Source organism: Microcebus murinus, chromosome 5 (genome assembly GCF_040939455.1).
Source record: "Microcebus murinus isolate Inina chromosome 5, M.murinus_Inina_mat1.0, whole genome shotgun sequence".
Taxonomy (NCBI): Eukaryota; Metazoa; Chordata; class Mammalia; order Primates; family Cheirogaleidae; genus Microcebus; species Microcebus murinus.
The window spans coordinates 54,311,819-54,383,907 of record NC_134108.1 but is presented as its reverse complement, the minus strand read 5'-3'; positions in this window follow the sequence as shown (position 1 = coordinate 54,383,907).

Sequence of the window (72,089 nt, the reverse complement as noted above, 5' to 3'; positions counted from 1 at the left end):
GAGATGACCATATAGCCTTTGCTTTTGCTTCTATGTATGTGGTAAATCATATTTATTGATTTACATATACCCAATTATCCTTGCATCCTTAGATGAAGCCCATTTGGTCACAGTGGGTTATTTTTTCATGTGCTGTTGAATTCAATTTGCTAGTATTGTATTAAATATATTTGCATCTATGTCCATAAGGGATATTGGTCTGTAGTTTTCTCTTTGTGTCATGTCCTTTTCCTGGTGTTGGTATCAAGTTGATAATGGCTTCACAGAGTGTTTTGGAAATGATCCCCTCTTTCTTGATGTTATTAAATAATTTCTGTGGTATGGTACCAGCTCTTCTTTTTTGGGCTTGTGAAGGTAATAAGGCTCTTTAGCAGCAAGGGAGCCTTCTGAATGCCAGAGATGTGAGGGAGGGAGGAGGAAAAAGGGAGAGAGGGAGAAACCATCCCACCTATACTTTTTGTTGCACTCCAAACCTCTCAGTGATTGATCTGTACCAATATCTTGCTCCTTCTTCTTCTGCTCTGCAACTTCTTCCCATGGAATCCTGGTAGGATCCAGCACTTTCTCCTTGAAATTATACCTGATTTATGTTTGTTTGTTGCTTGTTTTTCTTTTTCATCTAAAACTTTTCCTTCTTTCTGAGATGATCTGTCAGCTGATGTCTCTGGTCAGCCTTCTTGTCTCCCTCTACCCCAATTTTTTTTTTCTATATCCTTCTTTCATCTTAGATCTCAACCAGTACTCATACTCTAAAAATTTTCCCAAATAAAAATCATTTACTTTTCTGTAGTCTTTTAAAGTGTAATAAATTTTTTAAAATGAAAACAGAAAAAATAGTAAGTAGAAAATGAAACTATATTGGTGAACGAGATAAAATGAATATGAAATAATACATTGGGTAAACCAAGTGCTAAATAGATAATTATTAGAAATAAATAAATAAATTTGCTTTGTGTCACATGATTGAGTCAGATGATAGTGAGAAACAGTGAATAACCAGGTGATTAAAAGAGTAGATGAAACAAAAAAAAGGAATGATAATTGAGATCTATTTATCCATAATTTTAATAACATTATTAGATGAAAGAATATGACCTAAAATTATATTTTGCCATGAAAAAATAAGCACTTAAGTACTAAGTGTATTTTTCTATATTATACTATTAATCTTAGTGTTAATTTCAACATTTAAAAATACATTATGTATTTAAAAAAGTAAATGAGCTATCATGCAGAATGGACTTAATTTATTCATTTGTTCTATTGCTCAATGCCATTCTGAAACATTTTTAATTAAGACCACGAAATGACTCATTAACATTCAACTCTAAAAATAAGTGACTAATTACAGTATGTTGACAAAGCAAGTTACTTCAGGCATTGCAAGCAAATATCTTCAAAAAATGCAAAAAATGGACTCAAGGAATTTTGTTCAAAAAACTTGGGAAAGTAAAAGCTTCACATTAAATAAAGTGAACTCAATGTAGTGCCATTGATAAAGAACAAATATATATATATATATATATATATATATACACACACATGACTTAAAATTATACATTTTAACTCTTTTTAACTCTCAAATTATACATTTTAACTCTTTAACATGTATGTGTATATATATATATATATACACACACACACAAGAGTTAAAATTATACATTTCTCTCAAAACATTTGGTTAATGGTTATAAAGATCCTACTTTCAGCCTTGGGGATATGAAAAAAAACTCTAGATTTTATAGACTCAATATGTACAAAGTATCCAATCACTTGTATTTATTCATATGATAAATTATGAGTCAAGCTATTAATTCAATTTTCACTTTGCAACTAAAGCAATTGATACAGAGGGAGGATTGGCTATCTCAGAATTACACAGAAAGTTAATAGTAGTTTCAGAAAGGCAACTGAAAATGCTATGTACCCATTCATGGCTTAGCAGTATGAAAAAAATAAATGAAATGTATTACTCTTAAAAAATACAGACTCTAGTCTGTATGTGTGGTACAATATGACCATTCTCATATTCTTCTGGTGTGAATATTAATTGTTATAGGATTTTCAAAAATAAATTAAGCAAATTATATGAAGATGGTTATGCAAAATGACAATATCCCTTATAGAAAACGACTCTAAATATGAAGCAGCCTTAGCAGGCCTTCTAGAGTAGCAGAGTGAGGGCTTCCAAAAATCTACTCCCCCAAAATAACAAAAAACCCTGGCAAAATTTATTAAAATCAGTCTTTTCAGGACTCTGGAAATAATTAAAGACTGTATAATCTGAGGAGTGCTTACTGTGGAAAAATGACTAAACTTGGAAGAATATGGGTTGTGTCAATTAAACTTGGTCTATCCCCATCCCAATCTCTACATCTGTGTGATAGCCTTTAAATTCACTAGTCCTCCATGCTCTGGAGGAGATAGACTGATTTTAATTCACTCTGAAAATTTCTGTCTATAATTGGTGTATTTATACCATTCCCATTTAAAGTGATTACTGATATGGCTGGTCGAAAATCTACTGTTTGCAAGGTTCCATTCATTGCACATATACTTTGTTTCTTTGTGTTTCTTTCTTATTCCTCCCTGTTTCATTTTAATTGAACATTTTATTAATACGTTATTCCATTTTATCTCCTGCCTTAGCATATCATTTATACTTCTTACAAGAACATTTTAATAGTTGCCCTAGTGTTAGAAAGATGCATTTATAATATCTACATTCAATATCGCTATACCACTTCAAGGGTGGTATACTTTAGAGTGTCTTCAATTCTTTCCCCATATCTTTATAAAAGTCTTTTCATTCATTTTATTTATCCATGTGCCATAATGATATAATGCATTGTTTCTATTATTACATTGAATACATATTTATATATTAGATCAAATTAGTTGAGAAAAATAAAAAGTTTATTATACTTCATTTATTTATCTTGGCACCTTTATTTCTTCTTCCTTCTCCATTCTTCCTCCTTCCCCTTCTTACTTTGAGTGAGTTTCTGAACTTCACCTTGAAGAATTTATTTTTAAAATATCTTGCAAGGCAGGAATGCCAGTGATAAATTGTCTATGCTTTTATTTTTCTGAGAAAGTTTTAATTTCTCTATGACTTTTGAGGGATAATTTCACCATACATAGAATTACAGGTTCAAAGTTTTCTTTTCTTTAAGCAGTTAAAATATTTTACTCCATTCTTCTTGTTTGTATAATTTCTGATAATAAATTGGTTCTAATTCTTATCCTTTTTCTTCTGTAGTTAAGATGTATTCTGCCTTGGATGCCTGTTTCTTTCAAGAATTTTCTTTGTTTTTGGTTCTCAACAGTTTAAACACAATACATTCATATAGAGATTTCTTTTGCCTATTGCATTTCTATTTGGAAGGTTTTCATTGACATCCCTTAAGGCTCAGTGATTCTTTTTTTGAAATATGTCTAGTCTATTGATGTGCCCTCGATGGCATTGTGTATATCTGTTATAGTGTTTTGTCTTCTAGTATTTCCTTTTGATTCCTTCTTACAGTTTTCATCTACTTATTTACTCATATTTTCTTGATTTTTCCATCATTTTCTATTAAAGCCTTTAACATGTTAATCATATTTATTTAAATTTAAGTTACCTGTCTGATAACTCCAAAATCTGTCATATCCGAATCTTGTTTTGATGCATACTTTTTTACACTGTTTTTTCTTGCATTTTCATATGCTTTGTAACTTTTTGTTGAAATCCAGTATGATCTGTATAATAGAATCTGAAATAGAACTGTAGTGTATAGTTTTATATTAACCTGCCTAGGAATTGGCTGTGTTTAATGTTTTCTGTAACCATAGCTACCAGGGACTTTAATTTCCTCTAGGTCCTTGTTTTTGTCTCCCCTGTTGTCTTTGGATATTCTTAAACAGTGTCTGAGCCTTGCAGCTTTTTTTTTTCCTGTAATCTACTGTAATTAAACTGGATTTTGTGAATGTGGTAGTAGAAGTGAGGAAATAAAAACTTTCTATAGTCTTCTGATAAGGCCACAGTCTCTTAGTGGATCTGAGAACTTTGGCTTTGATCCTTACAGTATTTCTAAGATTTTTCTAACCCTATCCCATAGTTGAGACAGAAAGGATAGAGGGGGTTACAGATGGATAATTGCCCTTCTGCCTATTTAAGATAAGACTCTAGTAAAGTCTTCCTGACTAGAGAGTCTGTCTTTGTTACAGGAAATGCATTCATTATATTTCAAAATGATTTCTTTTCCCCTCCCATGCCAAACACACAAAAGTATAATTTTCTTGGCTTTTCACATTGGAACCTGATGCTGTTCCTGGAGGTAAAAAACAAAAATGTTGTGTCCCTCCCCTTAAGACTATCACCCCAGTAGCTTCTCACTTTCAACCTAGTCCATAATTAACTTTTATCAACACATTAAAAATACTCTTTAAGTTTTTCTACCTACTTATGGTTCCAGTGGCTTCTGCTCTATTCCAAAGATTTTTTGAGTGTGAATACGGTTTTATATCATCACCTTGTTTTGGGGTGATGGGAAATTACTTCTGGTTCTAACACCTCAATGGCTTTTTTTGTTTTAAAGGGACCTCGGAGGGGAAGTACATAACTCTAACCCTTCTTAGGGAGAGCCAAAGATATACAATGTAACCAAAATGTCAAAAAAAAAACCAAAAAACTTTTTATAGGGTGGTGGGCAGGTGGGAGGGGGGAGGAGGAAAGGGGTGTATGCTTTCATAACATGTGTGGTGCACACCACTGGGGGATTGGACACATCGGGGGGAGGGTAGGGGGACGGGGCAATATTTGTAACCCTAACAATATTTGTACCTCCATAATATGATGAAATAAAGGAAAAATAAATAAAAAAAAATAAAGTAATCTTGGTTGTTTTTCTCTATATTTGCCTGCTTCTCTACATTTCAGGATGCTGTTTTGCCCTGTAACCTCAGTTTTTTTAATAGCTCTCCAAAAGTTGTTGATATTTAATTTGTTTACCTTTTATTTTTCTTGTTATAAGAATGGGAATGATTACTTTCAAGATCTGTAGATGTTGGAACTTAATGCAAAAGTTAAGAGTAGGCATTTTTAATCTGATGAACTCTAATTTGTAAATGTTTCTCTTTTATTGATAATGCTTATAATATTATTTTAATATACATTTGACTAAACCAAGGTCACAGAGGTATTCTATGTTTTTTTTAATAACCTTTCTAATTTTATGTTTAACATTTAGGTCTATGTTTCTTTTTTATCTAATTCTTACACAATCACTAAGCTTCCTTAAGGTTTGAATACAGAAATTGCACATGTTATTCCACTGCATTATTATATTGGTTAAAATAAGTCACAAGCCCTGTCCATGTTTAAGGGGAAAGTGCCATACATGTGCTTGACCATACGAGGTTATGGTTCATCAGGGACAACTAATATAACAAATAACCATAGTCTGCCCTCTTGCTTTAAATGATTTATATCCTTCACATATGCAAAATATGTTCATCTTTCATGATTCCCCAAAGTCTCATCCCATAATTTATGGCATTACACTGGGACTTGAGATGCAAGATATCATTATCTAAGGCAATTCCAGGAATGGCTACAGCTCCACAGGTGCAGCTCTTCTCAATCTTAAGAACTGTGGGGGGAAAAAGACAATCTGTGCTCAACACAGCCAATGTATGAGGGGAAATGAGGATAGGTAACTTCAAAAGACACTGCAATCACAAAAATAAATAAATTGAAGCCACATATTCATCAAAGTCCACAGGCATTCAAAATCCAGCCAGTCACGGGTTCTTGATTAATTCACAATTCTATTCCTTGGGAGTGGTTCTTCCTGGTTTTTGGTTAGATCCTTTTAGTTCTTAGCTCCTTTCTCTTAAGTCATTCTTCATTTGCCATAAAAATTATTTTTATTTGCAAATGAGAAGTGTTTTATACCTTTGTATAGAGTTTTCAGGTTCAAATGGTTTCTTTTAATTTTGGAATGTATACATATTTTTTAGTTCAGGTGGTGCAAACACTTTTAAAATTTGGTGGCATTTCTATGTATTTGAATATAAGTAAATCCATTAGGGTTAAAGAAAATATAGTCACAGGTTTCCATTAGATAGGCTAATTCAGTCTGTCAATCAAAGTACCAGGAACCAAAAGTCTTATGTGACCTTGACCATTGGCAATGCTCTGAGTTTGAGGCTATTTTTTATTTGAGAATCTGGGAGACACAGTGGATGAGAAACAGTTTTATTTTCCAAAAGATCAAGTCCTGGTTATTTTATATTTCTTCTCTACTCTATTTCAAAGCAACATTTACTTGTTTAGCTCATTGCTTTCCTTTCATACTTAATCAGAGACAGCTAAAGAAACTGGCATTTTCATAGTCTGCCTGGAAATTTGATAAGCCGGGTCTGCCAAGTTTATTAAATACGCTATTTCTCATGTTAGGAAAGAGGATAATATCACAAATTTTATGCCAGTATATAACTTGCATCGTCTTTTCTCCAGCCTCTCAGAGCAATCTCTTCACTGTCTTCCAGTGAACTGATATCCTTCCAGTGATTTTCAGCTTTCCCTAACAGTCTCCTCTTAAAATTTTGCTAACTGCCGGATCTCAAAGTTAAGACTGTATGTTTGTTGTAGCATCACTCCATTTTTGGTAACAATTTCTAATTCAGTTAACATTTGTTCTGGGAAAAACACTTAAAAATTTATTAGCTTAAGAAAACAATGATCTTATTTTTCAGGACCTTTAGAACTGTACTGGACTCAGCTAGTAGTTCTTTCTCATGTCTTGCTGGTTATTCTGAGCAGTTGCATTTAGCTGGTAAGTTGTCTGCAATCTTAGTTCAACTAGGACACTATGGTAGCCGCATTATTTTCTTCTTTTGAGTAGTTTTTAGGCATCTCAGCCTTAATATGGACTTTGCAAAAACAAATTACTACAGCATTCAAAGATAGTAAAATGTTGTCTGCATTGTTTTTCATTATGATAGGATTTGGGAGACAAGTAGCAACAAAAATAGAATAAAAAATTATCTGCTATATATTATTTACCCATTGAAATGGTATCGCTTTATAACAAAAAATCTTTGCTAACACATTTAAAACAATAGCAATTTCTAAATTGTCCCAAATAGATCACATTTAGAGCTGACAGTTACTTCTACAACACAACTACTTTTGATTAATCAATAATAATTTCAATGTTCATTTTATTGTTGTGTTACCAGTCTAATGTGAACAGTTGTTAGCTAAAATAAATAGAAGAAAATAAATTAAATTTTTACTTGGTAAGTAGAAATGAGGCATTTACAGTATAGGTCTACAATGAAATAATCAAGTCATGTGTTTGACCTCTAAAATGTCAGTTGAAACAAATGAAATCAAAACAAACTGTGAATCCTATGAATAAACATATTTATTGCTTGCCTCAGAGTCAACAGGAACATTAAAGATGAATGACAACACCTGATTATGCATTTCTAAAATAGAAAGAGCCTTCTCAAGTCCTGTAGGGTAAAACAGTGCATTACTCCAATTTTCACAAATATTTTCTTTAAAGGAGTCATACTGTGCTTACAATTATTTCATAATTTTCCAGCTCAATTGCATGCTGTGACTTAAATGTAAATGTGGGATAATGGAAAAAAAAACAAGAGGGGGGGAAGTCTCAGCACGTTATAACTAAAACCCAGAAATATACACAAATAAAATTCTTCATATTTTCAGTTATCACTTTTTCTTTTACTTTTATGTAATGTTTATTCTGGGGCTAAATAGATTGTCAAAATTACATAGATTGAAGACACATTACTTAATCCTGTTTTAGACAATGACAATTAGAGTGTTTAAATAAATTGACTACAAGAACATGAAAATATTTTTAAAAAGCCATTTTAGCATGGATCTGTGGTATATGTCCTGGAATATATTTCATTAAAGTGAATAATATGCAAAGCAATTAATTCATATCATTTGCAATATAATAGATGCTTTTATCTAAAAAAAAAAACAAAATAATTAATATTAAATTCTAAATGTTTTGTAAGGGGAAGAAAAGGAAGATATTTTATGTATTTATTTATTTTTAGGGTAGAAATAAGAATTTTTGTATTTATGTTATTTTATTATTCTTCATTTTAAAATATTAAGGATGTACAAATGTTTTCATTACATGAATAACTTTTATAATGCTTAAGTCAGGTTATCAGTGTGCCCATCACTCAAATAGTGTTCACTGTACATGTTAGATAGGTTTTTATGCTGCTCTTCTCCTCCTCCCCGTCCCAATTTTCAATGATTTAACTAATGGGCAGAGAGAGAAGTAAAAATTATATTTTTTACTTGTTCTACTCACCTCTCATTTTTAAGAGAGAGTACCACTAAGTAATAAAATATACATGTCATTTTTATGGGGAATCAGGAAGTTCCAATTGATTACATAACAGGGTTCTTTCAGAATTTCTGCATGCAATGATGAATTTTAATAACATCTACAGATAGCAAAGATTAAAGTGAAAAAGAAAACAAGGGAACAATGGTTTAAAGACAACCAGTATTGATGACTGCTTGCTTAGGTATCTTATTTCTTTTCTGAATAAAAGTAGATATACTTCACCCAATAAAATTCATGAACTTTATCATAAAATAAATAGATTCTGACTTAATCATCTTTAATCTTTTTTTATGGCTGATACCACAAACCCAATATGCTTCTTATTGCTCTGGCTTGATAAACATATCTGCTTATATCTATGACACCACACCCACACCACAGTGCTAATAATTGGAAGGACGTAGTGTTTAAGATTCCTGGATAAACTATATTCTATTATAGTTTACTGTCTACTTTTCTAATTAGTTCTGAGAATGAATGGACCCCATCTAGACTCCACTAGTAGTCAATTCCAGCTCTGGACAAATCAGTCCTCTGAGGTGTCTCTGAAAACTAAATGTTCAGAATATAAAGTGATGTAGATGTTCACATAGTTTAGGGTGATTTTGACCCTAAGATTTTATATATTCAACTGGGATAAACTAAGACAATAATATTTTCCATGCTACATTCAAGATGACAATCAAGCTAGAGAGAGAGTGTCATCTATCTGTGACTTAAATTTGTGTTAACCCAAACTTTGACTCTATGTCTTTATAGAGGGTATTCAGGATTGGAGGAGTTCTGAAGATTGAAGTAAATATATAAAAAGAGAGAAAAATACAGACAAGTTGAGCAAACCCTGACTAGGTAACAGTCATAGCCCAGTCCCACTCAATGACTCAAGTAGTCAAACTCATCCAGAGATGATGTTTGGGAAATATATAGCCTTCAGCATAGGGTCATATGCAAACTCCTAAAAGGGACAATTTAATTTTATGGTATACTTAGGGAACTTGTCATCCTATCTCATACAAAGGTCCTTGTATAAAATAATTTATTAGATACATCTTCTGAGTGCTAAACAAATAGCTAAACAAAAAGATTTTATTATTTTTAAAAATATTTATTAGTATTCTTATGCTAAAAACATTGATCATTTATTCTATGCAAATCATTGGGATGGGTGGTATGATCTACAAAATGGGGTCCTTATGCTTTTAGAGATTACAATCTAAATAAGGCATAATGCAACACGCATAAAAACAAGACATAGGAATATGTCTTATTTCATTTAATTTATTTTAGCAATCCTAAAATACAATACTATTATTTTCAAATTTTACAAAATGGGAAACTGAGGTTAACATGTGTTAAGTAATATATTTAAAAATCACATATATGATCAAAGCTGAATCTGTGTACTAACAGACTTCAAGGTCTTATCTATCATATAAACTAATTTCCTATGCAACTGTAACTGAAAAGGAAGTTTTCAATGGAAATCCTCTTAAACAATTTAACTCAGATAACCAAAAAATTTGAATCTTCAAAGTGAAGATTGACATTACAGCTTTCAGTCTTTACAAATTAGGGAAGAGGCACCTCAAATGAAATAATTAATGCTATTGGAATAGCCCTAATTCATGGACACCTGAATAACAACAACAACAAAAAAAAACACTCAATTCTTCCTAGTTTACTATAATATATCTACCCAAATGAAATGTTCTTATTATTCTCCAACAGAAACAAAATATAAGAATGGATTGTATATTTTACTAAACAAGAAGATTGCATTTAGTAGTGTATTGATATTTTTAATAACTGATATATCCTATTTGATGAACTGTCAGTTCAAGTCTATTACTCATGTGCCTTTGTGATTTGTTTCATTTTATAATTACTTTGTATGTGTTACCTATATTCTGCCATTGTCTTTTTATGCCTTAAGGTTTTTTTTTCATAAATATAATTTCTAAATTTTATTGCACTGTTTGTAAGAGATCTTTTAATTTGGGATTATTGCATTGTTTTACACTATTTAAACTTATTTCTCAACTCCAAGTTTAGTTTGATAAGCACCTGCCTCATCTCCAAGTAAGCTTATAATTATGTGTTTACATTTAAATCAATAATCAACCTGGAATTTTCCCTTGTTCATGTGTAATATAGGGGTTGTATACTCCATATAGGTTCTCCACCCAATGAATATTAAATTAATCTGCATCAGTTTTTAAGTAAAATCATTTATGAAAAGACTCATTTATTGAAAAGATCCCAACTTTATGTTGGGGAAAGATGACTGATGAATTAATGAAATCTGCCTCATAAGATCATTATTTTATTGTACCACTCAATATTGCTATATTAAAGACAGAAACAAGAGTTTGCAGGGTTTTGCCCTGAAGGAATATGTGAACTACTTAGTTCACCTATCAAGGGCTGCCTCATTTTGGGAGGGCTCTCAAAGCTCCAGTGTGGTGCATTCCATGAGGCTTCTCAGTTATATCAGGTCTGTGAGCCTCCTTGTTCTTGAAATACAAGACAGGTAAATATCTGGCTCACAGGATGGGAGCCGGAGACAATGAGTGCCCTAGGCAAGAGACACATCTCTGTGGTTATGAGAAATTTAGAATGTAGAGCTGGGCTCCCTGCTCTCTCCTGACTGTCTGCCTCAAGTCCACAATAACAATATAAAAGAAATGTAGAGCCACTATGTCCCTTTGTTACTCCTCTGTTAATTGATAGCTCTCTCTCTTAGAACTTAAAAGTTAGTCCTTGAAAGATTTTGTAACTGTTTGTTCACTTAGCTAGATTAGAAATTGTTAGAAGGCCTTTGAAAAAACTTTTAACTCTAACTGAAACTACCCATAACAACCACATTACTTGTTATATAAATCTGTTACAGATTTACCTGGCAACTGATAATTGATATCTGCAATTATAAAAACCTATGTGAATCTTACCTCAAGGCTGAACTACTGATGGAGATGTGGTGTAGACTCCTGAGTACCCTTACTTTCTTTATATAAACCTATAAAACTATACTTTTGTCTCTGTTTATTATTTTATTTCTATTATGCTCTTTATTTCCTATTAATTTCTTATCCTCTGTGGCGACAACTACCTAACGGACCTGGCTACCTGGCTTACACAGGAGAAGTAGCTGATCTCCTTACAGCCTGCTCCCCACAACTTTACAATGCCAACCTTGTTATAATCAAGATGATCTGTTTCCATGACCTCAATTTTATTAATATTTCATTTGTCTATTAATATTCGTTAAATTTTGCACAATTTCAAACTATATTAATTACTGTGAAATTATACATCTTCATGTCATATAGAATAAAAGCTTTCATGTTTGTCTTACTTAAAGTGTCTTGCTGGTGTTGGCTATTTGCATTTTCATGTAAATCTGAATATCACTATGGGAAGAATATTCAATTTCACGTTATTTTTAAATTATTTAATATTGCAAATCATGAATATGCGATATAATTTATCAATTAGAAATTTCCATTCTGCCAGTAATGTTTTATAGGTTTTTATAAAGTGGTTTTCCAGTTCTTTGTTAGAATGATTCCTATCATTTGATATTTTGAGATTAACTGTACTATATTTGAATATTTCATTTTTAAATTTCTTACTGTGATCTAGTACATTTCTATGCATACATATATATACATACATAAATTTCTATGTATGAATGTGTACACATGCATACACACATGCACTCATATTTTGTGAATAGACCTGATTTCTTCCCTGTGTACCAGAATAAGATGAGAAAGGAAGACAGAAAACTATCATTATTGACATTAATATGAAAGTATATATAAAAGAAAAAACACTTAGAGTTAAATTATTAGAATAAAGGTGTTGGTCCTAACATCCCTGGTTCAAGATCTTGAAGGACAATATTTCAACATTGAAACATTAAGGATTATATTTGCATAAGAATTTTTGTTTTATTTGTATTTTAGATAGATTTATTCATATAGAGGAATTTTTCTTCTTTTTTAATTTTTAAGACAATGTTATTGTTAAAGAATGTCTAATTTTACCAAAATAATATACTACATTTAGTGGAATAACTATATAATTTCTCTCCTTGGTTTGAAAATATAAATTCCATTTAAAAATAATTAATATTTCTAATTCTTATTTTTATTTGTCTTATTTAGTTATTCATATACAGTGTGAATAATTTATTTAATAAGTATTTATCAATGGTCTACTATGGAAAAAAGTAAAACTAATGATAGTATAAAGAAGAAAATATTACACAATTACAAAAACCATACTCATGGAATCTAAAATTTTAATGTTCATTTATATTATAGTTTAATTGCTTCTATTTTAATTTATAAATCATGTTTGTGAAGTACACTGAATATTAATTTACTAAATTAGAGATAATAAAGGATAAATAAGATAATAAAAAGGGATAAAAACATAATAAAGGAAAATATCTAATATCTCTACTTTGACTTTTAGTACATGAAAGTTTTTACAATACTTGTTTTAGTGAATTGCTCTTTTTACAAAGAAGGGTCCTTTTCATGTGAGCTATCTTGGACAGAACATAGGATTTCTGTTGTGTAGCCAATGTGTTATATTATTATTAAAGAAGAAGATATAATTATATAAAATAGGCTCCTTAAAATATACTAATTATTAACTTTTTCTTGGTTTTTACACATTTACTTCACAAACAAGACATAAAATGAATGGGAATTTTAAAATAAAAATAGAGTTCAGCTTCATAAAATAGGACTATCTGATGGTTCTATCAAATCTCTCAAGGGAAAAATCAAATCTGATAAAAATCAGTATCCAATAATTTAATGTTGCACTCCAAATACTTTATTGGAACTTGATATTGTTAGCATACAAGCTATCATGCTGACATTTGATTACATTTTTATGTGGCTCTGAAAGTAAATGCAACAGGATTTACCTTCCAGTTTGTTTTTCACATCCAAGGTCATTTAAGCCTTTGTGGTATACCAGAAAGAATGTTTACATAATGGCAGCATGTATTACTAAATAAAATCTTATAGCATAAATAATTATTTATCTTATTAAGTATCATATGTCTTATATTTTATTTAGGTATTATATTAGATCTTCAAAATATACTGATGGCCGGGCGCGGTGGCTCACGCCTGTAATCCTAGCTCTCCGGGAGGCCGAGGCGGGCGGATTGCTCAAGGTCAGGAGTTCGAAACCAGCCTGAGCGAGACCCCGTCTCTACCAAAAATAGAAATAAATTAATTGACCAACTAAAAATATATACAAAAAATTAGCCGGGCATGGTGGCTCGTGCCTGTAGTCCCAGCTACTGGGGAGGCTGAGGCAGTAGGATCGCTGAGCCCAGGAGATTGAGGTTGCTGTGAGCCAGGCTGACGCCACGGCACTCACTCTAGCCTGGGCAACAAAGTGAGACTCTGTCTCAAAAAAAAAAAAAAAAAAAAAAAAAAAAAAAAAAAATATACTGATGCTAGCTTGTCTTTTTAGGATTAATATAGCCATATATAAAAAGTCATATCTTGATATATAAAAATATAGATAAATATATATGTATATTATGTACAGACAAATGAGGTTATAAATATTTCCTGTGTATACATAGGTACAGATATATATTCATTTAAAAAAATATCTACGTCTCTTAATATTTAATTTCACAAAATGGATAGCATAAAATTTTCCTAGAAAATCTAGGGTAATTATTAATAATTCAAAATCTACTTTTACATTTTACTTCCATTAATATTTTGATTTGCCTCAAATGACTATGAAATTTTAGTAACATGGATCAAGAAGTAATATTTCCCCACCCAAAAATTATAACTAAAAGCTAAATTGAAACTTAAAATTGGGCATTCAAAAACACATAATATAGAAATTGCTTAAGAAAAATGTTTATTCACCCTAAGCTTTCTTTTTTTTTTAATTTTTTTTTAGAGATGAGGTCTTATTTGTTGCCTAAGCTGGAGTACAGTAGTATCATAACAGCTCACTGCGGCTTTAAACTCCTGGGCTCAAGCAATCCTACTGCCTCAGCCTCCCAAGTAGCTGGTACTACAGGTACATGCCACCAGTTCGCCTATTTTATTATTATTATTATTATTATTATTATTATTATTATTGTAGAGATAGTGTCTTGCTATGTTGTTCAGGTTGGTCTCGAACTCCTGACTCCAATCGATCCTCCTGCCTCAGCTTCCTAAAGTGCTGGGATTACATCTGTTAGGTACCACACACAGCAACCCTAAACTTTCTGACCATAAAATTATTCAGGTATGCTGATGTTTTAAAGTTTATTTTTAATTTTTGCCATATGCATTTGCTATAAAGATTGCTTCAAAAGGGAAACACTACCTTGACAGTCTTAGTAGTTCCACAAATGAAGTAAATTAGGAAATGGTATTTATTGGATTTTGAGATCTTGGCATGAGGCATTTCAAGCAGTGAGTTAGGCAAATTTCATATAAAAATAAAGGAATGGTAAAATGAGATTCTTGATGTGAATCTTGATGAGTAAATTGTCATGATAAGAGAGCTGTTTGATCAGATGAACAAATTTTTCCCTAGATAATTTTTTTTGCAAGAATTTCCAAAAGAGAACAGCGAAATCATTTTATTGGTTTAGCATATCATCTTCTGTGCAAGAATATCCCAGAGGCCACAGTTAAATTATATTGACCCAGGTGGTCTCATTCTCAGTCTCGACAGTTGAATTATGTTGAAGCAGGTGTTCTCAGCTCTCACAATTTTGTTCAGTGACATAGGTTAAGGAAATGTCCAGATGTATTTTTCCCACAGAGATAAGCTGAACTTCTACTAGGTACGTAAGGCAATTAAAATATGTGTCCAAGATATGATAAGGGGGTGGGGAGTGGAGTTGCTGGCACTAAGGCTCCAAAAGGTCCAGTAACTCTGGTTTAAGTAAAAATCTAAGACAAATCTTATATTGTTAATTCAGAACCTCTTTGTGTTAACTGTGATCTCTAAACAATCTTCAAGCTAAGGTGTTTTTAAAGATTCATTGTCATTTTGTGGGCATTCTTAGGTGGAATAAAGTTGGTGATGCACATGCCTGCTGGTGAAGCACTTTCAGGTCCATTATATCCATAGTCTTTGCCCTTTCACAGTATATAATTGCTGCTTGCATCAGATTTTTCTTTTAAACACGTGATAAGTCTAGTTGCCATATCCAATGAATAGTCTTTATTTCTTATATAACTTGACCTATTTGTGGTATTGACACTGGTGAATATAATCACCTTTATGAAATTGTCTTAATATTTGTTTCCGTAAGAAAATCTTTTGGTTTCCTCTTTCTAATATATTGGTCATTTTTTTGTTTGTCTTTATGCGATCCTCCTCTTATGTCTAACCTCATAAAAGTTATTTTTCTAAGTTCTCTCTGGTGAAATCCATTTATCATTTTACATCAATTCATTATATGATTAATTCCACATCAATATGATGACAACTCCATACTTCAGTGAAATTACCATTTTTCTCTCATGTTGTATGTAGCAATTCACTTAAGGTCAATGTTCATTTATTAGAGATCAATTTTATCCACCTCTAAACAGCATTTTTACAGTTAACTAGAACTTTTTTCCTGATAATTCTTCTCCATGAGATGACATGATACTATATCTATTTCTGGCCTCTAATTTTAGAATTTCTTTCCTTGTCCCTGTCTACCATCAGATTGTTATTTGTTTGAGGATTTCACAGTTTGTTGTTGGGCATTTTCTCATATCTATTTTTTTTTTTTTTTTGAGACAGAGTCTCACTTTTTTGTCCAGGCTAGAGTGAGTGCCGTGGCGTCAGCCTAGCTCACAGCAACCTCAAACTCCTAGGCTCGAGCGATCCTTCTGCCTCAGCCTCCCGAGTAGCTGGGACTACAGGCATGAGCCACCATGCCCGGCTAATTTTTTATATATATATCAGTTGGCCAATTAATTTCTTTCTATTTATAGTAGAGAGGGGGTCTCGCTCTTGCTCAGGCTGGTTTTGAACTCCTGACCTTGAGCAATCCGCCCGCCTCGGCCTCCCAAGAGCTAGGATTACAGGCGTGAGCCACCGCGCCCGGCCTCTATTTTTATTACATAGATAATCTCATCCAGTTATTAGACTGTTTTTTTGTTTTACATTCAAAAACCTAACATCAATTGCCAGCTTGTTATGTATTAGGAACTTGTAACAATGATGGATCATATACACCCTAACATCAAAGAGTCCACATTCTAGAAAAGACTAACATAAGCAAGTAATTATAATGCCCTGTAATTAATTTTGTAAGCAAGGCAGAGGTGTTCAGTAGTATAGAGAAAAAAGCACAGTTTGACACTGAGGTACTTTGTTGATCTGTATCCTAAAATTTTTGTGGCCTTGCAGTCAATTATGAACAACCTAAGGCAAAATTATATATTATCCTATCCTATTTACAATAAAATTAGGTTCCCTTTTCTTGTGAAACTTATAATCAAGAGAGTCATTTTTTTCAGTTCATCACTCCTCCTTTGGGAAAAACACTTAGTCTTGTTATAGGCTCATAGTAGATGTTTAACAAATTTTCCTCTCTTTCTTATTCCTCCCTCAATTGTTTTACTTTTAGTACACAAACCTACATATTGTCACAAAGTTTATATCAAAGCACGACTAAGGTTAAAATGTTCTCAATAAAATATAAACTAAGCTAAACTTTTATTTGCTTTGAAAACACTGGGAATAAAGACAAACTTTTGAACAAAATCTTCCCTGAGAAAAAATCCTACTTTCTGTAGACTTTTTGCTTACTGTGCAAAGATATGGATTGCATAAGCTAATCTACCATTTTATAAATTTTAGAAAGTTCTGTATAGATAAGTTACAGTGAATCACCATGTCTTTGAATTAGCACACACCTCCAACCTAGAGAGCCGAGTACCCAGCCTGGTGGGTAAAGATCTGAAAAAGTTAATTTTTTTAGCCTTTCTTGATTGCATAAACCTATACTTAAATAAGAAAATAGAGTAAATGTGTTCAAAAGTACTTTGAGTAGAAAAAAATTTTGTGATTGAGCTGGCATTCAACTTTCTTGGATAATTTTCTTTGATTTCTATTGAACTTTAAGTCATTTTTCATTAAATTTATGCTCCTTCTTAGCTTTTTTCCAAATGATGATGAATATTTGGTAACATAAGTTGCTTCCTATACTCTACTTCTGCTGCAGATCTTCCACTGTAATCGTCTAGTTTCTTTAAATTGCTATGCTACATCATTTTAGTGAAGAGATTGTTTATTTTTTCCCTAATACATATAGAAAAGGTAGGTGATTATTAGAACTTAAAATATGCTGAGGAACCTCAACGATAACTGATAATAACTGATCAAAGCACTTGTAAAGCCTATCTCCATTCTTCTTTTACTGGTCTGAACACTACCAATGGTTAAGCAGAGTGAAACAGGCTTCCTGGTGGGGTTGGCTTTGGAACATTGTGGTCATGGACAACCATGTGTGACAGCAATAGAGGCTGTGTATGTTACTGTAAGTTTCTAAAACTCAGATATCCCTCAGGCACTATACTTCTGCTGGGAAGACAGTTTACCTAGCACAACTTCACTTCCCAATTCCATCCTTCTTCATGACTTCACTGCTGTTAACTAGGCCATGAATGTAATTTACATACTGAAGATGCCCCAATGTTCCCAGACTGCTCTGGGCTCCTTCCCTGATCTGCAGATGTGAACCTTACTTACATTCCAGTCTCTCAACTCAGTAGCTAATAGGTTTTTCTAAGTTTAAAAGTTTAAAATGGTTCCTATGCTTATATAAACTTCTCTATGAAACCTGCTTCTCCTAGTTTTTCCTATCTGTTAAATATTATTTTTTTGGCCAATTGTTCAAGTGGAAATCAAAATCTAAGTGAATAGTGGTTACCTCAAACACCTGTCTCTCAGCCTCAAAACCAGCACTAGTCATAATCATGCCTCATCAAAATTCTGTCCACTGAGGTACACTACACTTGCAGTCTAAAATGGTAAATGTATGTCAATGTATTGGAATTATTTGTTTATATGATTTCACCCAAACCCCAACATATAGAAACACAGACATACATTCACACAGAATTTGCAGCCCTGAAGGGCAAGTCTGTTTTCTACCTATGTATGTATTCCTAGTACTAAGCACAGAGCCAACAACATATAGAAACAATAAATATTAATGAATAAGTAAAAATTTTTATATTTTAGATAGTGAAAATCCTGGTTTCTAACAAATTTAATGATGGGCTATTGCAGAAAAGTTGTTATAGCATTCAGATAATATTTCACATTATAGTTTTAAATAAGTCTTCAGTTATAGAGGCATTTCTAATACTAGGAAATCCTTACTATTAATATATAATGTAAACAATATTATCTTTCATTAGTAGAGATTTATGAAGAAAATAATTAGAAGTCTTTAGAGATTGTGTTTAATATCACTATTAAACTTTCTACATGTACACCTAATTTATCTCTTTTGACTAAATTGTCTAACAAGTCCATGAAAATAGGATATTGGTTGACAATTATTCATGAAGTAGATACATTTGTAAAATACAAAAAAATTGCATTTTCTGGAAACTTAAGTTCTGAGTGTTTGTCACATATCTATATTCTATTTAGGCAGAGCAAAGTGAAATGAATTTTAAAATAAATCTGAAATAAGATAGAGTTAAATGTGCCAAATGCATAGGAAATGTAGATCAAGACACTTATTTTATAGAGAACTCTCAAACACAGTCTATTTATATACATGCATTATAAAATTGTATTCACCCAACAGATCTTTGAGTAAAAAGCATATTTAATGCACCCAAATTAGCAATGTAGAAAATAATGCCAGAATAGATCATTTTGCCCAGGTTCCTTCATTTAGTAAGTGATTTAATGTGAAATTTAGTATAGGCCACTGACGCTCAATGAGCTATTCTGTGGTAGCTCTTATCCTAATCTTCTAAAATAGAAAAATGTCTTAGTGTAGTTCCTCCAAAAGAAAGAGATAAAATGATTTCACAATTTTAGATCTGCTGAGAAATACATGAGCTCAGAACAGAATGCTCTAGAAGCCAGACACAAACCAAAAGAAAAGTAAAAATTACTTAGGAAATGCTGTTTACCTTCACACTATGAAATGATAAAACACTTATTTAGAAAGGAAAGTAATCAAAGAAATATGCAGGAAACTTACTAAGATACAGAAATCACTGTAGAATGGATTGGAATGTATATAAATATGAAATCTGTTGTAATGTATAAACTCAAGGAGAAGCAATTCAGTGTAGCTTGGATATACTTCAAATAGTGCAAATCTGGAAAATTTGAAAGTAACACATATATAAGTATAAATCAAATAGTAGATGACTACCATGTGTAATATGCTAATAGATGCAAATTTATTTTTAAAATTTGCCAGTTTTGCTTGTTATAATTAAACTTACATATGTTACGCTAAATTATTGAGAACAATACTGTCCAATAGGACTTTCTGCAATGACAAAAATCTATTATATCTAAACCAGTCCCAAATGACAGCCATTAGCCACATATGACCATTAAGTACTAGTTGTAAGAGGGTTGTTACTGAGAAAAATAACTTTAAATTTTATTTCATTTTAATTAAGTTAAATTTAAATAGCCACATATGGTTAGTAGCTACCATATTGGTATAGTACAGTTTTTGTATAACATGAAACAAAAATCAAGAATTTCAAATTCAACCATTAGGTGAGGGTTTTTTTTTTCTCCTTATATTAACAAAGATTGTACATGAATAGCTGTTTAGAAATGGGAAAAAATGAAATATTTTATCCATTTGTAAAACTTATTTTCACTTTAAGCCAGGCTATATTTGATAACAAATAGAAGTGTATGATATGAGATATATATATATATATATAATCTTAGTTTATTTTTAGAAAGAGCTGGGGGGCTCCCCTGGTATTTACCATTTCCATATATATGCCTATATCTTATTTTCCACACATATGTGAGCTATATTTTTAAGAATTGGTTGCTAGTTATGTTTCATATTAATTTTGTGAATATGTTTTGAAAATATTCTCACAAAAAAGAATATTAAACAGAAAAAGTTAATGATGTAATAGAAGCTACATATATAGAGGCTAGTTAAAATAAGATAAAAATTGCTTTTTATTTTTCAAGGGTCATACAGTTGAACCTTGAAAATGTGAGTTTAAACTACATAGATTTGCTTATACATGGCTTTTTTTCAGTAAGCATGTTGGAAAAATTTTTGGAGGTGTGCAACAATTTGAAAAACTCTCAGATGAACCACACAGCTGGGAAATATTGAAAAAATTAAGAAAAAGTTATGTATGTCATAAATATATAAATACATATACATAATAGTCTATTTTATTAATATCATTTGCTACCATAAAATATAGACAAAGATTTTATAAAAAGTTAAAATTTATCAAAATTTACACAAACACAGGCTATATGTGGTGCAATTCAGAGACAAAAGAAATGTAAACAAAGGTGAAGATTCAGTACTAAATCAAAACTACATAAAATTTACTGGAATACATACTGTACTGCTGTAATAATTTCATAGCTATCTCCACTTGTTTTTGCAGTGAGCGCAAGAGTTTTGAGTATCCACTTAGAATGTCATATGGTGCTAATTATCTCCATGTGAACAGTTCATCTCTCTGGTAAATTTCTTATTGCAGTAAAAAGCCATTTCTTGTGTTTTTCACTTATTTTTTTTTTATCATGTTTAGTGCAATACCATAAACCTTGAATAACACACCATGGGACACACATGAAGTCCCACTAGTGATGCTGGAAGTGCTTCCAAAAAGCATAGAAAAGTCACATTACAAGAAAAAGTTGAATTGCTTAATAAGTACAACAGATTGAGGTCTGTGGATGCCCATCACTTCAAAATAAATGCATTCAGCATAAAGACCATTGTGAAAAAAAATTGTGAAGCCATTGCTGCAGCTACATCTGCAGGTGAAAAATCCTTGTACTTTCTTAAAGTACTTTTTTATCTTATTTTGAAAATGCAATCTTATGTGGGTGCATGATTGCTTTAAGAAAGGCATACATATAGACTCCAATAGAATTCAAGAAGAAGCAAAGACATTATGTAACAACTTAAACCAAAAGGAAGGTAAAAGGAGTAAAGTTAGAGAATTTAATGCCAGCAAAGGATGGTTTAATAATTACAAAAAAATTGAATTTGGCTTTAAAAATGTCAAGATACCAGGAGAAGCTGCTTCTACTTACCAAGTGGAAACAGACAATTTCCCAGATGGCATTAAGAAAATCATTGATGAGAAAGGAAATCTGCCTGAACAGACTTTTTGGGTTTTTTTGGTTTTTGTTTGTTGTTTTTGTTTGTTTGTTTGCGTTTGAGACAGGATCTTACTCTGTCACTCAGGCTAAAGTGTAATAGCTCCATCAAAGCTCACTGAAGACTTGAACTTCTGGATTCAAGTAACACTCCTGCCTCAGTCTCCCAAATAGCTGGACCTAGAGGTATGCACTACCACGCCAACTAATATTTAAAATTTTTTGTAGAGATTAGGTCTTGCTATATTGCCCAGGCTGGTCTCAAACTCCTGGCCTCAAGCAATCCTCCTGCCCCAGCCTCCCTAAGTGCTGGGGGAAAAAAATATCACAAAGAACAATTCCTAGTAAAGAAGAGATGTGAGCACCAGGACTTAAGGTAGGAAGGGATAGGCTAACTCTACTGTTTTGTGCAAATGCAGGCAGATTTATGATCAGAACTGCCCTTATCTATAAAGCTGTTAACCTTCAAGACTTGAATGGAAAAGTTAAACACCAGCTGCCAGTCTTTTGATTGTACAACAAGAAGGCCTGAACAAGGAGAACCCTTTTTTTGTATATTGGTTCCATTGATGTTTTGTCTCTAAAGTAAAATACCTTGCAAGTAAAGGGCTGCCTGTGAACCTGTGAAAGTTATTTTGATATTAGACAATGCCTCTAGCCACCCAGAACCCCATGAGTTCAACACCAAAGGCATTGAAGTAGTCTACTTGTCCCCAAACACAGTATCTCTAATTCAACCTCTAGATTAGGGGATCAAAAGGACCCATACATCTCATTATACAAGTTATAGAAGGGATTGTCAATACTATAGAAGAGAATCCCAATAGTTAGAACATCATTAAGTCTAGAAGAATTACACCATTAAAGATGCCATCATTGTTATCGAAAAAGGCTTGAAAGCCATCAAGCCTGACATAATAAATTCCTGCTAAAGAAAACTGTGTCGAGATATGCATGATTTCACAGAATTTAGAATAGAGCAAATCAAGGAAATCATGAAAGAGAAGGATATGCCCCTTCTTCCCCCCACCAAAAACAAAAACAAAACATAGGGGAGAGAAGAAGTGAAGTGTTTCAAGTTATGGATCTTAGAGAAATTCAAGATGCCACACCAGGGGAATTAACAGAAGATGACTTGATGGAGATAAGTGCTTCCAAACAAGTGTCAGACAATCAGGAAGAAGACGTAGAAGAAGCAGGGCCAGAACACAAATTGACATTAGACAATCTGGCTGAAGAGTTCCAATAATTTAAGACTGCTTTTGACTTCTCTTATAATATGGACCCTTATATGATATGGGCCCTGAAACTAAAGCAAACAGTGGAAAAAAGGTTGGTAACATAAGGATATATTTATAGAGAAATGTAAAAGCAAAAGAGTCAGAGATCATGATGTATTTCCACAATGTCACACCAAAAGTACCTGCCTCTTCTGCCTCCCTTCCATTTGTCCCACCCCTTTTGCCTCTGCCACTCCAGAGACAGCAAGACCAACCTCTCTTCCTCCTCCTCAGTCTACCCAACATAAAGACAATAAGGATGAAGACCTTTATGATGAAGGTCTTTCATTTAATAAATAGTAAACATATATTTATTTTCCTTATATACATATATTTTTCTTAATAACATTTCCTTTTCTCTAGCTTAATTTAGAGAATTAAATATATAATAAATATAAAAAATGCAGTGTATAATACATATAACTAACAAAATATGTGTTAATTGATATTAACAGTAAGGCTTCCAATCAATAGTATGCTATTCATAGTTATGTTTTAGGGGAGTTAAAAGTTATACACAAATTTTCCACTGTGCAGGGGGTTGGTGCCCCTAACCTCCATGTTGCTCAAGGGGCAACTGTATTTTTTATTTCTCCATAGCATCCTAAATAGAGATTATGTCCCCCAAAAGTCCCAATAACTTAACTTAAATGACTACCACAAATAGCGGAACATCGTAAATTCTAAATAAATATAAGTTTTTCTCCACTCCATTCTTTACACCTTTGTCAATATCTATCAAGATCCAAAATATTTAAAATATGTTAAAAGATTATAAATAAAATTATTGACTTGAACAAAATAAAAATAATTAAAGAATATAACACACACCAAATCCTGAAAGGGACCAAAGGAGAAAGATATATTTATTTGTTTTCATTTTTTAAAATGTGAATACAGTCTAGTTGGGATAAAACTTTAGTTCAACCTGACAAAGCAAATCCTATGTACATTATGAGAATGTAAGTTCTTTCTTATTCCAACCATATATTTTCTATGGTAGAATTTCATCCCAGAAATAGTGGGGCACTGCAAGGACCTTCTAATGCCAAATATTTTCAACAGAATTACAGCAATAATGAATACAAGCTGCCAGAGAAGTTTTCTATTAACAGTGACGACGTAAAAGCAGATTATCTAGTTGTGAATAAATTTGAATCACATCAATATCAGAAAAACTCAAAACAATGATATAAACTCACCTTTCTAAATTTCAGTGAGTTTTGCCCTTTCTTACAAAACAAAGTTCATAAATGTGAAACAACTTAAAATCCCATTTTTAGAGCTTCTGACTCTTTAATGATGACTAATTTAAGTAGTTATCTAAACTCACTTAAGACAGCCCTAGTGTAGATAGAAGAGGTCGACTTGAAATGGCAATTTTCTTTTTCATCTATCAATGTCATATGTTGTAAGCATTCCTAAATGACATTTAAACCTGGGTCAGTCATCTTAACAATAAAAGCTATGCATGCTTTGCTTGGTTACTAACTATCTCACTTACATAGAAAGAAAATAAAAGCCAATTTCACAATGTATTAAGGCTTTAAATATAACCAATATTTATACATCTGCATTTATCTTCTTATTTTAACAGTATTTCATTCATCATCATTCCAAAATCCTCATGCTTACAAATATTTATGGAGAATGCAAAGAAGATTATTGTTCTCCACTAACACTGACTTTCAGGTTGGCATGAAGATACTAGATTTTTTTTTAGTAACAGAAGATAAAATAATTTACCTTCTCCCTTAGGTATATCTTTGTAGTTAAGTCAAGCAATTGGTTGATGAGAATTAATGTGCCTATTTTGCTGAGAGAACCTAATTCTAAGTTTTATAAGTGATTGATTAGTAGTTTTTACACAACTAGCAGCTGGAGTTCACCCATTAGTTAGCATTTAGGGATAATGGGAGGACACTGACTTCCACAGCAATTCTATGAAAAGGACTATTCCTTCTGCACAGTTATGAGTAATATAGGTAGATCATAGCAATTTCAGGTTTCCCATTCCCACCTCTACTTTGATATTATACTTGCAGACATTTATCTTCTGATCTTTTCACGTGTCTACTTAAGAAACACAGCTTAATCACTGTAGACTATTAACATTTCTTTTTCTTGCACATACATGAGAGTGTTTTGGAGACCAGTGGTGTGTGCCTATAGTCTCAGCTACTTAGGAGACTGAGGCAGGAGGATGGTTTGAGCCCAAGACTTGAGCCCAAGACTGGTGAGGCTATAGTGAGCCATCACCATGCCTGTGAATAGCCTCTGTGCTCCAGCTTATGCCACATGGTAAGACCCTGCCTCTAAAAATAAAGAAAAAGATTTCAATATTTACTGTATTAAATATATAATAAAATATATGGTGATTATAAGACATAGGAAAGATATATATTCCCTTTTGTCTGACAATTAAATATATATTTTATATTGTATTTTATATTAAATAACCTGAGAGTAGTAGGTTAACAGATATAAAATACCAAATTTCTGTAGAATAACAAAAGTGTTCAAAACAGGAGATAAGTATGCATTTACTAATCCCATGCTGGAACACAGGTAATTTGTTATAGATTATTTATTATAAATATTGAGATATTGAGTGGATACACAGAAGACTTTGAGGCCTTTAGGACTTTTAGTTTGTGAGAAAGAAAATGGCAGAAATTGCAGGTATGTTGTGATAGGCAAGCAAAAAAAGAATTGCTATTCAGAAATTTTTACTGTGTTAAGATTGATTCCAGTATTCAAACATAGGTAAACAAGGGTAAGTATGAAATATTGTTATTGTCTAACATAGTGCCTCAACACCAGAAAAATATGAAGAACTTTATAATTATTATTTAATAAGATTTGAAGCTGGTTTTCCCTATATAATATCTTTATTGGAGCAAATAAATAGATTTCATGGCAATTCATAGAAATCTACTCATCTGGAAAACACTGTGTTTGTTGTTAGTGTTGTTTCTATATACCAATTTTAATAATGACAAAAAAAACAATTTCTTTTTACCTGATGTAGCTAATATATTTCCTTGAATCTGTCTCAGGACCAAGCCGACTCTCTGCTACAAGCCGACTCTCTCCTAGTCTACAGAGATTATGATACATCACATAAACTATCACAATGATGCACTACATTACTGACATAATGCTAAGTAGGCAGATGAGCAGAAAGTACAAAATACATTATATGTCTTTGAGGAACATTATTTTAAAATAGAGAATTAAATATAATAAATGTGTTAAGCTGTTATCAAAGAATTAAACAAATCACAAAGAGTGAATAAATAGACGAACAACAAAATAACACCAGCAGAAGCAGTCATTATCTTTAGGACTGTAGAAAAGAAAAAAAAGGAAGGAAAAGGATTGTAGGAAAAATAGAAGGAGAGTTAGAATCTGGAGTAAATGTCCCGGGATATGGGACTCCAAGCTCTAAAGATGATACTGTGCCAGTATTTTGCAGCTTTTAGGATGTGTGTCAGGGGTTGCTAGGATGCAGAAATATCTGAGGGAGCATGATGAAGTTGATCTGTGAGTATCAGTAAAAGGTAGGAATTATAATGAATAGAATCCATTTTCATATGTGATACTCAAACAAAAATAACATGATTTTTCAGTAACATCAAAGAAAAGAATCAAGTCCCTTCTCTCCTTACATTGCCCAGTCTCTCCCTACTGCTCCCCTGCTCCCTATTTGTTGAACCTAGTAGGCAGTCAGCTGGCAAAAACGAAAGCAGTCTGAGAGTCTCAGCACCAGTATTTCAAAGCAGAATATAAAATGACAGGTTTGAGGATGAGAGACAAGAACATAATGATTAGTACCTCGTTAAAAATTGGATTACCAACTCTTGACTTCTTGTAATGATGAAATAAGATATTAAAGAGTGACTATCCTCATAAAACAACCATAAAATCTGGACAAAATGCAAAAAGCAATTATTTAAAGTCACAGGAGAGTGAACAGGAGCTGACAGACTCTGGTAGGGAGTATGTACTCTTAAGGATGTGAGGGGGAGAGCTATATGAAGTAAGTTCCCATTTTTGCAGATTTTAGCCTTGCCTAGGTGCCTTTCCCAGGAAACAGGTGATGGAATAGCGATGCCAGTAGTAAAAAACAGACTTTCCAGATAGAGGAACAAGAAATTGAAGCTGGGATGCTATGGACGCTAAAATAAAAATTCCAGAGAGCCAGAAATAGGATATCCATATTCTATTTATCTATATTTCTGATAACTGATTCATACATATGTGCAATGTACTTAAAGCAGCTGCAATACACACAAATTTTCTGAAATGTTACTGAAACTGCTGCCCATGAAAAAGAGTTTTTAGTTAAAGTAGTTAGAATAGTTGCCTGATAAAACAAAACCCAACACATATTAAAAATTTTTTCACAATTTAACATTCATAATGTCCAGGAAACAATCTCAAATTAACTAACTCATGAAGAACCAAGAAAATAAATGTATTTGCAAGAGAAATAAAAAGTAAATTCACAATGATTCTGATATAAATCTGATCTTGAATTTAGCAAAAAAAGCATTTCAAAGAAGCTTTTATATCACCTTCAAATAAAGAAAGCAAATATGAATATAATAAAATTATGTGTGTTGCAATTATCAAGAAAGAATAAAAATATTAAAAATGGAAATTACAGAGATAAAAATTAAAATAACTGAAATAAAATAATTAACAGGACAAACTTAAAACTAAATAGAGATTAAATGGGAAAGGGTAGATGAACTTGACAATAGAGTAATAAAAATAATTCAATCTGAAGAATAGAAACGAAAAGAAGGAAAAAAAGATGAGTTGACCCCTAGAGATCTGTCAAATAATGCCAAAAGATTCAAAGTTAGAATCTCAGAAGAGGAAGGCGAGATAGGTACTGAAAGACATATTTGAATAAACAATGACCAACAATGTACCAAATTTGATGAAGATAAAATTATTCTGGCATAAGATGTTCAATAAACATCAAGTGGAATAAACACCAGAAAACTTATACAGACATAAAACATATTCAAACTGTTGAAAGCCAAAGATAAAGAACAAACATTGTTGAACAGGAAAAAATAAACCTCATTGCATACAGGGCTGCAGTGATGAGATTAATGATTGACTTCTCATCAGAAACCATGAAAGCTATTAGAAAGTTGAACATATTTAAAATGCTTAAAGGAGAAACAAAACAAAATAAAAAACAAGAAACAGGAAAAAAAACTAAGCAAGAACTCTGTATGTAGCAAAAATAATCTTTAAGAATGATAGTAAAATAAAGATATTTTTAGATTAAGAAAAAATTCTGTAATTAAGACTAGCTAAAGGAAAGTCTAAGTCAGTCCTTAGGCTGACTGGAAGTAATGACAGAATTAATTCATTCAGAATAGGATATTGAGTATAGTAATATTAAATATCTATGTGGAAGCAAATAAACATTTTTAATTTTTGTACATTTATCCATTTAATGTATAGCACATATAACACATAAACATATTTTAACGTACACATTTCTAAAATATAAAATTATCTTGTGATGTTTTATAATAAATGTAGATGTAGTACTTATTACAACTATAAAATAAAAGTGCAGAGAATATGTATCCACATGATTACACAATGTCTGTATTTTACATAAAGTCAGACCATATTAAATGTAGTTAGATTATAAAAGTTAAGTAAATAATAAATTCCTAAACAATCCATTACAAAAATTCAAAGAAGTATATTTACAAAGATAATAGCAAAATTAAAATGTAATTCTAATGCAAATTTTTTAAAGCATTGGAAAGTAGAAACAGAGAAACAAAAATCAGAGATTAGTAGAAAATAGGTAATGAGATGGTAGTTCAAACATAAACATATCAATGATTTCATTAAACTTTAATGAATTAAAAACAAATTAGATGGCAGAAACTGTGAAAATGGATTTTAAAAAATACTTAACTATATGTTGTCTATAGTTGAAGGGTTTAAAATATAAAGAGTACATAGACTGCAATTAATTAGTTAGAAAAGGTAAGTCAAATAATCAGTAAATGTAAGGATATTGGAGTGGCTGACAAAATAGATCTCAAGATAGTGGGTATTACCAGCAATAAAGAGAAATATATTACCTTCATAATAAAAAGTCAATTTATCAGGGCAAAATAGAAATTATAAATATTACACAACTTAAAATATAGTTTCAAAATACCTAGAAAAATTGATAAAATTAAAATAAGAAATCGAGATTTTCATAACTATAGCTGAAAATCTTAACATTCTATCAATGACTTAGAAAATAGGAACAACATTATCAAACTACCTTGAACTTGACTTAAATTATGTCATAAAACACTATATCCAACAGTGACAGAATACATTATTTTTAACATATTTTTTAACTTGGTACATTTCCCAGGCTGACCACACACATGACTATAAAGTAAGTCTCAATAAACTTAAAAACTTTGAAATTACATCAATTATATACTCTGACCACAACAGAATTAAAATCAATAGATATGATATATCAATAATGATATAATATACCACAAAATATTAAATTTTTAACATTCTAAATAACTGATAGGTCAAACAAGAAATCACAATGGCAATTAGCAGATAGCTTTCAATGATTGTTAATGAAAATACAGTACAATCATCCATTGGTATGAATTTCACAGCCGCAGGTATTCTGTTAGAGCAAGACAGAATGAACTAAGACATTTTCAATGGTAAAAGACTAATTATTTTACTCTGAAGATCATGAACAGGCAAAGATGTTTCTTACCTCACCACTAGTATTTAATATATTGCTGGAATTTCTAGCTAGTGCAACAAAGCAAATAAGGAAATAAAATGCATACAGAAATAAAGAAATAAAATTGTCCCTATTTGTAGATGACATGATTATTTATGTATAAATTTAAAATATACAGATACCTTTTAAAACTAAAACATGAGTTCAGAACCTCACACATTATAAGATAAATATAATAAATCATTTATATTTGTATATATTAGCAAAAAACATGTAGACACTAAAATTAAAAGTATAATACCATTTATAATCATTAAAAGAATGAAACATATATAAATCTAACTAGCCATGTCTTAGTTTTGTATATGGAAAACTACATAACACAGAAGAAAGAAATTAAGAAAGTATAAATACATAGAAAACGTTATCATGATCATGAATTGGAAAACTCAGCAAAGATGCAAATTTTTCATGAATTAATATGAAGGTTGAACACAATTTCTATTAACTTATCAACCTTGCAACTTTTTTTTATGTAGACAAGATTATTATAAAATATATATGGAAAGGCAAAAAGCTAACATAATTTTTGAAAGATGAATAAAACAAGAGAAATCAGTCTACCCAAATTTAAGACTTATTATGTAGCAGTAGTAATCAAGACTCTTTGGTATTGATGGAGAGGTAGATGCATAGATTAATAGAACCAAATAGCATATCAAGATGTAAATTCATAAAAATAAATGCAACTGATTTTTTACAAAGTCCAAAAATGATTCAATAGAGAAAAGCTAGCCTTCAACAAATGGTGCTGAAGTGATAGGATATTGACAGAAAAAAACAAAAGAAAAGAAAAATTACAGTTAATCTATCACACTGCCAAATTTCTGAAATTTTATCAAAAGACAATTAGGCCTTTTCATAAAATTAAATGATAATACAGTATCTAGATCTACTAGAATGATCATTTCTCAAACATATGCCTAAATAAAGCATAATGAAATATACCATGATTCATTTGACATCTAATTTTCACATTATATGTGCTAATTATCTAATTTCTAATGAGATTATGAAGTGATCTAATTTTTATTAAGTTATGATGTGATGTTGATTCTATGAACATATCTGATTTTCTATTCCCCCCGAAATACTATTTGTTATATTTTTTCTGCTTAATTAAAATAGATTTGTTTAATACTGATACTTTGCCAGCTTAAAACACCAAGAGGTATCATTGGTTCAAATTATAGGGCACTTTCTAAATAATTATATTTTCAAACATGTATTTATGATAATTTATTACTGAAACCAAAAGCATAACCTCACTCATAAAAAATCTGAATTATGAAATAATAGCATAAGATTTATGTTAGTCAATCCCCCGATACATCCAACTTAATGTTCTGCTTTTGCCATTGAAAATAAAGGATAATTTATGTGAAATTATGTATTCTTCAATTTTAACCTCAGACATTTAGAGATGTATGCCAAAGATTGTAAATTGCCTACATAATATTTTTCTGATTAGTCATATCCTAAAAAGAATTTAATAGATAATACAAATAACCAATATTCATAACATGATATCACAATTTGTTTTTCTTTTACAATTTACATTGAACCTATTCAATGGATATATAACAAGTAGCAACAATTTTCTTGCTTTTGTTCTAGGTAATATTGATAAAACAAAGACTAAAAAATGCTACTTTCTCAAATGGTCCCTTTCTCAAGGAACCCCAGGATAATAAAGAACACTTTACAAATAAATGTATAATTGTGATTAAATATAATAATTATAGTAGAGTTGCATAAATGGAGAAAGCACTAATTCAGACTCTAGGAAATTGAATCTTACATTCTGATAAGGAATTTGAGGGACAGAAAAGAGGATTAGGAGATGTCACTCAAGGAAGCATCATAAACAAGAATGAAATAATATAAAGGAGAAAAAGAAAGCAGAAGACTAATGAGTTTTATTTTGTTTTTATTTTTTTCAACTGACAAGAAGACATTTTTGGAGATGAGATGTAAGTTATGAAGATTAAAGTAGGAAAATTAGGTAGGTCCAGTTGTGGATATATTGAACATCATGCTTGGGAATAAAGGAGGGGAATGAATAATCTAACTGTTTTAAGCAAGAGAGAATTTCCTTATTTAAATAATGTTTAGAAAGACATTCTGGACAGAATATGGAATATAGATTGGAGGGGAAACATATTAGTGTCAATAAGGGTAGTTATTATGCTAATTCAGTGTAGCAAAAGTTGATAAAGGGGAAAGCCAGAGGAGTGGTATTGGAAAAGAATAAGAATTTTCAACTGCGCTTTAAATTGGGTTGCCTGTGCTGAGTGCCTAAAATGTTGATCAAGCAGAGCTGGTCATTTCGTAAGATATGTGCTTTGACATGGATATAAAATGCTCCCCAGGAAAATGTGTTTTGTTTATGAGATTGTGCTGTCCATGACCATGTATTCAAATACTCAACAAAGACCTTGGTTTGAAGGCTCCACTGTGAAGGGAAAATTCCTATATCCAGGAAATCTTTCACCTTGCATATAGGTAAAGTAAACAGATAACCATCTCATTACAGGCTAGCCTGACCTGTATATACTGAGTTTTTCTGATATCTTTTGCCTATGATCAATACGTCTCTTGATTTATGAAAAATATATATTATACTTGCCCCTTGACATTATTTTCCTTCTCATATATTTTCTAGTGTTTAAAAAGTGAATAGCAATGGGTTGCCCTGTCTATAACTCCTTACCTCTAGAAAACCTTTGCCAGGGAAAGCAACCACAGCAGCTTTTTAAGTTCATATCTCAAGAATTACATAAATTGGACTTGGCAGGTATTTGCTTAGGAGCTGTAGAATCAGACTTACTGGCCTGTGTCAAATTTGATGAACTAAAATGTCATCAGTCCCCTTGTTGACCACATCCCCAGAAATAGGCAGCTGGGCTCCTGGGCATCTATGTGGCAAAGCAGAACTGAACCAGCTATCACACTGCTCACAGAGGTAACCCTCCAGAGTATAGATCTCCAAGCAAAAGCAGAACTGCCTCAGAGTGCACGCCCAATCTTAAGCAATCCATGGACTGGCACCTCTTTGGTCCCCCATTCAATTGTTTAACATTTTATAAGTGCATTTTCTTCTGGTGAAAGAGACTGACAACGTTGGTTTAGTTTTCAGATATTGGGAATAGCAATCCCTTCCTACAATGTCCAGGGATATTACATGTGTATAGCAGACACAAAAGGATTTGATTATGTTTTGCCCAACTAACAATGGCCTCAAAAAGATGAGCACTGATTCTGTGCTTCATTCTGACAGCCAAATCATAGGCACAAATAATTGAATTGGGGATGTGGATATGTAGCACCTAGTAATATTTGTCAAAGGTCTTTAAAAAGGATGACTATTTCAAATCAGAGCTCATTTGAATAGTTAGTCAACAATGAAAAGATCATTTTAAAGACAGTTACACTTAACCCCTAAAGCCACAATTTTCAATTATCATGGCTTATTTGGAGGAAAGAAAATTATTCAGTGTGAGTCATTATCTTTATTTCAGTAAGACTTTTCTCCCTCGAATCTAATCAAGTCTCTTAAAAATTACAGCACAAAACACATAAAATTAGAAATGGATTAAACTATGTGGTGTTTCACTACTGGCTTTTATGATAAGTAGTTTTCATATTATATTTAAATTGGTTTGTTTTCTTTAAGAAATCATTAACATGCTGAGAACCAAATCATGTGGTCATAAACAGTCATTGTGACTTTTACTAGTTGTTAATGCTGCAAACATAATAGGAAAAATTTTAATCACTTGGAAGAAAAAGACATTATCATAAACTCAAAACCAACTGATTTAATAACTACTTTAACATAAAATATAAAAGAATTCATATACTACAGGGACTACTTATTAAATTTCCTCTTTTTTTCGATACAACTGAAATGAAATCAATAATCAAACTTGATCTATTCATGTAAGGATTCACTAATATAATTTATAAAGACAGGAAACAAAAGCATGGCTAAAAGATAAGATTCCAAGTCAAATATTAAAAATTATTTTACTATTTTTTTATAAATTTCAAAACTAGTAAACAGTATATCTGTTATAAATTTACAAATATAAGATGGTAGAAAAAAGTTCCTTTTGTTCAACTTTTTCTTAGATCAGGTAGAAATTATAATTTCACATATTCTGAATATTCCTCACTATTTTAGGACATCAGTTACGTGTGTGTGTATATAATTTTTTGTATCACCCCAACTCAGCAAACAATTGTGTGTTGCCAAATTATATGGTTCTTGAATTATTTTATAAATCTTTTAGCCAACAATATTAAAAGCTAGAACTTGTTTACCTCCCACCAAGCACTATTCAATATTTTAAGTGTATATGTGGGAGTGGTTAATAACATTTAGTCCTCACAAAAACCTTATGAGGTAGGGCTTAGTCTTGCTATTATTATAATTTTATAGAATTAAAATCTGAGGTTGGAAAAGGTTAGTTAACTTGCCAGCTAATTCATAGCTAGCAAGCAGCAAAGATAAACTCCAAATCCAGTAAGTCCGACCATAGCTAAACTTCCTTTATATCCAACTAATTGGAGTGGAAATTTTCTTCCTTCTCCACATCAACTTGTTGAGTAATAACGTTTTAGGATGTTTTGTGGAAGAGTTGAATTTAGGCTTATGTTAGCAATCTTATCCCTTTTCTTTCTCTTGCAAGCAATCATAACTTTTAATATCCAGGAATGGCATTCTCTAGATATTTGAAGCAATATTATAGTTTTCAATAAACTTCTAATGAACATCTCAATCTAATAATTATTTGAAAAACAGTGAAACACATCTCTTAAAAATATAGTAAATAAAAACTATGCGGGAAGGCCTGGCCGGGTGGCTCACACCTGTAATCCTAGCACTCTGGGAGGCCGAGGAGGGCGGATTGCTCAAGGTCAGGAGTTCGAAACCAGCCTGAGCAAGAGTGAGACCCCCATCTCTACTATAAATAGAAAGAAATTAATTGGCCAACTAATATATATAGAAAAAATTAGCCGGGCATGGTGGCGCATGCCTGTAGTCCCAGCTACTCGGGAGGATGAGGCAGTAGGATTGCTTGAGCCCAGGAGTTTGAAGTTGCTGTGAGCTAGGCTGATGCCACTGCACTCACTCTAGCCTGAGCAACAGAGTGAGACTCTGTCTCAAAAACAACAACAACAACAACAACAACAACAACAACAAAACTATGTGGGGAACTTCAGAAGAAGAAAATAAACTCATAGGAAATGCATAGACTCACACATAATGGTTAGAAATGGGCCACAAATTTGGCTTACTTCCTAAATACAGAGTCAAACGTAATTGGATATATGATTATCATAGTCACTAGCATGAACAAAAACAGAGTGCTCAGAAAAAAGTTGTCTTTCACTGGAACTAAACAATTTCTTTCAGTACTTCACAAATAGAGCAAAGAATGAACATAGTAGAACAAGTACAATAAAAACAGTATGTTTTCTTCAACTGTTTGTCACAAAGTTAGTTACAGTTAGTTACATATAACTTCCAAGTACATTTCCATTAAATCCATTCTTCAAAGGAAGTAATTCATAGATATCAGTTTTCTCGTGCTAAAATCATAAGCACAGAAAGATAAAATGTAAACCATACTTAGAGCAATATTCTAGTAATATGAAATTTTGTGAAATAATTGTGAAAAAGGACAAAATATGCCTAGCGAACAATCATTTAATTCAACAGAGAGAAAAATGAATATATTTATGCACCAATGCATAAATATAATAATTTTTGTCTAGATGATTTTAAAAACAATCTGCTACAAATTATCATCCATGCCAGCACATTTTATTAATTCATTGAACAATATATAATTCAATAAGATGGAATTTTTTAATATGTAAAGCTTTTAGTTTAGGTTGGGTTGGTGAAAACTGATAAAAGATTATCTGATCAATTTAGAATTTACAATTTAAATTTAATTGCCTGAGCCATAAAGTTTAAACTCTGCTTTATTATTATTGTGATCCTATAAAATAGTGAGGTACTAATAATTTTGCTTGTAGTCCTCACTGAAAAATCTTTTGGCCTGTTTCTTTGAACTTTCTGTATGTCTCTTTTGTAATCATTTACCTGAAAGTTGGGAAAATACAGCCTCTATACAAAGCACAGTTGAATAGTAATTCTTAATAGAAAAGTCTAGCTGCATGTCTTAGGAAAAATTGAAAGAGGGAGTAGCTAAAAGAAAAAGGGCAAAGTTTAAAGTTATTCAGTTTTTGAAAAAATTTGAAAAAGGCAGAGTACAGAGAAGTCTTTCTTAAATATATTAAGTTGTATTAAGAAGTAGCCCTAGAAAACATAAATACAGTTGGCAAAAATTCAGTTAATTTTAAAATCTTTGAAATAATTGAGTTTAGTGCCTTTTATGCAAAATATATTCTTTTACAATTTTACCAAATATAAGCCTACTTTTCATGGGATTAGAGTTCATGGGGGAAAATAATCAGTGAACAAATAATTTGGGTATAATGAAGTAAGTAATATTCTAGAAGTATTCGTGGAGCACTACTGCATACCCATATAAAGTACATATAATCCACCAGGAAGAGACTGTGTTTGAATTTAGTACAGGGCATAGTATCCACATAAAGAGAATCCAAAGCCAGAACTTAAAGGTGTTCCAACTCTTCATTTTACAAAGGATTAAAATGAAGAACAAAAATGTGACTGTTTTCCTCATGGTCATATATTTAGTTAGAGACAACATCTATACCAAAACCCAGATTGTTTATCAAATATGGTTCTCTTTCTTTACTTCCTTCTAATACTTGAAAGTAATTTATTATAACCACATTTGTTCACAAGCATAATCTTTTGGGAATTTTGGCTGAACATAATTTAAAAAAAAAGAAAAAGACAGTCAAGAAGGTTATTTAATTCAATTGACCCTTTCTTTGATTGATGTAGCTAATTCAGTCATACATCTCAAAATTATTTTACCTAAAGACACAAATTAAAGTGCTAGGGATTAAACAACTCTCACGTGTAATGCTTCCTATTTCTGCATGTCACAAACCACTTCTTTAGCATTAATAAAATACAATTAATATGAGTTAGTAGGAGTTTTACTTTCTCCATGACAATAGGAGGAGCTCTGTCAACATACTGCACAGTGAAACTGATAAAAATTACAGACATAAAAATATTTAAAGTCTTTAGAAATGGTCCTAAGAACATGAAATATACAATTTAGCAATAAGAGGGAACAATCTATTGATACACCCAACAATATATATGAATCTCAAAGTAGGTATGCTTGGTGAAAGAAATTAGCAAAAAATACACTCTGTGATTATATAGATGTATGTATACGTATACACACACATATGCACACGTACACACATGTGCATATATACACACAGACACCACACACACACAGACACTCATGAATTCTAGAAAATGTAGACTGTAACTGCGGCAGTAGCACAGTAGCAGATCATTGGATGCCTGAATGGAGTTAAATGGATTACAAAATAAAATGCAGAAACATTGTTGGATGTAGGAGTTGTTCATTTTCTTGATTCTGGTGATGGTTTCAAAGATGTATACTGTATTAAAATCTATCCAATTTTGTATTTTATTTGTAGCTTATTATAGTTCAGTTATAACTCATTAAAATGGAAAAAACAAAGATACAATTGCTTATAGAGTATATTATATTTACAGGTAATGGCAACTACTTAGAAAAATAGTTCCTAATAATAAAAAGTGAAAATATATGAAACTAATGCATTATAGAGCTATAGATTATTTATGATATTTATTGTAAAATATGACCTGTGCATTTCTTTTGATTGTCATATTAAAAATATTTAATACAAAAGTTCTTTAGGAAAAGAACATGCAAAAAGAGCTTGGTTAAAATAATTTTTAATATTTTATTTTATATCTTTAATTACAAAGAAAATCACCTTTAACTAGAGGCCAAATAAGGTTGTTATGAACCCAAGGTGGATTTAGCTAATTGTAGCTGAAGATGTGATTCAACTAAGAATAAAATTTTCACTAACACATTCATATAAGACACATTATGTAGTAGAAATAACAAAGAATTGTAAATTTCATGAATTGGAATGAAGTTATACTTTAGAGCTGCCCAGAAGTAATTTAATTATCTAGTAATAGAAGTAATTCTATAAAGAACAGATTAAGAAGTCACAATAGAGAAAATAAGAGCAGATTCCTAATTGGCTAAGGGTGTTTAACTCTGAGAAAAAGTAACAGAAAGTTAAATCATTGGAATTAGAGATATCTAAATGGAGGACATTGCTAAATGAAGAAATGATTATCATATCTGGGCAGTGGCAGCAAATATACAAAAAGAATGTATATCCACATTCAAGAGATATTATGGAAAATAAAATATGCACAGTCAACATGGGCTAATATTTCAAAGGGTATTTAAGGTATGACTTCACCCAAAATTCTTTTAAAATGTATAGACAAATAAGAAGATTACAATTATCTTTAATGTCCATTTCTTTGCAAATTTAACTAAAAGATTTTTCAGAAATTTTATTTTCTGTCAGGTTGTTAGGGAGAATAACGGAAAGAAATATGAATTTTTGTAATTCAAATCCTAAAATATATGCTTATTTGTAACAAAACATCTTCAATTCTCAATAAAAGAAAAGATTGCAGATGTTTTTTCCAAAAAAAATTTTAATGCTAAAATGTATGAAAACTTTGGTAGAACCTAAAATATCATGTGTCTGTGGAGCTCTGTGAAATACAAATTTAAAGTAAATTTCAAATTATCCTGATTTAAATATTTGTTTTTTAACAATAGTATTATTACAGCATGGTGGGATTATAATTTTTCAAATTAATTATGATTTCATGTTAATATCTGTGCAGTTCATGTGCAGTAATTTCATACTACTTTATTTTCTAGAAAGAAATTATTATGTAAATGTCTTTAATCTACATTAAAAGGGTCATTCATGTGTGATTTGGAAAGTAATTAAATGTTACACTGGAATTAAACAATATGTGTTATTTTTAGCCTTCTTCATAGCACCCCACATAAATCTCACTGATCTTTTAAGATGATGGACAAAATGATAACAAATTTTGCTATTGCTGTATATATTTCTAGAAAAGTTCATACAGTAATTTATATTTAATTGTGGTTAAAAGTTTCCATTTAGTTAAGCATTTCTTTAATACAACAGAAAGCTGACCTTTCAATATCAATTCAAGACTAAATAGCAACAGGAAAAAGATTTAGAAAGTAAGATCTTTTATATTTTTAGAAGTCTTATTATCATTGTCACCTTTACATGAGTTGATTTCAAAAGTATCTCTGCATAACTGAACATTATCCCCTTGTTCATAATTTCTGTAGTAATTACTGGCTCTCTTCCTTATCTAAATCCTTCTGAAAAGAATTGCTATAGCAAGTGAGTGAAATGAAAAAATAGCCAAAAACCCGAGATAATGCCATAAAGAAACCTAATTGGTAAATATGGCATTGATTCGGCTCTCTAATAATTCCTTGAGGAGGAAGTAGACATTTTTAAGAGGGTTTTTTCAGATGTTCATAGAAGCATGAGAATTACAGAAGAAAGTAAGTAAATAGAAATGTCATTGTATGAATAAAAGGAGGCTCAAAGAATAAATTTAAAAAAGGAGGCTCTAGTGAATTATATATGTACATGTTTTTTTTATAACTTGTTATAATTAGATTTTGTTTTACTGATATTTTTCTTTTCTCTATATTCCCAGAATGCAAGTCTAAAGTGGGGCTTAATTTTGAAGGCTCATGTAGGAAAAAAGGCCAGCATTTATACCATTATTTCTCTGTGCATTATAGAGCAATCTAATGCAACCAGGTTCTTAATAGTTGCTTTATGATTATAATTACTTCTTAAAAGTTTCAGAAAGACTTTTTAGTTATGAAGTTCCTATTGCTTTAAGACACATCAGCATAATTTTCTAGTAATTTAATTTAACATAAGAAGCAATGACAGTCTGCATTTCTTGGAATTTAAATTATGTTTCATCTAGAAACAACAAGACTCTAAATCTGAGTCTGTTCAATTAGTGCTAATGTGATATAATGACAAAATTAATCTAGAAGATGTTCAAAATTTTAGAAATAAATCATGCTAGAAGAAGTTTCACATTTAAGAATACGGATTCATTTTCTGCATTCACTTTTAAAGCAAATATAAGCAAAATAATACTCTTAGCAACTGAATACTAACTCATATCAAATTTGTTTCATGACATATATTACTATTTAGTCATAGTAATAATTAGCAATGTGACCAGTGAGGTCATTTTGTTCATAATTAATAATCTGTTTCCAAAGTACTGATAATCAAATGAATTACACAGTGAAACACTTTGTTTTAAAATGTAATAGTGACAATAAACTACATGTAATATACAATGCATGCAAACTACATTCAATTTGTGGAAACAAAAAAATAAGTTTTTTAAAACTTTGATAATAATAAATAGTAAATGTAATATAATGATATACAACTTTGCCTCATATATTTAATAAGTATAGATTTTGTGCTCTTTCATTATCTTACTCAATAAACATAATGTGCAAACTCATCAACTCTCCAAGCCTAAAATTACTGCCATTCATATGTATTTATAAGCCCACTTCCAGTCTAACTTTATTCCCTATTTACTTAACACAACATGAGCCTTCACAATATTTACTCTCTCTCTTTTACCTGATTTACTTGAAGTGTGTTTACATCTTGCATTTCTGTCATCGTTCTGCAAAACCACTAGCACAGCAAGTAGTCTAACCCATATAAATTTCCACCCCTTTTTTCAAGATACTGGAAAAGAAAAGAAAAGAACACAGACATCTATGTATTGAGTATAATACAAGTCCTTGCTCTACATTTTAATTTGGCCCTGTATATTGCCTATTAATATTTTTATACCTGATGACTCTCCCATTTTCCTCAATTTTCCCTCTAAGTTCATCTACTTTTTTTCACTGTCTATATTATCTTCATTCTAAAAAAGACAAATTTATTTTGGATATCATTAAAATAAATGAGACCCATCTAATAAGAATTCTCCCAATTTCCTCCTGCACTACCTGTAAATTTGTTTGTATCGCTACCTTTAAAGTTATATATGTCTTTTTGTATTTTCTCAAAATCAGGATAATGTCTGCTAACCTACCTGTGTCGTTTGTTTGTTTGTTTGTGTATTTGTTTTTGCAGGAGAGGGCAAATTTTGGGAGCTTTATTAAGAAATCAAATTAAGGAATGTCTTGCAATAAGAAGTATTCAAATATAAAATAAAATGTCTAGAAATCAAGAGTCTAAGATTTTAAACACTCCACACAAGAATTTTAATTCCAATAACACATTTGAACTGTGTGAATATGGTTCTAGTTGTATCTTCAGCCCCCATAAGACCAGAGGATATAAATATAATAATGGAGATGGGGTGGAAGGAGGCGAAGTAGACCAGGTACCAATGTGCCAGATACGTCTATCTCTAACTCCCTCAATAATTTTGTATATTTAATAGTTGGCAGTAAGATGTTTACATTTGTAGATTACCTTAATTTCTGGTAAAATGACTGACTAGGTTATTTTGAACAATCTTCTCACTAATAAAAAGTAAAAATGCTAAGTAAAATATTTTTTAAATCCTCAAATATATCAAACAACTGTAAAATAGGAAGGCCTACCAAGTCAAACTAACAAAAAGCAAGAGTCCAGAGCTATAAGGCAAATAAATATGGAAGCCTCTTTAACCTGAAGGCATTTGTTGATACAGATAAATTTAAGGTTTAAGTTCGAAGGCTGCATGGGGTATATTACCCACTGAAGTCAAGGTTCAGGGTCCTGGGGAAGCAGAGTCAAGTAGAAGCCCTCCCTAGAAAGCTGGAGCAAAAAGTTATAGCATTAGGATAAAGATAAACAGAAATTGAACTATCTCCATTCCATTCGTCTACAGAAGAATGCACAGAAATTTGCCTCAACCCTAAGCCAAGAAAGAGGGGAAAAATAATGCCTGAGAAGTTGTAACCAGCTGCCAGCTCTCTCATGGATTTTTAGTACTACTTGTGTTAATTAAAAATCTTAATATAGTAATTTTATTATTTTATTATAAGTTAAATTTTATTTTCTCAATATTACATTTTATTGCTTATGTGCTTTTATTGCTTACATTTTATTGCTTACATGGACACTGTTTATATGTTATGTTAATTATTCTGAAGATTTTTTTTTTGCATTGTGTTATTGTTTTTATTTATCACTAGCATTTTGAAGGTGTTTCTGTATTGTCTCTAGATTTTCATGTTGTGGATGACAAGTCTGACACCAGTATGACTGATTACCTTAAGGATAATCTTTTATTTTCACTTCATCCTTGTGAAAATTATGTGATATTTACTTTTTCCTGTGGTTTTCTGTAATTTTATTAAATTGTGTCTGTGTAGGTCTTTCTTTTCATTGATTGTTGGGCTCTTGGGGACCATATTATATATGAAGATTAAGGTTTTTCTGATGGGAGTCTTGTCAAACAGTATATTTCTCCATTTCCACTTTTGTTTTGTTTTGCTTTGTTTTCTAGAATTGTTATTAGATGTATAGTGGAAGTCCGGGATTGCATTGTCTATGAATATCATTTTTTTGTTATGTTTCAAGTTGAGTGATATTTGTTCTAGTTTTCTAGAATTTTTGCCAATATTGTCTTTTGATTCTCCCAATTTCAGGAACTATATTTTTTCATATTAACTAAAGTACATAGTTTTTCAGATTTCCTTAGTTTTTATGTAATGCACTTTTTCTGCTCCAATATCCCATCCAGGATACCACATTATATTTAGTATTGATGTCTTCTTAAGTTCCTCTTGGCTGCAACAGTTTCTCAGACTTTCCTTGTTTTCGATGACTGTGGTAGTTTTGTGGAGTACTGGTCAGGTATTTTGTAAAATACCCCCCAATTAGCACATGCATGATCTTTTTTTCATGGTTACACTGAGGTTGTGTTTTGGGGAGAAAGATTACTGATGTGAAGTGTTCTTCATCATATACCATCAAGGGTACAAATTATCATGACTTATCACTGTTGATGTTGACCTTGATTATCTGGCTGAAGTAGTGTGTGTGTGAGGTTTCTCCGCCGTAAAATTATTTGTTCCCCCAAAGTATTGCACTCTTTGGAAGGGAGTCACTATTCACAACTCACATTTAAAGAGTGAGAAATTATGTTTCACCTCCTTTAAGGTGGAGTATCTATTTAAATTATTTGGGATTCTTCTGTATTGGAGGGAGATTTGTCTATCCCCACCCCCATCTATATAAATATGTACATATTTGTATTTATTGAATCATGGTTTTTGTTTTGTTTTATTTTCATTTTTTTTTTGAGATAGGGTCTCACTCTGTCACCCCCAGCTACAGTGCAGTGGCATCATAATAGCACACTGCATCCTCAAAGTGAGCTTAAGTGATTTTCCTGTCTCAGCTGGGACAGGAAAATCACTTGAGCTCAGGAGTGAGCCACCATGCCTGGCTATTTTTTTGTTTTGTTTTGTAGAGATGAGGTCTCACAATGTTGCTCAGGCTGGTCTTAAACTCCTGACCTCTAGCAATCCCCCCTCCTTGGCTTCCCAGAGTGCTAGGATAACAATCATGAGCCACTGTGCCTAACCTCAATCATGTTTTTATATCACCATAGTCTCATGATGTTGCTTCCATCTTTGATTATTAAAAGAGCTGCTATAAACATGCAGGTGCAAGATTTTGTGTGGACATATGTTTTCAAATCCCATTCAGTTATTATCTAGGAAACTGAAGTAACAATAAAATGTTCAAGGAAAGATGCAACTCATCAGCCAGATATTTGCTACAACAATGCAAAAGTTTGACCTGGTCTAAAAATATTTTTTCCCACAGACAATGCTTGAAGATCTTTAAGTAAAATGATTTGGCAAAAGAGAAAGCCAAAAATATCTTTAATAAATTCAAAATAAAAAGATGTTAAAAATATAGTTATAGAATAGGGAGGAAGTTCAATGTAGTTGTAGAGAAGGGCATTTCAGGAAAACTAAGGAAAAAGAGAATAGATGAAGTTATATATTTATTCTATTGTTTCTTTCTTACCAGAAAAATCTATAGGGTTGCTTTTATATCAATAGTAAAACTGAATTTTTGGATTGTTAAATAACTTGCCCTTACTCATGTAAGTGATTGAAGGAAAAAAACCCAAAGATCTGAACCAATCCAAAGCCTTTGTTCTATCCACTAAAACTCTGTTTTAGTGTTATGTATAGAAAGAGATTCAAGGATATATTAATTGTTGAATTTTGAAATTTCTCGCATTTTAAATTTTTTTTCTAATATTCCCAGGCATGAAATCTATTAAAGATAATCAAGAACAAACAAATGTTTGACTACTGGTAAAACCAATTATTTTACTTAATAATTTATAAAAGTTCTAGATTGTACTGCTACTTTGTATACTTATGACCAAAATTTAAAACAGAAATAAATTTAAATATTTGAATTTTATAAATTTCAGTTTTTATGTATCATCATAGATCATAAACTGATATAATAATGAGTATAATTTTTATGTTTTCCCTTGGTATTTAAACATATATCAGTCATCTGATGTGAAAGTGCTGTGATGGAAACATTTTGCTGACAAATAAGTATATGAATGTAAGGAAAGACTGTCTATAACTGTGTAATGTACTGTTTAGTGAAAGGCTATTAGCATTTCATTTCAATTGCCATTGTATCATGATTTTAATTTACACTAGCATGAAATTTGGTGTTCAGATTCTTCAGGCAAATATTGTTGAATATGCTGACTTTAATTCATCTCGATCACATTCTAGACAAAGAACAGAAAGTAATAAGACATGTAATATTTTATTCATCATAAGTTATTTAAATATCTAGCTCACAAATCATTTAAAATAATGCAACTAGTTCCTTCCCACTGTATAGAAAACAAGCAGAATCATGTGGATATTAGATGAAAAGGAATAAGATAGAGTCAGAAAGAAAAAAAGAAAGGAGATAAAGCTTTAAAAAAAAAAGTAGGGAAGAGAAAGATCACCTCCTATGTAACCTTTAATAACAGTATGGGGTAAAACTGAGAATGATGGCTTTCTCATTTCCCTCCAGAATAATCTCCCTATTTAAAGTTCACTGTGCTTCATGTGAATAATGCATGTGGGCTGACATTCCAGGATAGGAAGAAATAACACGAGACATAGTTTAATAGCTTTAAGTGAACAATACCATTTCCTAATATATTAGAGACGGAGAAGGAGAGCTTATCAAATCGAGCCACAGGAATTGTTAAACTTTTAAAAATATGAGTACTAAGATTAAGTAGAGCCAATATTTTGCTATTGTATTTAAGTATGAGAAAAGACACGAAATATTTTTCTTTAAATGTACTTTTTATCTATTATTTATTAACAATGTTCTTAAGTCTATGTTTAATACATGTAGCAAAAACTGGCTCACTTATGAAAACTGTGCTCTATGTTAAATTTATGATTAATAACAGAGGGAATAAAAGGCCACAGGACTTTTCCTATTAATAAAGATTGTTAGAAATGTAATGCCGTAACACATGTATCAAGAACCATAAAAAAATAGGAATAGTTAAAGATAAATTTTCAAAATAACTGAAGCATCCAAATTAAGTTAAATTACTCTTTCTGCAGATGCTATTTTATATGTATTAATAGTTGTTTTTTATATTAAGTTTTGCTCTTAGATCACTGTACCTTGTACTTGTTCAAATTATCAGTTAGTCTCAACAGCTGAATTTTCATATATATTTTAAAGTCAGCTTTTCTATTTCCTCTAAAAACCTGTTGTCATTTTTATTGTGATAGCATTTAGTCTATATATAAAAATGTGGAGTAAATTGACATTTTCATAGCACTGAGTCTTCCAATTCATGTATGCATCCATTTATTTAGGTAATTCATGATTTGTACCTATAGGATTAAATTGTTTTCTGTATAGATCTGCCTTTATATCTTTCATTCGACAAATTTTGTTTGTCACTTTCCTAAAGCTAACATTTAAAAGACTTTGTGGTGACAGGACATGGAGTTTTCAGATGTAAGGTATTTCCCTATGTGCATGCAGGTGTATTTGGCACATGGCAATTGAGAACTTATTATAGTTCCATCTCTCTCTTTCTATTCTACCCAAAAGGCTATCATTAAATAGTTATATATTTCAGAATCACATGGACTAGGGTTACCTTGAAAAAAAACATATATTTGAAATAAATTATTAGAAACAAGGGTTCTTAAAAAGAATGTTCAATGTTTGATTTAAACCTAGACATTTGCATTTGAGTACTTTTTGCTGCTCTTATATATCATTTTAGTTATATTTTGTTCTATTTTATAACAAATTGTTACTATTTTGTTTTAAAAACACATTTTAACTGACCCCTAGCACTTATTAATTTTAGTAATCTATTTTATAATTTTTTGGATTTTTCTATCTTTTATAAATAAAAATTGCTAGCCCTGCAGACCTTTGGGAATTATTACCTTTAATCCTTTCAGTGATTCTAGCTATATTTCCCACTAGTTCTCTCAATTACATTTGCTAAACAGCACTAAGCTGAACATTTAAAGGGGACTTTCTGCAGATTGTCAGAGTTATTTCAGCTTAGCTCCTTCCTATCTTGTGCTCTACCCTGTAAACTCGAGGCACCTCTCAGCATTGTCTCCTAAGCTTCAGGTGTCCACAGTCTCTGCCTGGTTTCTCACTACCTGCAGCATGCCCTGGAAACTCTTTCACAAGAGTAAATTGGGACAAATATATGGCTTTCATTAGTAGTTTCCAAATTTTAAAGGATCAATCTTTTATTTCTTGTTGTGCAGTATCTTAAAAACCATGATTTTATATATTTTATCTAATTTGGTTTATTTCAGGCAGGAGAATAATTTTCAGTCCCTGTTTATGTCATCTTTTCTTGAGTCTGAATAATTTTTAAAAACATATTAAGTTCATAAAACCTTTCTAAGTAGAAGTAGAATGAAATATGTTATCTATTAGAAGAAAATTTTATATTTTTGAAAATTTTTATATCAGAATTTATCAGAATATTTTACTTTCTTGTGCCTGAAAAATTTAACAATTAACATATATTATTTTTATTGAGTCAATAAAGTCAAATAAAATATGACAAATGTTGACATAATAAAACATTTATAAGGTGAATGGTTATTGCTCATACATAATCATATAATGAAATGCAGGAATAGCAGCGAAATACACACACTCCATTTTTAAAAAACAAATCCTTATATTAATTTTATAAAACTATATACACCTTTTATTTTTCAGTCATCTTTCTTTTACAAAAATATTTAAACATTTTATTTTGTCTTTGGTTGACCAAAACTGAGATGATACATTTCTTACCACATTTGACTTGCTTCACTAAACCAAGACTCAAATTTTTTTTTTAACTTTTAACCTTCAATAATTGAATTTCCATGATTAAAATATTTCAATAAAGTGATGTGTTTCTCACAAATGGATTTTATATGTTCCCTGGACAGAATAAAAGGCAAATTATTATAATATTTCAGGAAAAATTATTTCACTGGCTTTATTCAATAATAATTTAAGTTGTATTTACCTGAAATTTCAAGTAATAACCACTTTGACGACAAATATTAATCCAGACAAGAAACAGCAGACATTGAGTTAATCAATGAAAGCAGTGTGAAAATTCTGACATTTTATTTCAAAGGAGCAAAATAAAAACTTCAATGCCAATTATTCTATAGTTTTTTAATCCACTAATAATGTTTTACCTTAAGATATTATCTGTTAAGTATGTTTAACATTATAATGATCTTATTTAGGGTGGTAAGGGAATAAAAGCAAATGTTTGTTTATATTCTAATGATATTTTTCTAAAACATGCATCAGCTAATAATTTTATAGACATTATATGATTCATTCACAAAAAAATATAGTGATGGCATTATTAAAATCTTTAAGGACAAAAAAATAAGTCAGAGAAGGGATGGACTTGATTGATAACTCTAATCCATAAAACCAGAAATACAATTGTGTGAAGAAGGTAGAGCTGTAATGAGCTGGTAGTTTCACCTAATAAATAAGGAAAATGGCAATATTACCAAATTATGATTATTGTGCTAGCTGCCATGTTTACATTCAAAGACATTATTAGAATATTTGTAATATATGCTGTAGTATCTGTCCTGTGAATTAAACAAGGGCTCAAATTATGTCTTTTGAAGGCCAGGTATGGTGGCTTATACCTGTAATCCTAGCACTTTGAAAGGCTGAGGATTGCTTGAGGTCAGGAGTTCGAGACCAACCTGAGCAAGAGGGAGACCTCCTCTCTATACAAAAACAGAAAAATTAGCCAGGCATGGTGGTGTACTCCTGTAGTCTCAGCTATTCATGGAGGCTGAGGCAGGAGGATCCCTTGAACCCAGGAGTTTAAGGTTGCAGAGAGATATGATGATACCATTGCATTCTAGCCAATGCGACAGAGAGCCACTGTCTCAAAAAAAAAAAAAAATGTATATAGATAGATAGATAGATAGATAGATCTTGTGAAATTCTTTAATTTTTAAAAATATAAACCCTATTCTTTAAGTACTTATTAACATTGATAATAAATTTATTTTCTCACAAATTATTTAAACCTACTCATGTTTACTTAAATTCAGTATCAAAAGAGTCTCTTTATTATCTCACCCCCCAAACCATGGTCATCGTGGGAATATGGAAAAACTAATGAATTTGGCAGATGTATTGGTCCAACTTGATTACTGCTCAGGGTACAAAACAGACACAGAAGAGGTTCAAGACACAGGAGAAATAGAGCATAACTGGAAGAGAAACCGGTGAAAATCGGGCTGATGTCATCTCTGAAAATGGAAAAGATTTGTAAAAAGAGAGATAGGACATAAAAAGGGAGAGGGCCAGAAGGTGAGAGAGTGAACACAATAAATGGAGAAATAGCCACAGTTAAAACTGGATAAGGATAATATCCAAATACGGGAAAATTTGACAAGCAAATATACTCTAGCTAATATTGTGAAGTGAAAACTGGAAATATCTGATAAATCATTTAAATGATAAACTGTTACAGTAAAGTATTATGGTGGAAGGAAATGGTAACAATTTTTTTAAAAAGCAAACAAGAATTATACATTTTATGAGAGCTACCCTTCGTTTAGTCAAATGAGAGTAAGATCGCCATTGAATATGGAAATTCACTTAAACAGCAACAAAACTGCATACCTTCAAGTACTTTAAAAGGAAATGATTTATATCTAAATTTTTATATTTACATTTATGGTGGCTAAAACCAAATGTAAATACAATTAATCATTACATACATTTTGACTTTTTATTTTTTTTAGTTCCAATAATTTGCTGTATACAGATAAACATACTTAGCACCACTTTTAGTTCAGCAAACTGTATGGTAACTCATGAAATTTGAGAGGTATTTAATGACCAACAAAATATTATCTCATTTAAATATTAAATAGATTAATCATAATACATTGTACACTACCTCATGAAAATTAAACAGTAGTACAAATCCCTAATGAAGCTAATGGATTATTAATATTCACATTCTTCATTATTTATTCACTTATCAATTGCAGTGTTCCTACTTTGTAATTGTTTTATCTTGTGACCCCACAGTAATTAGTTATTTTTATAAAATTATGCTTATTTTTTGCATATTTAATGTTATTGTTGAAAATAAAGATTTATATCATTCATCTTAAATAATATAAATTTAATAAAAATAATAATTTTTAAATTGCAAAACTTTATTAAGATAAAATGGACCTCAAATATTCCTTGCAACATATAATCAAAATTAAATGAGAGGTACCAGTATATTTATAATCTAAGTTTGGTTTCTGTAACTCATATGTATGAATTTTCCACTGATTTAGTACTCTGCAGAAAATAGTCCTAGCTTTTGGGTAGCTTATAATTTAAAACAATTTATACTGTCATTAGATAAATTGATTAGCAGAAATTAAAATAACCATGAAAATATCCTTTTCTATCTCTGTGGATTATGACCCACATATTATCTAAATATAAGTCCTTTCCTATTTAAAGTGGAGCTATGAATTCCATATAATAAAAGGTTGGCCGGGCGCTGTGGCTCACGCCTGTAATCCTAGCTCTTGGGAGGCCGAGGCGGGCGGATTGCTCAAGGTCAGGAGTTCAAAACCAGCCTGAGCAAGAGCGAGAACCCGTCTCTACTATAAATAGAAAGAAATTAATTGGCCAACTGATATATATATAAAAAATTAGCCGGGCATGGTGGCGCATGCCTGTAGTCCCAGCTACCTGGGAGGCTGAGGCAGTAGGATCACTCCAGCCCAGGAGTTTGAGGTTGCTGTGAGCTAGGCTGACGCCACGGCACTCACTCTAGCCTGGGCAACAAAGCGAGACTCTGTCTCAAAAAAAAAAAAAAAAAAAATTTAATAAAAGGTGTTATTTAAGATAATTTCAACTGTTTACTGATTATTTGAGCATTTTTAATTCAAAGAAGTATTATTTATTTATTTTTTCAATTATAATGATTGGACAAAATTAAGACCCAGATATATTTATATTTCCAGCAGTACTGCAAATATTACTGAGCAGCACTGCTGGAAATAGTTCAATTATTAAATACACTAGTCAAGTCCATGTAGTTAAGCTTCATTTATTCTGGTGGTTCACTAAGCTTCTTATTTTTTCATTTTTATGTTCTTTTATGAGAACCAATTTTTTATTTAGAACTTTAAATTTTCTATTTTTTACCTGATTTAAACTTTATCTAATATTAACTTTATAAATTCTAGTATTTAACTTCTGAATTACTGAATTTTAGTTAAGTTTATTATTTATGTTATAATTTGGTCTTTTGTATGATTTAATTAATTTTATAGGTAGACTAAGCTTATTTACATTTATGAAAAAAACAGTAATTTAGGTCTGAGTTTTGTTATTTTACATTATGATTTATATTTTATATACACAAAAATCATTTTATTATAAGCTCTGCTCTGTTCATCTTTTAAACTTTTCTATTAATAATAAGTACTTATTCATGTCCAGTAGTTCCTTTGGACCCACATCATAATATACTTAAGCCCCTCTTTGGACACTATTTGTTGATTTTCTACAGTAAATAACCATAAAATAATCTTGTATTCTTTGTTTTTCTCCATATCTTTCACTTATTCACAACTTTATTTTGTTCATAGCATTATTTTTATAATATTTCTGTTTGTACCCTTAGATACACTTAAATGGATTGATTTTTCCATTTATATCGCATCTGTTTCCCAGCTTTTACAGAATAGGGAATCAATAAGCTTATTGTTCTTTTCAACTTTTCTCCATCTTCTCTTCCTATTTTTAGTTGCATTATTTTCTAAATTGTCAGAGTTTATATGGGTTGTATTCTATTTTGTCATACTTACCTTCACCAAAATATTTTTCTTACATCTAAAATTACTCATATTTAATGTTAATGTCTAGTCTATTGCTGAATATATCATCTTTGGTGGTTGTATTTGTCTTCTAGTTTCCGTGAAATCTTGCATGTCCATGCACTTTCTGCTAGTGTGGAAGTTAAACAACAAATAAATAATGCAGATGATGTTAAGTATAAACTAGGGGGTCCTGAATTTAAATTTGAAATGTCACTCTGAATTCATGAGGTATTATATTAATATGTGTCTATATACCTGTGCAATTTTCTTTCTGAGTCCAGATTTCTCTATTGGGGTTTTATTTTGTGTTATGTTATTAAAATCTTATTTGCTTTGTGATGTTACTTTTCTGATGACTTTTCTTCATATACAGGGATATCTGAGACTCATATGTACATTTTCTTACCTGTTTTATTACATTTTGTTACTGTTTTTTAATGTAATTAAACAGGATGGATTTTTCTGGGCAATGTTTAAACAGAAGATTCCTAGTAAAAGAGGAGAAAGGCCAGAGTGTTGTTCAGCTTTCTGTGCTACAGAGCTCTGCCCTTTAGTTCTAAAGTAATGGACAGTTTCTTTAAAATATTTTTTTGCCCTTCAGAACAATCAGTTCAGGAGTGTTTTTACAGCTAGTTCTAAGCTCCAAAAGTTCATTCACCCAAAAGACAGAGATCTTGCTTACTGAATTCTTTCATCTTCTGTAGCAAGGGGTAGTTTATTTTTCTTCTTTGTTGTATTTTTTTTTGTTTTTTTTTTTTTTTTCAGATTTGTCACTTTTGTGCTCCACACCCTACTCCCACCACTTACTTTCTTGCTCTATATATCTGCTCTCCAGGTACAGGCAGTATAGATTGACCTTCATCCTACTTGCAGATTTGCTCACTCAGAGTGAATGTTTTCATTCTGAAAGTGGATGTGGCCAGTGGATTTCTGCCATTCCTAGGGCTTGGTCCTCTTTCCCAGTTACTCACTTTTGTATGGTCAATCCATTAAGGCTTCCTATGCAAGTTCTGATAGTGTCCATGGCTTTAGTCCACAGATATATGTAATGTGGGGTCTGTGAAATTCTGCTCTCAACTATTTTACTGAAATTTTTATGTTTTCATGTTTTTCTTCTGGTTATTCTTTCTGATTTCAAGTATGAAGATGATTTGGACCTAAGCTCCAGTAACCATATTATTACTTGTACATGGATGATTTACTAACAAAAACAAAAAATGAGTCAATGAAAAGTAATAAATGCAAATAAAAAAGAAGACTTCATGAGCAATAAATGTGTTGGAAGGATGATGAAAAGACCAAATAAAGTTAAAATATAAAGATAAATAAAGTTAAAATATCCCATATTTCAAAAAAAATTAGCACAGCTTTACTTTTATTTTGGTTGATTTGTATTCCATTTTCCTTGATAAGAGCATTCAGAATTTTATACACTAAAAAAATTATCATTGTGAGATTAATTGTTTAATGTTGGTTGCCTCCATTAGAAATTTAGTTTAAGAAACAAGTGGCTCCTTCTTTTCCTACTTACTTCCCACCCTCTTTCTTTCCTTCATTTCTGTTTTCCTTTCTTTTCCTCTTTTTGTTAAATAACATTCGTCTAATGGAATTGTGTTGTTTTAATCAATGAATACATAATGAATAAAAATGTAACATTTAGTGTGAATCTCAAATTTGTAGGGTTCCAAGCTATGCACCACTTTTGCTGTCCTTAAATTACTATTTCAGGATCTTTGAACATGCTATTCCTTTTACCTGGAAGTTTTCCTCACAACATCATAGCATACTATTTTTTAGCCTGCAGGCATTAACTTCAATTGCACCTCTCCACAGAGTTATTGTCTATTTTTATCCAAATATAAATCTCCTGACCCCTTATCAAACTATCTAATACATTATCTTCATAGCCTAGCAGAATATTTCACACACAGTTGGTGGTTAATATATATTTATTAATTATATGCATTAGCAATAAATTTCATTATTCATGTTGAATAAAGTGTGCATAAGGTCGCTAGAATTGTAAAAACAAGACAATCAAGTTATGAAAATAGCATACAGCATATAGTTATTTTTAGGTAGGCATACAAATAGTGTCTTAGTGTACTTTGTGCTGCTGTAACAGAATATCATAGATTGAGTAATTGATAAACAATAGAAGTTTATTTTGTTCATATTTCTGGAGGCTGGAAAATTCCAAAAACTGAGCTCTGGCATATGGTAAGGCTCTTCAGGTTTTGTCATCCCTGATGGAAGGTGCAAGGGCAAATTAGTGCATGGGACAGAGGATAAAATGGGGCTGAATTTGTTCTCTTTATCAGGGACCTACTCCTGAGATAACTAAGCCATCATTGAAATAATAACATTAATCCATTTATGGGGGCAGAGCCGTCATGATCTAATCACTTCTTACATGTCCTGCCTCTAAACACTGCTGTAATGGCAAATAAATCTCAACATGAGATTCAGAGGGGATATTCAAACCATAGCAAAGGGCAAGATATTACCTCTTTTGAAGTTGTTTACACAAATTTGGTCAACATTATTGTTTTACTGTAAGTAGAATTTCTCCTTTAATATTTGATGTTCTTTACTTCAAAAACTACTTCAAAATATATCCCCTGAGTTAAATTTTAGCAAAGTAAAGTGAAAGTCACATACTAGATTTATATATTTCATACATTTAATCTTTAATGTATTTGATATGTGATTTACTAAAGAAGTGCATGAGTAATGCCAGTAACATCATTAAATATGCAATATTTAATCAATGGAACACTTGAAAATAAAAGATAAATGTAAATTCATGTTACATTCCAAAATTTACTTAGTAATTCATTCAGAGTATGTTAATTTTTATGGAAAATAACCCTCAGAAAAGAAATAATAAGAAGCTGATTCAATAAGAAATATTTCCTTTATGTAATAATTTTCTATGTTATTATTATGATTTAAAATAATTTTAATAAGATCAATTTTAAAGAAAAAACAACTTGGAAAAATATATTGAAAATCATAATATTTGAAGGAATAATTCATGATCTTTAACAGGTTAAATTGAATGTATTGTTACGACCTAAAATATAGGTATTACTAGGCAAGTAGTTTATTGCTAAAATATATACAATAAAGTATCAAAGAAACTGAATGCATCTGGGAAGATTAGACTAAATTTCAGGACACATTTATTTTGTGTTCTGTTGTTAATGTTGTTACCAGCTTTTCTATGAAACTATATTATTGAGAATGGGGGGATAAAATGTAAATGAATGAATGAATGCAAAGATAAAAATCTGCATACATTAGTTTAAATAAGAAACAATTTCAGCTTATGTGTCCAAGAGATTCTAAATGGTAAAGTAAATAAAGCATTTTAGGAAATGAGAAAATGGAAATACCGTAAAGGTGTAAGCAACCAGATATTCGACACTTTATTCACATACTCGGCTATTATGAGTAATCTAGATGTCTGCTCCCAGCCCACTCACAATACTTAGTCTCTGGAAGGGAAATCTTATAGGCGCAGATAATACAAATGTGCAAGGGAGTGACTAGAAGCAAATTCTGTAAAGAAAAGTGTGGGGTTTTTTTGACATTTAGATCATTCTATTATTTCCTTCAGAATATATTTATGTGAATGCTATGAAATGGTTTCGTTTTATGTTTTTCTGTATAAATAACCAATTCTAATACTTTCAAACAGTAGACCCTTTACTCACTTACTAATTTGTCCTTACAACTCTTTCCATACATATTCTTTAGATTATGGCCTTTTTCCATTGGTCTATGTATATCTACCTATATCAATGCCATATTTTCTTAATTAATATAGCCTTATAAGAAGCCTTGGTATCTTGCAGAATAATTTTCCTACAGAGTTGTTTTTAATAGAATTTTTCTTTGTTATTATTAGCCTTTGCATTTTTAAACAGTTTTTGAATAGGTTGTTAATTTTCTTGGAAATTTTAGGGTTTTATCTGGAATTGAGTAAGTTTATGGCTAAATTTAGAGAATACTTATGAAACACAATCTTCTTAAATACAAATATTTGTATTTCTATACATATTTATTATTTTATAAATTTAAATTATAATAGCATTTTATAATTTGCCCCACAAAAGTCCTACTCATCTTTCCTTATACTCATCTTAGATATATTATTCTTTTCTTACTGGTTTAAAAGGTTATTTAAAAAGTACCTTTTTCTTACTACTTATTGCTAGTATGTAAAGTACAATCGATTTTCTTTTTAAATACTATATCTAGCAAACCTAATGAATTTCTAATTCTAATCCACTTAGTTTTCCTTCATTTTTAAATGTTTACTTTAGTATTGATATTATCTGTGAATACTATTGTTTTTTCTTCTCTGCTATTTCTTTTTCTCAACTTAGTATGATGGCTAGGAGTTTGAGAGTAACCCTCTGTGTTCTGGTTTAGAAGTATAAATAGACAGTTTCCTGTAAATACATGGTTGTCAAGATACCCCATTCACAGCCTTCCCTCTCAGGCTCAAGAGCATGTTTTATCTTGTGGGGAAATCCTAGAGTTGACTGATATTTAAAAGACCAGAGGAAACCTGGCTTCTCTGGATGGTTTGCCAAAAATAATGGCTGTCAATTTCCCAGGGATCTTTCCTAGCCTTTGTATCAGTTGGCCTGAGCTTGCACCACACATACAAAATTATTGTTAACCCTGCAAATGTCCTATTCTAATATTTAAAACCATGATTTTTTTCTGGCCTACTTATCTGGAGATTTCATTAAATTCCATGTGCTTTAAAAAAAATCTTCTAAATTTTGTGCTCTATTAATTGTCCTTTCCTTGTTTATGTTATGTATTATTACTATTTGATTTCCTCTCATTTTAGAGCACTTTGCCTATAAGAAGATGTAGTTTATGACTTTCATTCTTCCATGGTAAGTCAGCTCTCAAAAATTGCTCTGATAATCAATGAAATATAGTAATCCCTACAATAAAATATACTATGCGGGCATAGTCATGCTTTGGCAAGATCATGCAATCTGAAATCCTCCAAGGGTTGTCACCTGAAAAATATTTTAACAAATACAGAATTTTGAGCTTCAAATACATTTTGAGGTATTTTTAGTACCTTATCAGGTACCAAAAATTATGAACTTTTAAAAATACTAACTTTTATTGAGAAATTACTAGATGCCTAGCACTTTTCTAAGCATGTAAATATATCATGTCATTTAGTTCTCACAAAAACATTAAGAGGCAGGTACTATAATTATTCCCACTTGAAAGCTGACAAAAACAAAGCAAGAGGTGTTTCATAATTTGCCAAAGTGCCTAATTTAATTCAGTATTCTCATTTTCCTAAGGATGATGCAGTAGCATGCCAGGAGAGCTAGCATTGCCTCTATGGTCATACTGGCAAGAAACCTCTCCTGTAGTTTAAGATTGGGATTAGGCAAAGTAAATTGCAAAATTATTTAGGTTCAGTGGGCATAGCAAGGTGAAGGTCCTTACATATGCCTTGAGAAGTAAACTTGCTTTATAACAATGGAAGATGTTTTCCACCTGTTTAAGTCTTTCCTTCCTCAGTGTTTCATAGTTCTCCCTATAGAGGTCTTTTACCTCCTTAGTTAAATATATTCCTAGGTACTTTATTTTCTTTGTTGCAATTGTGAAAGGAATTGAGTCTTTGATTTGGTTCTTAGTTTGACCGTTATTGGCGTATATGAATGCCTCTGATTTCTGTGTATTTATTTTGTATCCTGAGACTTTACTAAATTCATTTATCATTTCAAGGAGTCTCTTGGATGAATCCTTGAAGTTTTCTAGATATAATATTGCTCATGGGTTGGCAGAATCAACATTGTTAAAATGTCTATACTACACAAAGTGATCTACAGAGGGATCAATGCAATCCCTATTAGTGTAACATCATCATTTTTCACAGATATAGAAATAATAGTTTTACGCTTCGTGTGGAACCAGAGAGAACCCCACATAGCAAAAGCAATCCTAGGCAATAAAATCAAAATAGGAGGTATCGATTTACCACACTTCAAACTATATTACAAGGCTATAGTAATTAAAACAGCTCTACACTGGCATAGGAACAGGGACATTGACCAGTAGAACAAAATAGCGAGCCCAGATATAAAACCATCCTCATCTAACCATCTAATCTTTGACAAAGCAGACAAAAACATACACTGGAGAAAAAAAAATCCTTATTCAATAAATGGTGCTAGGAAAACTGGATAGCCACATGTAGAAGACTGAAACAGGATCTGCACCTTTCACTCTCACAAAAATCAACTCACGCTGGGTAACAGACTTAAACCTAAGGTGTGAAACTATTAGAATTCTAGAGGAAAACGTTGGAAATACTCTTTTAGATGTTGACCTAGGCAAAGAATTTATGAAGAAGACCCCAAAGGCAATCACAGCAACAACAAAAATAAATAAATGGGACCTGATAAAATTAAAAAGCTTCTGCACAGCCAAAGAACCTGCCACAAGAGCAAACAGACAACCTAAAGAATGGGAGAAAATTTTCACAAGCGACACATCCGATAAAGGGCTAATAACTAGACTCTATTTAGAACTCAGGAAAATCAGCAAGGAAAAATCAAACAACCCTATCAAAAAGTGAGCAAAGGACATGAACAGAAACTTTCCAAAAGAAGACAGAATAATGGCCAACAAACATATGAAAAAATGCTCAACATCTCTAATTATCAGAGAAATGCAAATCAAAACCACAATGAGATACCACTTATCTCCAGTGAGAAATGCCTTTATCAAAAAGTCCCAAAACAATAAATGTTGGCATGGATGTGGAGAGATAGGAACACTCCTACACTGTTGGTGGGACTGAAACTAGTACAACCTGTGTGGAAAGCAATATGGAGATACCTTAAAGTGATACAAGTAGATCTACCATTTGATCCAGCAATCCCATTACTAGGCATCTATGGAAAGGAAAAAAAGACACTGTATAAAAAAGACACCTGCACTGGAATATTTATAGCAGCACAATTCACAATTACAAACATGTGGAAACAACCCAAGTGCCCATCAATACATGAGTGGATTAATAAAATGTGGTATATGTATACCATGGAGTACTATTCAGCTATAAGAAACAATGGTGATATAGCACCTCTTGTATTTTCCTGGATAGAGCTGGAACCCATTCTACTAAGTGAGATATCCCAAGAATGGAAAAATAAGCACCACATGTACTTCCCAGAAAATTGGTTTCACTGATCAACACCTAAGTGGGCATATAGGAATAACATTTATCGGGCATCAGGCAGAGCGGAAGGGGGAGAAGGGGAGGGGTTTATACATACATAATGAGTGTGATGTGCACCATCTGGGGGATGGAGACGCTTGAAGCTCAGATTCCAGGGGGGAAGGCAACACATGTAACCTAAACATTTGTACCCTGGTAATATGCTTAAATGAAAAAAGAATTGGAACAATAAAAAAAAAAATGGAAGATGTTGGTTTGGGTAAGTTATCTATTTTCCTGGTAGGAAAACTATCTGCACAAATACGAAAACTATTTCTCTGACTGAGTAAATGGTTTTCAGGAATTTTCTCAGGCAACCATTGAATTTATCTACTTCTTTTTAATCTTTTCTTCCTGGGCAAGAATTTCCCAGAACAATAGTTAAGTCATTTTGACACAGTGGTCTTAGCATTCAGTCCTGATAGTGAACCTATGCAGATGCAGGTGGTCTAGATTATCAACTCCAACTCTGGGACACTCAGCAAGAGATGCCTAAGTCCCACATGTACTTATTTAACTATAGTATTTCTCTAAGTTCAGATTTATTCTGAAAATTGACCATCCATGTTGATTTTTATATAAATGATTTTCTTGTTGAAGATCACCATGCAATCCTCAAAATGTATACTTGCACATTGAAAAAGGGGTTCCCTGGAGCTTTTATTATAATTATATAGAGGCCTACTTTTGACATAAACTCCCATTACTTAAATTACTTATAGTTTTATTTTATTTTCAAATGAAGTATACAAGTAAATTTTATTACTAAATGAGATTAAGAAAATGTCTGTACTGTTAAAGATTATTTAGCTTATAGTTTTGTAGCAAGGGAGAATGAAAACATTTTGGAACATTATACACAAGGAAGAGCCTATGAAAAAAATGGAGTGACTTAAAGTATTAAAGCAATAACCAAAGGTGTGAAAGAATATCAACCAGAGCACTATTAAGAATAAATCTTTAATCAAAAATGATGCAGCTGTGTACATGAGTGCTAACATAAAACTCAATGGAAATCAAGGAGGGGAAAAAGAGGATGGGTAAAATCACACCTATTGGGTACAATATATACTATCTGGGGGATGGGCACACTTTTAACTTTGACTCAAGCAGTATAAACCAAACCATGTAACCAAAACATTTGTACCACCATAACATTCTGAAATAAAAAAGAAAAAAAATGATTCAGCATGAGAATGAGTCTGAAGGGATGCTTTTTCCTTAAAGGAAGATAAATTTTTATAGAGCCCTAGCAGCAGAAGTCCAGCTGGTTTCATGAATAGTTGGACCAGAGCAGTTCTCAGAAGAGGACATTTTTCTTGGGGTTAACTAGCTACTGGTTGGGCAATTTTTGCTTAGCAAGAGGGCTGGAGAGGAAGGGCTGGGAGTTAAGTTCATGCAAGGTTCACAGTAGAAATGTTTTCAACATCACTCACATGGAATTGTCAAGGATATAAAATTAACATATAATTAAATATGTCTTTGTAAACTCTAAAATGCTTTCAAATTAAAATTATAATTATTAAAAGATTGAGTGATAAGCTGAATATTAGCCAACTGGAAAAGGTTATATCATGAATATGGGCAAAAGAATGAGCCTTATAGAAACAGTAGAGAGGAAAGGTAACAGAATTGTGTGTGGTGAAGATACACACACACTCACACAGACAATGGCGTTCATGATGAGCTATCTGTCCTGTTACAGGATTAGAAGGGAAGTTGTGTAAATGTAGACATTTGTACCAAAAAAATTCAAAAAAGAGAGAGAGTTCAAGAATTAAAAATGGATATGCTATATTTACTTCATTGTAATAGACATTAAGTTCAAAATACATAACTTTTTATGCATTTATACTGTAAAACCTTAAATTTTCAAGGTTTCAAATAGTTGTTATTATGTCAAGTCAGTGCCTATATCTATAAGTACTACCCGAACTTTTAAATTTTATAATGTTGTGCAGTTAGATATATATTTACAATCAAGCTAACTTAAAAAAAAATTGGTCTTCCATTTGTGTATACTAAGGAGAAAATATGTATTATAGTAATTACTTATGAATAGCAAAAAAGTCATCAATTTCAATGTTTTTCACTCTTGTAATGTGAAAAACTTAGCTACCTGCCATTTAAAAATCAATATTCTATACTCTCAAAAGTAAAGACTAAACTATTTTGCATTTAAATGGTAATATGTAACTCTTTTGCATGACAATGATGTAGTAGATTTGATATTTAAAAGTAAACATACTCAAATACTTAACTATAAAATAGATATTTAAAATTAAATGTGTTTATGCAAAAAAGTCCAGTATGTATTCAAATTACAGTTTATAAAGTGACCAAAAGTCAGCATACTGAACTCCTTTGGGAGACAAAGAATTAAATTTTGATTAAATTCTGTTTAACTTTGTTTTATTTTAAAATTGTCTAATAGTTCCAAATTAGTAATGGCTCAGAGTGGTAAATTCAACCAATCAATTAAATAGATTCTAAGTGTGAGATTCAGCTCCTTCTTCACTGACTTTAAGGAAATATGTCTACACATAAAGCTCTCTATCTGCTATAACAATGTACTTTGTCATTTGATTTGAGGTACGGGGTTTTATTTTTTTCAGTCTTTTAAACATTTAGATGTCAATCTCTTTTCGATAACATGGTTAAATTAATTAAAGTGAATGATGGGCCGGGCGCGGTGGCTCACGCCTGTAATCCTAGCACTTTGGGAGGCCGAGGCGGGCGGATTGCTCGAGGTCAGGAGTTCGAAACCAGCCTGAGCGAGACCCCGTCTCTACCAAAAATAGAAATAAATTAATTGACCAACTAAAAATATATATACAAAAAATTAGCCGGGCATGGTGGCGCATGCCTGTAGTCCCAGCTACTCGGGAGGCTGAGGCAGTAGGATCGCTGAGCCCCGGAGATTGAGGTTGCTGTGAGCCAGGCTGACGCCACGGCACCCACTCTAGCCTGGGCAACAAAGTGAGACTCTGTCTGAAAAAATAAATAAATAAATAAATAAATAAAAATAAAGTGAATAATGAATGATGGCAAGTTTATAAATTGAATAAGTCATTATCTTTTTTGGAAGTTATTTTATTTATTTATTAATTTTATTTCAGCATATTATGGGGATACAAATGTTAAGGTTACATATATTGCCCTTCCCTCCCCTCTCCCCTTGAGTCAGAGATTTTATTTTTTAAAATATTTAGCAAAGAAAAATATATCTAACACAAAAAAATATATAGATATATTCCCATGTTTAACAGAAATACAAATGAATGTAAAAAGATATATTTATTTGTTTTTATTTTAGGATTTTTGAACAAAAAGCAAAGCAGTACTAAAGAAAAAAATCTCACAGGACAAAATGGACAGGCAGAAGCCAATTTTATTCTGATACTAGTGCCAGTAATAGAAGAGAGAAAAGTGCAAGTCTGGACACTGGACACTCAGCTTTACCTAGACAAAGGGCTGGAAAGGTTTTAAGAGCTGGGATTGGCAAGGATCTTAGGCTATCAGTGTTTACTAGTAGACTTTACCTACAGGAGAAGTAAACTTTCTAGTATGCTAATGACACAAGGTAGTTTTACAACTTGGAGGCAGGCTCTGACAGAACTTAAGTCCCTAAGCTTTCACAGAAACTGGGAGATAGGGGTGCTATCTTCCTTGATGACTGCATTTCAAAGAGGTCCTTCCCCCAAGTCATTGAAAAAGACATTCCTGAGTTGTAAAACTGACAAGAGGCTTTTAAAAAGATTTACATCTCAAGTAAGCAGAGAAAGGATTTACAAGTACAGGTTATCTAAAGTAAATACTCTAGGAAAAGGAAGGACAGAGGCCTAGAAACTAGAAAAAGCATCTCTAAAGTTTCATTGAACTAAGGAGAATGTTAAGGCTGTCTATGTTATTGGTAAGAACCCTATTCAGGGCTGGAGGCAGTGGCTCATGCCTATAATCCCAACACTTTGGGAGGCAGAAGCAGGAGAATCACTTGAGACCAGGAGTTCAAGACCAGCCTGAGCAACATAAGACCCATCTCTAGAAAAATTAGCTGGTCGTGGTGGTTCATGCTTGTAGTCCCAGCCATCTACAAATAGGACAGTTGGGTTCCTTGCACAAATGTGCAGACAAGCCAATTGAAATTAGTTTTGAGAGGAAAAAAGGCAATGGAGAAAGCCCTTTATAGTACACTTCCAAACCTACATTAGGATCCCAAACAACAATTCCTAGGAAAAGAACCAGCTCAGAATAAACCAAGACCATCAACCAGAAACAGGAGGTCTGAAACCCGGGAGGATTTACCAAGTTCTGCCAAAGGAGAAGCTTGGAGTCAGAGGGCCTAAAGGGTCGAGCCCGTACTTGGGGCCAAATTGGTGTTGCTCCTTCGGGGGTCCTCAGTCTTCTCTGAGATCCTGCCGACTACGCCAAAATTGTCAACGGAAAAAAAGCCAAACTCTGTAAAATAATTTTAAAGAGATTTATTCTGAGCCAAAGTTAAGGACCATGACCTACAGCCACTGCCAAGAGGCCTTGAGCTAGTGGACTCTATGCGGTTAGGTTACAGTTTGGTTTTATACATTTCAGGGACACAGGGGTTACAGGTAAAGACATAAATCAATACGTGGGAGGCATACACTGTTTAGCCCGAAAAGGTAGGCCACCTCGAAGCATGGGGTGGGGGAGGCTTACAGGTTATAGGTGGGTTTAAAGATTCTTTGGCTTGTAATTGGTTAAAGACATGAAACTTTGTCTAAAGGCTTGGAATCTTTCAACATAAGGAGCTGTTATCAGAGATAAGCCACCTACACAGATTTGTTGTGTAATTTGAAGACTTGCATGTTTGTCTTGCATACCCTTAGGCCTGTTAATGGGTTACAAAGGATGTTCCCAAGAAGGGAGGGGGGGCATGCTAAGGTATGTCTGACCTTCTTCCTCCTGGCAGGCAATTTAGTTTTAGGACATTCCTTTGGCCATGAGGGGGTCCATTTAGTCAGCTGGTGGGGGAGTGAGCCTTAAAATTTTATTTTAGTTTACACATCTGAATAAAATGAGGAAATTGCCCAGGAGAATATCTGAACCAATAGCATCACAGATAATAGATGTGACAAAGTATGCAGGAGCTTGCCTGGTAACTTTACAGAAGAGCAAAGTACAGTGTACAGTGGAAGGTATTAGATGAGGACAGAGAAATTGTCTGGGATGAGATGTTATCAAAAAATGTAGAACTTATACTCAGCCCAGTTTTATGGACATGGGACCTGTGTAAGACTCAGCTTTTGATTTAGTGCTCCTCTGTGGCCCAGTTAAAAGTCTAAATAATTTATGAACAAGCTGCTATGCTTGGGGATAATGTGTTACATAGAAAGGTCATTAGTGCAGTATCTAATAGGATGTAGGCCTATGACACTTTTTTTTTCTTTAAATTTTCTTAGCAAATTCAAGAAATTGCTTTTCCATATGATTTTTGGAATCAGTTTGCCAGATTCTAAATAATAGTAATAATAATTTATTTGCATTACTTTAGGTGGTATTTTATTTTGGGAGATACTTTATTTTAGGTACGTACTTTATTTTGGGAGATATTTGGTAGCACTTTTGGGAGGATTGCAATCTTTTTAATTTTGATTTCTTCATCCTAGTGCCTTTTCATTGATATAAATTATTGTTTTTATCTTTCACTGGAGTGTTTCATTTTCTTCATTAATTTCTTAAACATCTTTTGTAAGTTGCATTCCTTGGTAACTTATTTTGCAATTGAAAAATAAACATTTCTAAAAATTATGTTTTCTGTTCTTCATTGTCATTAGAAACTTGGAATAAAACTGATTTCAAAGAAAAGGCAAGTTAGATAATAATGACATTCATCAGGTGTCAGGCAGGTGGGAAGGGGGTGGAGGGGCAGGTACATTCACATCTAATGGGTGGGGGGCACATCCTCTGGTGGATGGACACCTTTGAAGCTCTGACTTGGGTGGGGCAAGGGCAATATACATAACCTATTCATTTGTACTCCTATAATATGCTGAAATAAAAAAATTTAAAAAACTCTTTGCTACCCCCTCCAAAAAAAATAAATTATTGTCATATAGCTATCAATTTTTAGAGAATATTGATGGAGAATTTATTTTCCTATTGAACTTCTTTTGCAAAAGGGAATATAGCTTCTCAGTATTTTTTATGTTTGTTTTAAATTCAGACTGTTAAAAACAACATACATTTTCTGCAAGTTTGATAATGCAAACAAGGCTCTGCTTATTTTCTGGTGAATAGAATATTTTCAGATATCTTATACTAATTTATATTTTCATAGAAAACAGTTTTATATTAACTTCAAAATATTATCATCTATATATTTCCCAAAGCATTTGGTGGTAACTCTATCATAATGTTTTGTACATTAAATTACTAATGTCACTTTGCTTAGGCATCTCACAACAGCAAAATGTGTTTTCTTTAGGGGAAGACACTATCAATGTTAAATAGTACCTACTTTAACATACAACACATGGTTGGCATTAGTTCGATATTTGTTGTATAATTAATAAACTATTTGAAAAAATACACATCAAAATCCTAATTATAGAAAGAATTGTGGTAAATTTTCTCCACTTTAAAAATAAGCATCTCATTTGAAATGTTTATATTATAATCTTCTTTGCTGCATAGTTGGTAAACTAGAGATAAAAAATCCTCAGTTACATAGTATATCACTTAGTAGGTTTAAAGAAATTTACTTAATATATTATATAATTATGAAAGGTTATTACTGCCATATTTTTTGAGACTCAGGCATTTTATTCTTTTTTTCTTCTTATTTTTGTCATTAGTAGTATACTGGGAAAGACATTCTTATATTTTGAGCATAACTGTTAAACTATCTCAGCAAGGTACAGGTGGGAATTCCCAAGCATTGTCTCTCTTTTTTCTTTCAATGTATTTTCTGCCCTCAGTCGTCTTTCCTGTATGATTGTTCCCTGTAATTCCTATAGGACATAAGAAATTTACTTTCTTTTTCTTCAAATACTGAACCCGAGAAAATATTTAAAACACCTAATTCCTATTAGGCCTCATAATGCCTTCTTAAGCACTTTTTAGATAATTTACTTTATGTTAAGTAACTTTTAAAAATGACTCTGCGGTTGCCAGAATTCTAAAATAGTATATTAACTTATTCTTTTTAAAGTTATTTAAAGGAGGAATTGGACAGGGGAGAGATGCTCTAAATTTATATGGTTTGTTTTAAAATTGCTTAATGAGCGCTTGCAGTTAATTTTATGAAGGAAACAAAAAACACCTTATTATGAAACAAAGCTTTAAATTATATCTTATTTCCTTGGCACTTTAAAATACAGTTCACATAAAGAAGAGTAAAAGTAAGTTAAGAACAATTATAATAGCTGTCTATCGTCATTCCAAAGAAAAAATATTTATACACCCTCTGTGTTTAACAAAAATCATCTTTCAAAAGTAGCTGGCATCTCTTTGTTACCAGCTTATTAAAATTCAGTAGAAAAAGAAAATTTCAGTTTTTAAGAAAAATAGAATAGATTGGATCAAGATGGCGGACGAGAAACACCGCCAGAGTGTCTCTGCAGAAAAAACAGATTTTAGCAGAAATTAGAAAAAAGAAGCAAAAAGACGAGCATACAGCAGACAAGGGCCGGAAGGAGGGGTACCTGAGACCACGGGAGACTTCACAGGAGTAGGCTGTGGAGGAGAACTGGAAGCTGAGACTGCCGGAGCAGCCCAAAGACTAGTGGGAAGGGTAGGTGGATCAGTCACCTTTCCCCTCCCCTGCATCTGGGACTGCTGGTGGGCTCCACAGCTGGTGGAGAGACCTGCGGACATCAGCCTAGAGACGGCAGCCGCCAGTGAGTGGTAAGCCTGAAGCGGACACGACACCAGGCTCCCAAATCCCTCCGGGCACCTCCGTGTGCACAGACCTGAGCTGCGCCACAGGCACCATATTGCCTCCTCCTCCCCTAGGCTGACCCTATCCGCAGCAGTCAAGAGAGACAATACAGCCACCAGCCGGAGACACCTCTAGGGAACGGGACCTTCACTTTTGGGACCCTACAGCTGACTAAGGGGAACTCAGACTGTGAGCTCCCTACCCTCCAGCCCTCTCAGGTGCTGCTGGCATGGTGATCCCAGGAGAATGGTGCAGACCCTGAGGCTGAGAGACATAGACCCAGCTTGGGCTCCCTATGGATGAATTGGGACTGGAACTCCTCTCCCTGGTGGGGATATAGTTTGAACTCTAGGGCCCAGAGGTCAGACCTGCAGACCAGATCCCATGCACCGAGGTCTAGCATTGCCCGGAGCACAGAAGGGATATACATGAACAGCCTACTGAGGTGTGTGTTCCTTTGAGGGCAGATAAGCATCCTAGAGGGCAACCCTCCTCCCAAAAGGAGGCCTTAGCCCAGCCCAGTTTGCGTTCCTGCACAGGGAACCTCCCTGCCTGCATCACAGTCCGGGGAGGCCTGGTGGCCTGTGGTCTGGCCTACTGGCAGAGGCCGAGGAGTAGCTGCGGAGTTGGGATGGGTGGAAAGAAGCGAGGCCCGCTCCAGACTGCAGGTCTCAGACAGCCCCACCCCCACACGCAGACTTTCAGGCTAAGCTGGACCATTCCAGCCCCACCCTGACAGCTTTCCCTGGAAGCAGAAAACAGAACTTGACCCCTGCTAATGGCATTGGTGATGCCTGAGGGTAGGCTTACCCAACCCAGCTCTGCCCAGACTCTCTCCTAGACCAGCCCTCACTGAGGGGGAGAAGAGGACACACCTGGAAGTCCCAGGGCCCCACTGACCACCTGAGGCACTAGAGTGCCTACCTACAGGAACAAGAGCTGATAACAGGACACAAAAACAACAGTGTAGCCTGTTCCTCCAAGCAAGCACCATCTACTGACAGGGAGGACATCCTGCACAGCCTTTTCACGGCACCTACTGACTCATTATACAGGGAATGGTCGAATCTCACCAACAAACACCAACTACAGGCTCAGAAACTAAACAAGGCGTATGAATGCCCAAACAGAAACCTAAAGAAAAGAAACAACTGATCGACATGGGAAGAAATAAGCGAAGGAACTCAGGAAATATGAAGAACCAAACGGAAAACACACCCCCAAAAAGGAACACCACCCCCTAGACACGGACACCAACCAAAATCAAGCAACCAAAGTGACAGAAGAGAAATTTGTATGTGGGTCATAAGAACACTCACCAACCTGCAAGAACAACTCAATAACCAACACAAAGAAAACACAAAAAGCCTCAAGGACCTAGAATAAAAGTTCACTAAAGAAATAGACACAATGAAGAAAAGTTTAACCAAACTCCTGTAATGAAGAATCAATTCAGGGAACTACAAAATACAGTGGAAAGTCTCAAGAACAGGGTAGATCAAACAGAAGAAAGAATCTCAGACATTGAAGATAACACCCTCCAACTAAATAAAACAGTCACAGAGATAGAGCAGAGAAAGGAGACAAAAGAGCAAAGCCTACAAGAGATGTGGGATTATGTGAAGAAACCTAATGTGAGGGTCATAGGGTTACCAGAAGGGAAAGAAGACAACACTCAGGGGTTGGACAAGCTATTTGAAGATATAATAGAGGAAAATTTCCCAGGCCTTGCTTAAAATCTCGATATACAAGTTCAAGAAGCTCAGAGTACCCCTGGGAGATTCAATGCAAACAGGAAGACGTCATGACATGCAGTCATCAGACTGACCAAAATATCAACTAAAGAGGCCCTTCTAAGATCTGCAAGATGAAAGAAGCAAGTAACATACAAGGGAAAGCCAATTCGAATAACACCAGACTTCTCTAATGAGACTTTACAAGCAAGGAGAGACTGGGGCCCCATTCTCACTCTTTTGAAACAAAACAATGCCCAGCCTAGAATATTGTTCCCTGCAAAACTAATCTTCATATATGAAGGAGAAATAAAAACATTCTCAGACAAGCAAAGGCTCAGAGAATTCACCAAGACAAGACCAGCCCTACAAGAAGTACTTAAAACAGCGTTACTTTCACAGGTACCAAGGGCTATCCAATATCCTAGACCATATACCTTATAAAACTATGCTAAAGATAGTGTGATAGTGTGTGTTATATATTGACTATTCTCAATTTACCAATCTAGTTTTCCTTTCTCTAAGAAAAGAAAACAGAATATGTTTTTTCTTAAACTTAAGTGTGGAGAATTTTTACAGGGTTCTAGGTATGTAGAAAAAGCTCTCCTTTGTTTTAAGATAATAGTATATACTACTGTGTATAGTAAATATAGCAAAAAACAAAAAAATGCATTTTATTCACTAAGTAACATTTCTAATTTTGATTTATTCCTCTTCCACTTTTTCCCTATATATTACAGAGCTTTCTGGAGGAAGAGAACACAAATATAAATTTTCCTGGGTATAAATGTTTTAAAAAGAGATTTTATATTGACCTATCCTTTTCTCATGAAAAATAGAGGACATAAACAACACTATAAACCAACTAGACCTAATAGATGCCTATGGAACACTTCATCTAACAAGTGAAGATTATACATTTTTTTCAAGCACACATGGAATATTTTCCAAAATAGTCAGTATCCTAGAGCATATGCCCTATAAAGATATGCAATTATTATGTAGTAATAATAATTAAAAACAAAATATTAAAAATAGCCAATAGTCTATAAAATAGCAAAGATAATTTTGTTTTTATTCACTTTGTCCACCTGTTGGGTTTTCTCAAATAAATACTTTTAGATAAGAAAAAGAAAGACTTAAATCATGCAAAGCTAGCTTTCCAAACACACTGGAATTAAATTTGAAATGAATAGAATGAAAACTTGGAAATCATAAATATGTAGAAATGCAACTAACCTTAGATGAAAGGATGAAAGAAGAAATCATAAAGATAATGAGAAAATACATGAAGATGAATGGAACTGAAAACAACATACCAAAAATTTTATGGAATACAGATAACACAAGGTTTGGAGGAAAATTTATAGTTGAAAGAAAAAAGTTGAAAAGAAAAAAAAAGTCTCAAATCAATAACCTAGCCTTCTACCTTAAGAATCTAGAAAAAGGACCAAAAACTAGATCTAAGAGTAATGCAAAAGAGGCCGGGCGTGGTGGCTCAAGCCTGTAATCCTAGCACTCTGGGAGGCCAAGGCCGGCGGATTGCTCGAGGTTCAGGAGTTTGAAACCAGCCTGAGTAAGAGTGAGACCTTGTCTTTACTATAAATAGAAAAAAATTAATTGGCCAACTAATATATATAGAAAAAAATTAGCCGGGCATGGTGGCGCATGCCTGTAGTCCCAGCTACTCAGGAGGCTGAGGCAGCAGGATTGCTTTAGCCCAGGAGTTTGAGATTGCTGTGAGCTAGGCTGACTCCATGGCACTCACTCTAGCATGGGCAATAAAGCAAAACTCTGTCTCAAAGAATAAATAAATAAATAAATAAATAAATAAATAAATAAATAAATAAAATAAGAGTAGCAAAAGAAAGGCAACTTAAAAAAGACAGAGTGAAGTACACTAAATAGAGCGTAGAAAAACAATTGAGAAAATCAATAAAACCAAAAGTAGATTATTTCAAAAAAACAAGAAAAACTGAGAAATCTTTACACTGACCATGTAAAAAAGATAAAAGACTCAAATTAAAATCAGTAATTAAAGCAGGAATATTACTAACCTTACAGAAAAAAAAAGGATTGCACGATTATGTATATACAAATTAGATAACCTAGCTTGAAAGGACAAATTCTTAAATGCATAAACATTCAAAACTAACTTAAAAAAAATAGGTAATCTGAATATACTTGTAATAAGTGAAGAAATTGAATTCATAATTTAAAAACTTCCCAAAGGAAAACGTCAGACCCAGATGGCTTTGATGTTTAATTTTACCAAACATTTAAAAAATAATTAATACCAATCCTTTTAAAACCCTTCCATAAATAGAAGAAAATAGAACACTTATGCACAAATGTTGTTACCAGTATTATTCATAAAAGTCAAAAAGTGGAAACAATCCAAATAGCCATCAAGTAATGAACAGATAAACAACATGTGGTATGTCAACACAATGAAATATTTGGCAATGATGATGAATACTGATGAAACTTTGTAGTTTTATGCTAAGTAATAAAAACCACTCACATATTATATTAATCCATTTATATGCAATGTCCAGAATAAGAAAATCTATATAGTCAAAAATTTATTGACTAACTACTTAGTGCTTGGAGGTAGGCAGAAGTGAATGGGTAGTAATGACTCAATGGGTACAGGGGTTCTTTTTGGGCTAATCAAAATGTTCAAACACTTAGTATCAGAAAATGAAAATCAATGACACCTGAGAGTGAACAAGTGAGATGAGCCAGATTATTGTCTTGAGAGAATTTCTGGACTGCAGCACACGAAGGTATAAGCAAGGAAGAGACTAGCTGATTCCCTGAGTTGAGGAGCAAAGCTGAGGATCCAGGGAGATCAAGTTTGCTAGAGTTCACAAGACATGATGCCGGAAAGGAAAGAGCTGCACATAGAACTAAAATGCAAGCCTGAAAGGAAATCACCCAAGGACTGGGAAAGAACAAATAGCAATGGTGGTAAAACTGTCCAATATTCACTTAGGATGGGCAATAATCCCTTTCCTCACCAGCCAGTCTGTAAAATATCGTTGTTCATGAGGCACTGGTTTGACTACATGGAAGAGTGCCCATTAGTGAAAAATAACTAGTTCAAGAATGAGCATTGTTTCAAACCTACCTAACATATCTCAAAGGAAGACCTGAAAAGAGCAAACTATTTCTAAGTAACTTAACTGCATCCTAGAATAGACCTCAAAGATATTTATAGCAATATAAAAATAGCCTGCATCAAAAATATCAAATTCGGAGGATTATAATTATGCAAAGGAACAGGGAAATATGGACCATCATGAGGACATAAATCAGTCAAGCTAATCTCAAAATGATACAGACCTTAGAATTAGCAGACAAAGACATTAAAACAGTTAATATAATTATATCATATATGTTAGAATATTTAGACACAGACATGAAGCCCCTTAAAAAGACCAAAATTGGCAAGGATTAAAATGCAATGTATGGGATAAAGTAGTTTATTTGCATAAAAGAATATTGGTTAGTTATAAAAATGAATGCACTATTGATGTCAAAAAAAACATGGGTAAATCTCCAAAATATTATGTTCAGAGAAAGAAGTCAGACAAAAGAAAATCATAAACTCTATCAATCCATTTACATAAAACTCTAGAAAATATAAACCCATTTAGAGTGACATTTATACAAAGTGGTTGCTTTGAGGTGCGCAGGGAGGGACATGAGTGAGAGATTACAAAGGGACACAGGACACATTTTAGAAATGTATATGTTTGGCTG